This window comes from Eriocheir sinensis, chromosome 43, assembly GCF_024679095.1.
Source record: "Eriocheir sinensis breed Jianghai 21 chromosome 43, ASM2467909v1, whole genome shotgun sequence".
NCBI lineage: Eukaryota > Metazoa > Arthropoda > Malacostraca > Decapoda > Varunidae > Eriocheir > Eriocheir sinensis.
This window is the reverse complement of record NC_066551.1, coordinates 1,405,001-1,472,500: the sequence shown is the minus strand read 5'-3', so window position 1 is coordinate 1,472,500 and position 67,500 is coordinate 1,405,001. Positions and strand designations below refer to the sequence as shown.

The window sequence follows — 67,500 nt, the reverse complement described above, 5'->3', positions numbered from 1 at the left end:
CTCTGTCTCCTTCTCTCCCTCCCTCTCAGTCTCCCTTACTCCATTCTTCCCTCCCTCCCTCACGCCCTCCATCCCTCCTAATCTATAACCTTCCCTCCTTTCTCCTTTCCTCCTTCTGTTTTCTCCTCCTTCCCTCCCCATCACACTGTTTTCCTTCCTTCCTCCTCCTTCACTATCCCTCCCTCCTTGCTTTCCTTTCTCTCTGTCTCTTCTCTACCTCCCTCCATCTCTTTTTTCCCTCCTTACCTTAGTCCCTCCATCTCTCCCTCTCCTCGTGTCATCTTTCCTCCCTCCCTCTGTGATTTCTTTCCCTCCCTCGCTCCCTCCCTTCCCTCCTTGGTCCTCTCAGCTGTCGGGTTTGCTGAAGGCGGCGTCGCAGAAGTAATAAATGAATAAGCGTCGAATGAGAGCCCGGCACTCGTTTTAACTTTTCCTCTTCGCTGCGAGTTGCCTGTTATTATGTCCGCCGACTCTCTCTCTCTCTCTCTCTCAAATCTAACAGAAAAAGACCAAGAAATTAACGTGAGCTCTTTTTTTATATTATTTTCCTTGTTTGTTATTTTCCTTCTGTATATTTTCATCCTGTATCTTAAATTGTAGCTCCGTTGAAAACACGAAAGGAAAACAGGGGATTTGTAATGGCTGTTGATGTTGCTGATTGAAAAGAGGAAGGAATAAGCTGAGAAAAGTTATTAAAAACTCTACGGTCAGACTCAGCCACATTTAAATAAGAACGACAAGGATAGAAATGTTACCCCGTTCCAACCACATAAGGAAAACAGTGGACTAGTGTATTGACTGACGATGATGATGATGGAAACGAGTAAGGAATGAAAGACGAAGGCAAGTGACCGAAACTGAGTACACACACATATTTGACAAGGCTTTCGTAGGCGCTGTGAGACTATTCAAGGGGTACTTTTATGACCCTGGTGGTAGTCTGACCCTTCTCCTGTACCACGAACCCAAAGAAACACTCATGAGAACCCGAATGATCTCCTCTTTGGACTTTGGGAGAGAGAGAGCAGCAGCGACTGAGAAAACCGATCCTGAAACTCTACGGAAATATCCATCCATAGTTAACGCTTTGAAATGATTTACAAGGACGAGGAAGATTAGATTAAGAATGTAGCACCGTTGAAACCGCGTACAGCATGGAAGCCTAGTGAATAATAATACCTGATGCTGCTGCTGGTGATGATGGTGATGATGATGGTGGTGGTGATGGTGGTGGTGGTGGTTGAGGTTGAAAAATATAGCAGTAATAATGAGGGAAAAAGTGATTAGCAAGCGAGTGATCAGAAATGAGAACTTATCACCAATTTAATCATACATAGGCTCTTCAGCGTTAATTAAGAGAGAGAGAGAGAGAGAGAGAGAGAGAGACTTGAAGAAGGTTATAAAATGCGTTCGGGTAATAATTCAAGCAAAAAAAAGAAGTGATTGCAATTATCCACCTGATTTCTATGACCTGGGAGGGAGGGAGAGAGAGAGGGGGAGAGGAAGAGGAAGGGAGAGAAGAAGAGAATGGTGGAAGAGGAAAAGAAGGTAGAGAGGGAGAGGGGGAGGAAAAGATAAAAGGAATAAGGAATATGTGAGGAAAAGAGGGAAAGAAGAAGAGAGAGAGAGATGAAGGAAAAGAAGGAAGGAGAGAATTAAGGGAGTAAGATATATATAAAGAGGGAAAGAAGGAGAGATAGAGGAAAGAAAAGGAAGGAGAGAGTTAATAAGAGAAGGAGAGGAAGGAAAAAATGACCCCATCCTACCTTACCTTACCTTACCTTAATTTCCCTTCCCTTCCCTTCCCCTCCCTTCCCTCCCTCTCCCTTACCCTCCCATCCTTCTCCTTTCTCCTGCCCTACCATACGTTACTTTCCCTTCCCTTCCCCTCCCTCCCTCCCTCCCTTCCTCTCCATCCCCTACCTTACCTTACCCTACCTTAATTTCCTTTCCCTTCCCTCCCCTTCCCCTCCCTTCCCTTCCTCTCCCTTACCCTCCCATCCGCCTCCTTTCCCCTGCCCTACCCTACGTTACTTTCCCTAATCTTTCCCTCCTTCCCCTCCCTTCCCTTCCTCTCCCTTACCGTCCCCTCCTACTCCATTCTCCTTTCCCTTCCCCTCCCTTCCTCTCATTAGCCCATCACGTAACACGATTAAGAACTATAATATTATAACTTTTCCTCCTCCCTTCTTCCTCCCTCTACACCCTCAATTTCCCCTCCCTTTACCTCCCTTTTCACCCTCCCTCTCTCTCCCCTCACCCACCTAATGCTCCTCTCTTTTCTCCCTCCCTTCAGCTCCACCCCCACACACATACACCCCTCCCCTCCCTTCCTCCCCCCCCCTCCACAGCCCTTACTCCCTTCCTTTCTTACCACCCTCACCCCTCCTATGCTCCCCCCTCTTCTCCCTCCTTTTCAAACCCCATATGCACCCCAATAACCTCCCCCCTCTTTTTCTTCCTTCATTTCCACCCCCAATTTTCTCCCTCCCACCCTTCATGTTTCCTCCTCTTCCTCCCTTCACCCCCCCCACACACCCCAGTACTCTCCCTCCCCCTCCCCTTTTTTTCTCTTCTCCCTTTTTCACCATCCCTCTCTCTTCCTCCCACCCTTCATGTTCCCCCCTCCCCCCTTCACCTCACTCCCCTCCCCCTCATCACGCCCCCCATCTCTCCCCCCCAGATTCAGTATCGTGATGGCCGTCGCGTGGGTATTGGTACTTGGCGTGACGTGGACCCTCGCCTCACCCCTCGCCCCCGTGCCCACCGCCCTCGAATCCCCCTCCGCCGCCCACCACACGGCCGCCGGCGACCCCCTCGAAGCCCCCCAGGAGAAAAGGCTGCTTAAGTACCTCATCCCCAGCGGTGGCTCATGGATGCCCACGCAGATGGAAGGCTCGAAGAGAGGTTACAACAAGAACTACCTCAGGTGCGGGAGAGAGGGAGAGAGAGAGGGAGAGGGAAAGGGAGAGATAGATAGATTGTTTGGTGGATAGATGGATGGATAGGAAGATGGAGGGGTCGAAGAGAGGTTACAACTGGAGCTATTTCAAGTGAGAGAGAGGGGGAAGAAGAAGATGGAGAGGGAGGGAAGAAGGGTAAGGAAAGAAAGGGGAGGGAAAGTGAGTGAGTGAGAGAGAAATACGAAGATAAATACGAAGAAAAGGAGGGAGAGAGAGAGAGAGGGATAGGGAGAGACGAGGAGAGGGAGAGTGGAGGAGAGAAACAGAGAGAGATAGAGAGGAGAGGAAATGAAGAGAGAGAGAGAGAGAGAGAGAGAGAGAGAGAGAGAGAGAGAGAGAGAGAGAGAGAGAGAGAGAGAGAGAGAGAGAGAGAGAGAGAGAGAGAGAGAGAGAGAGAGAGAGAGAGAGAGATTAACGGGCTACATAACTACCAATTACTGCACCTGGAATGAGTTTACTTTGAGAAGACATTTTTTTTCTTCTTTTTTTTTTTTTTTTTTTTTTTTTTTTTTTGTAACTAACTTCTAATTAATTTGTTTTAAAGCGTCAGTCAAAGAGAACTTTCCACGGCTTGATGATGTAAGACGAGGGTTCATTTTCTTTCTTTTCCTTTATTTTCTTTATTTTTTCTCATTTTCTCGCTTTCTTTTTCTTTATTTTTTCTTTATTTTTTTTCTTCATATAGACAACCTAACATTTTTTTCTTTCCCTTTCCTGTCCTTTCCTTTAACTTTTACTTTCTTTCCTTTGTTTTTTCTTCTTTTCCGATCCTTTTCTTTAACTTTTCTTTCCTTTTATGTTTTTCTTCATACAGATAACGTGACATTTTTTTTCTATTCCTTTCCTTTCGCTTCCTTTCCATCCCTTTCTTTTTTCCGATATACAGAGACGTGACTTTATTTTCTCTTTTCTTTTCCTTAAACCTTAACTTTTCTTTCCCTTTCTTTTTCTTCATTACAGACAACCGGGACATTTCTTTCTTTCCCCTCTAACTTTTCATTTCCTCTTCCTTTTCCTCTCCCTTTAACTTTTCACATTTTCTTTTCCTTTTCTTAACGGAAACTTAACATGACTTTTTATTTGTCTTCTGTCACAGGTTCGGGCGAAGTGAAGAAGACAAGAGAGACGGTCGTAATTTCCTGAGGTGAGATAGATAGATAGATAGATTTACATAGATTTACATGGATACTCAGACTACACAAACCCTAAGGTCCATACTAGGTGGTCTGCCCTTAAACTCAAGTGAAAATCATATTAAATTTCATGCCACCAAGACTTTGCATTTCTACTTCAGTGAATATCAAGTTGAAGGAGGTGGCGGTCGAGTTTATTTTTAAATGAATCAATTGTACTGCACTGGACCACTGAGAGAGAGAGAGAGCTGGAGAGAGATAGAGAGAGAAGCAAAGCAGACAAATAAAAGACATGAGATCGAAAAGACATAATCCATAGTAACACACATACACTTCGTCTCCTCTATACAGGTTCGGTCGTGGCGGCGAAGACATCGACATGGACGACCTCGAAAATTTCCCCGAAACCGAAGATTCCGTCGAGAAGAGAAACCGCAACTTCCTCCGCTTCGGCCGCGATCGCAACTTCCTGAGGTTCGGCCGCTCTGACGCTGAGGATTTCGGTCTGCCCGGTGGCCCCCTCGCTTTTGCTAATGGTATGCAGGATGAGGACTTGCTCGAGGATATCCCACTGGACGAGAAGCGCGCCGGTCACAGGAACTACCTTCGCTTCGGTCGCGGCGGCATCAAGAACAGGTAACGGTCGGTGTTCTCAGACGCTTCGGACACTCACGTCAGCTATTTCCAAATCGTGTTAGAAGTGTTAGTTCACGTTCCTGGTACAGAAGAATGGTCAAACTGCAGTAACAGGAACTTCTTGAGGTATTGGTCGGCGGTGTGCTTAATTAAACACTTCGGGCGCTCAAGTCAACGATTCTTAAAGACCAAAAAGGAGAGTAGTCGGGTTTTTAGGAGTGTTTGTTCACGTCCCTGGTACAGAAGGATCAAGCTACCACCAGGTTATTAAACTACCCCTCGAATGGTCCCAAACTCGTACGTGTCATGTTAGGTGCATGTAGAGTCGGAGAGGTTAGGTTTTTGTTTTGCCGTGTTTTCAAGCGGTTTAGCGGTGGAGATAACAAAGATAGCGATGAGTGTTACTGTTTCACCTCATTGTTTTGCTTGTATCATATCAGCGCACTTGAGATAACGCTCTCCCTTCTATAGTTGTTGTTTAGTTGAGGGTCCGAGATTAAGCCTTTGCAACGGAGCCTCCATTGTACCGCGTCTCACCGCCTCCTCCTCTTTTCACAGGTTCGGACGTGCCGGCAACCGCAACTTCATTCGCTTCGGCCGCTCCGTTGACCGCCAACTGAAGGAGGAGAAGACCCGTGACACCACCCTGAACCCCACCGCCGCCCCCCACTCCCCAGCCAAGACCCAGGAGTCCCACCGTTCCAAGAGGTCCGCCAGTCCCTACAACCAGATCATGATGCCTTCCCGCGGACCCGTCGCCTGGGGCATCGACTACCAGCCCGAGGAAGAGGAGGAGCTCGACGAATCCCTGGACGCCCCTGAGGTCACCAAGCGTGCCTACAACAAAAGCTTCCTGCGCTTCGGCCGCGATCGCAACTTCCTCAGATTTGGCAAGAGGAACGACGCCCCCACCGAGTTCGAGATGGAGCCCCCCACCTACCCCCGCTTCCAAAGGGCCCCCTACGTAGTGAGATTCGGTTAAGATGGAGCAGCTCTTCGGGCCGCCCCTCTCCCTTAACCTCCCTTCCCGTCCCCTCTACCTACCTAACCCTCTCCCGGACCGCCAGACAGACACACACATACACACATACCATATAGACACATACTCGTACATTCCCCTATGACTTAGATGCCTAATTGAGCACCAGACAGCCAGCCAGCCAGCCGTCGCCGAGCTCTCACCTCCTTGTATGAACGAAGCGCCGACCCCAGTCAGTCGTGCTAACCGTTCCGCGCCGACGATCTTCGAGTGTCGCTGTTTAAGACGCACCCAGTAATAATCTCCTTATGCAAACGATGACGGCGGCGTGGCAGGGGCGTCTGTCTCTCTGAAGTGCGTCTGATTAAACGTCCCTTGACTAAGCCTCCAGTTCCCCTCCGTGACCCTCGGCGGCGACTCCCAGGCCGTTGTATTTCAAGAAGCAAAAGAGGATACCTTCGATGTCCCTGACCGAGAGGAAGGAAGCCGCAGGACAGACATGCTTATTATTTTTCATTCTCCTGACGAAGTGGAGAAGCGTGACTGACCTCGGGTGGCGAAAAGAGGAGAAAAAGTTGAAGAAGACGAGGAAATAAGAGAAAAAAGAAGAGGAGAAGGAGTGGATGAATAGAATAGGAAGGAGAAACGTGGAATAACAAGAAGAGGAAAGAAGAGAAAGAAGAAGAAAAGAGAGGACGAGTAGAAAACGGAGGACAAAAAGTGAAAGAAGAAGAAGAGGAAAATGCAAGTAGAAAAAGGGAGGAGAAAAAAAGTTAAAATAGAAGAGAAGGAAGCAGAGAGTGAGCGGACGAGGATAGCGAGCACTGAAGCATGGAGTGTTAGTCTGTGTGTCTGTGCTTGTGGTGTTGTGTTTTAGTGTAACGTTCCTTGTCGAAGAGTAGAGAAGAGAAGAGGAGAGGAGAGGATAGGAGACGAGAGCTGCATATCCCCCCCCCCCAAACCACCATATATCATTATCCTTAAGGCTCTATATGATGTGATACTTATGTGACCAGAACGAGACTTTACGTAGAGTGTATTTAGATGTACGTGTGTGTGACTGTATAGTTATTTGTTGGGCTGGGATTAGCTTTAGATATTTATTGAACTATTTATTATTATTATTACGAAGATGAGGAGGAAGAGTATTATTATTATTATTATTATTATTATTATTATTATTATCATGTATTGTTAGCTGTTAGACCTTATTCTAGTCAATTGCGGATCTCCTGTGGGCGCTCTCTGTCTCTATCTCTTTTCTCTCTCTCTCTCTCTCTCTCTCTTAACTTACATATCGAAGAACACACACACACACACACACACACACACACACACACACACACACACACACACGGTACAGTAGTCAGTCATCAACAGCTTTAGTATATACACTGAGGAGGACTTTAGTGCTTGTTAACTCGTCTGCAAATGATGATGATGACGATGAATATGATTATGATGACTACTGAGAGAGGTTGCATGTAGAAAGGGATGTCAGGTAGAAGAAGAAATCCTTCGGTCATTGTATCCGTTGTTAATTCTCGTTGTCATGCACACACGCGTAATGGGATGTTGCCGAAGCCGAGGTCTGAGGTTATTTATGGTTGAATTCGCCGTGAAATCTTATATATATATCTACGTTCACTACTACCAGAGGAGGAGGAGCTGCGGCAGGAGGTGGGACAAGTCTGGGCCAATAATATTCTGTGACCACCCTAAATAATATTATGCCGTGCATCACTTTGTTGAAATAAACGATTCATTTCTCAAGAGGTTTCCTTCACCCCTATATTGCAGGACACATGTTGTTGGTATGTTCTTATCTGAGTAGCGGGCTGTTTTCATTATTGTTTCCCTTCTTTTGCCCTTGAACTGTTTCCTCTACTGTAAAAAAAAAAAAAAAAAAATAGAGCCAGTTTCACAGTTCAACACAGACTATAGTGAAACCAAATTGTGGAGTCCGTTTTGGCGTTGGCTCCCGCGGGTTTATATCTCCCCTCTGCTCTGTTTTGAATAGCCTTTACATAGCTTCACGGGCCAACGTCTCGACCCCAGAGTCTTGAGCGTTTGTCTGTGCGTCCTCTGCATCATTCCCTCGACTGGTGATAGCTATTTCCTAAGGCCATGAAGGAGAAGTCGGGTTTTCGTGAGTGTTTTTCATGTTGCAGAAGCTTTGTCGAACTATCACAATACTCATAAAACAATCCATGGAAATACTACCAACACAACCTGTATGAAAGCCTTAGCAAACTACCAATGCCTCTACCAATCCATGGAAACACTACCAACACAACCTGTATGAAAGCCTTAGCAAACTACCAATGCCTCTACCAATCCATGGAAACACTACCAACACAACCTGTATGAAAGCCTTAGCAAACTACCTCTACCAATGCCTAACCAGATACTTACAACCTCCACCCCTGCCTTACCAAATACAACTACCAAAGCCTTATCAAATACCTACAAGCCTACACTCCCTTATGGTTAGTTCTTTGGGTATTGAATTTTTTGCCCTCGTATTTATTTATGATGTTATATTTTTTAGTCACCATGATGTCTACGCCTGGAGGGGTCTTATTTATTTTTCCAGTTTTCCTTGATGCCCTTCTGTGGATCTAAATAACAGGTAATAATTTAATGTCCACCTACAAATGGATACCTGCCTGTGGTCGTCGCCAAGCTGAAGGTTAGTGTATGAACTCGCCAGTGGTTTGTGAATCTCTTCTCTGAATGTTACCTGGAACAATTAAGTGGTTACCTGACAATAGCAAGGGTTGAACTAGAATGATTTGACGAAGTGCTCCACCACATTGAATTACAGGTAAGGACTTGCAGGTCTTAATGGTAGTCAGACTGCTGGTTTTTAATAGTAAGTTCAGCAATGTCAGTGATGGGCAAGAGTTGATTTCTGAATAATTCGCCCCTAAAAGCTTCATAGACAATGGGAAGAGTTCTTGTATTTGCAGGTTTAACAAGAGCGAATGCCGCATAGACAATGGGAAGAGGTCTTGTATTTGCAGGTTTAACAAGAGCAAATGCCGCATAGACAATGGGAAGAGGTCTTGTATTTGCAGGTTTAACAAGAGCAAATGCCGCATAGACGATGGGAAGAGGTCTTGTATTTGCAGGTTTAACAAGAGCAAATGCCGCATAGACAATGGGAAGAGGTCTTGTATTTGCAGGTTTAACAAGAGCAAATGCTGCATAGACAATGGGAAGAGGTCTTGTATTTGCAGGTTTAACAAGAGCAAATGCCGCATAGACAATGGGAAGAGGTCTTGTATTACATTTGGCCATCTTATAGCAATGAAGTTTAGTAATGGCTATATAGTGAAGCTTATGGGCGAAGGTTGCTAAGGGAAGCTGTGAAGTTCTATCTACTCTTAACTGACTTATAATAGCCGTACGCCTTGCAACCTGTTTCATATATACCCAGCTCTAGGGAACATGCTGTATAGGTATAGAGTACTTGACTTTTGTGTCTTGTATATTAATAGTTTCTAAGATTTGAATAACTAATATTGCAATTGGTGTGTCCTAGTGGCCTGGAGAGGGATGGGAGGGCCTTCCTTAAAAGATCCAGTTTAGAAGCAGTGAATGTCTGAATGAATAAGCCGTCCTTTGACTGGATGTATATTTAAGATGTGATTGTTGAGAGGACTGGATGGGTGGATGGTGCTGCTGCCGGGGCCGAGGGGAGACACGAATGGACGAGTGATGGAAGGAATGAAAGTTCTTGTAGTGGGAGTGTCTAGGGGTGTGGGTGGATGTGAATTAAAGCTTGAAGTCACCGAGATTAGGAAAATAATTATGTAGACTCAAACGGTCTCTCATCTAACTTTCCAGGACTCATTGTTTGGCTGTTAGGGGAAGGTGTGCACAGGTGAAACAGAGTGACCGGTATGGCCGAGAACCAGAAATACAAGAGGGAGAGAGACAGACAGATAAAGATACAGATAGACACAAATATTAACTCCCTCCCTGACCAGCTGAGCCACTTTAGGAGTAGAGCACAGTGTAGGGGCGGTGGACTCCCAACACAGCGCGTTTACCAGTATTTGAAAGGCGCTACGGAATATGGCCTAAAAATGGCGTCTACATCTTGGGGCACCGTCACTCTATCCGTGAAGGGAGTGTCATGGCAGTAACGATGCCAAATTGTCGTACTCAGGCTCTTATATTTGCTGATTTCCGACCCCAAAACTGTCTGCTCCACCCCGATAACTGGATTCATTTATAGTTATCGTTAAAATGGTTAATTATTGGTGCTTTTTGGCAATTGCTATGGTTCAAAAACCGGTAAATAGGAGGCTCTGAGTACGATAATCTGGCGACCGTGTGGCAGCCAGTCTGATGGCGGCCGGGCTGAGGGCAGGGTCGAGGCAGTAGACCTTTTTTATAGTTACATACCGCAGCACACCGCCCATGCCGCCTGTATAATGGACGAGCATGTCAAGAAGCTGGAGGTGATGGTGAGTATGTCGGCCGGGGATGAGTGACTAAGGCTGCAGGAGGGAGGAAGGGTTGGCATGTGGAGCCCAGCCTTCCAGTACCCGTGTGCCCTCATTGATGGTCTGCCGCGGGGAAAATGTGGCCTATCGGGTAATTGTGGTAATTGCACCTCCATCTTATAAGGGTAAATATGGAGATTCACTACGCGCCTCCAATAGTAATAACCTTTGAAAAGTCTCACATACTGCTGTGCTTCTCTAGTTTTACCGGCGCATCATACATGGAGGGGGGGTCCAGGGAGGGTGCAGCCCCCTGATTAGGCTGGGGGTCAAGGTGGAGGAAGCCCCGTCACTAGAGGTTAGGCTAAATCAAGGCCTTTATTTTTTTAGCATTTGTCCCCCGCCATTGTATCTTTTTAGTTTCCTGGTGCTGCTTCCACGTATCCTTAGTTGTGTAATCACTCTGTACTGCCTGGGGGTTGGGATGGCATGCTCCTCCCTTCTCCTTTGTTGTTTTTCTTGCAACAATAAACTATCAATCAATCAAATCAAGTTCGGTTGGAGTCACACCTCCGCACCTGCCAGACCAAGCAACCTGTTGGAGTGGAGGGGTTCACCGGTAAAGGCAGGCACCGCCCAGGGATCGAACCCGGGACCTTCCGCTTGCCGGGCGGACGTGCTAACCGTTACGCCATGGTCGCCTCTCGGTGAGAACCCACACACAAACTCAACACCTCCTCCCTCTGTGGAAGACCCTAGTGGTATCAAGGCTGGAATATGTCTGCCAGCTCTGGTCCCCACATAGACTAAAGGACATCCAAGACCTTGAACAGATTCAAAGGGTGTTCACAAGGAGGCTGGTCAGGGACTCCCTAAACTACTGGGAGAGGCTGAAACACCTCAGGCTGTGCTCTGCAGAGATGAAGAGAGCGCTACATCGCTACCAACACACAATGAGAAGGGCGTCATAGCAGGTCAGCACCACCCACGGTTGTTGATGTCATAGATTTAGGTGTCATCACCGCGGCCAGTCTGGGGACCCGCTGCTTCCACACCTCTGCTCCATCTTCAAGTATTGCAGCTGGTCGATGATGGAGTTGGACCTCCTTGAAGTCAGAATTTGTCCAGCCTCGTCTTGAAAGTTTCTGTGCTGGCAGCGGGGATCATGTTTCTTAATGGTCCATCCAAGCAAAAAAAATGAGAAAAAATCACCCCTCACACAAACCATTTCATAACCTATATCAAAGCATTTGTGATCAGATTATGTATCATCCATTTTTGGGGGGTTTATATCATGGCACAAATTTGGCCTGTCGCTGCTACACCGTAAAGCCACAAATTTGGCCCGTCGCTGCTACCGAGTTAACTTATAAGTACTTGCGCCTTCATATTATGGTTGAGGGACATATATTTCATCCCTTAACTATAATATGGAGGCGTAATATCGTATTTTGGAGGCGCGGAGTCAATCTCTACAATTACCGTTAAAGGTTTCCCTAACTCTGCTCCTCTCTTTTCAGTTTGGCAAAGCAGAGACTGAACTTGATGCTCTCTCCTACAAGGTGGACCTGGAGTACAAGTCCCTGACGGAGGACCAGCAGGCCGACTCAAAGGTATGTCCCCTGTGTGCTGCAGCCTCTTCCCTCACCTCCTGTAGCCCTGGTGTAGGTCTCTTTGTAGTGGCCAGTGTTATGCTTGCTTGGGAATGAGTAGTGGGAAATTCCCTTCATGCTCACTCTTCATCTTCAAATTATTAATACAAATGATTTGGGACGTGTGCTGAAAAAATGTAGCAAGTTATAAGTACATCAGTTACTCATCCATACAAGCTGAACCTTTAGTTCACTTTACAGCTTAGCAGATAACATTGGCTTTTGAGTTCAAATGAATAGCAATTGAAAAGAAACTTTAAACACTGCTTTATAGTTATTGTGTTGAACTCCTTGAGTTGAGAATGACTGAAAACAGTGATGGAAGCTTCAGCCCCAGTGAAGGGACTGAGAACTCTGTAACGCGGCCACAGGTGAAGGTGTCATCCCCTGAGCAGCAGCAGTCAGTGTAGTCTTGAGCCATTCAGATAATACTCTTGAAATGGAAGCCACAAAATATGGTGTTCTTTAGCTTTGAGTTGCTTCAAAGGGAATTTAAGCAGCAGCTGATGGAAGCTTAAATGTCAAAGGCCAGTCAGACTTAAGTGAGCACTGTGTTAATTTTTAAAAACTAGTCTTTAAGTGTAGGGCTGTGTGGCCTGGTGGTGTGTGTGCACCAGCACAGAAGGAAAGCAAGCCTGAAGGGCGCTGTATTTCAGGCACCCTGTCGTGTGGTGGGCAGCGTGCAGGGTCTGAGGGAGGAGCTTGCCCAGGTGGCCTCAGAGGTGGAAGAGATTAAAAAGCAGCAGAAGGAGGCAATGTCCATGGTGGAGACACAGCTCAAGACTCTGTGTAGCCAGTTTGATGAACTGAGTGAGGTGGTGGGCCAGCAGAAGCAGCAGCAGGGGGAGGCGGCCCCATGAGCCGGGGAGTCATGGGGGACGAGAAAAACTTCCGTTCGCAGTTCTACAAGAAGGTTGGGCTGCGGGAAGTGGAGGAGAAGCGGGCCCTGGAGGCCCTGCTGAAGGAACAGCCGCTAGACGTGGAGCGCTTGGCCGCCTTCTGCTGGAAGTCTGCCGTGCCAGCGGCCCACCGCCACCTGGTGTGGAAGCTGCTGCTCCAGGTGGTGCCGCGCCACGCTGAGTCCCACGACTACGTGCGGCAGCAGCAGCGGCTGGCTTACGAGGAGCTGTGGCGGGCCGTTTCTGCCCTCGGCCTCACTGGCTACAATGATATCGCTGCTGGTGCTGGCGATGGCCTCCACGACTATCAGTTCCCCAGCTACCACCACCACCACCATCCACGCCGAGCTGGACCGGGGCCAGACACGCTGCGGCCGGAGGACCAGCTGTTCATGTGGCTGGTGAGCCGCGGGCAGCTGCTGCACCCACCCAGGGAGCTCCTGCGGCGGCCAGAGAGTCAGCAGTTCCTGGCCATCGTGGGCAAGACAGCCGGCCTCATGGACTGCCCCGTGGATGTGTTCTGGGTCAGCTCGGCACTGTGGACGCTGCTCAGGGACAACCAGGCGGCTGTAGCAGCGGCTGTCATGGAGGCAGTCAGCACCCTGCGTCAGGAGAACCGTGCCCTGCACCGCCACCTGCTGCGCATCGACCTCTTCTCCAGCGGCCTGCTCACAGAGCTCTGCCTCAGCCTGTTCTGTGACATCTTCCCGGAGAGTGCCATGGAGAAGATCCTGGATAAGGTGGTGGCTGGAGCCTTCAGTGTGCTGGGCTGCCTCACTGCCGCCCTCCTCCTGCACCTCCAGCAGCCCCTCATCACCACCACCACCACCACTGGTGTCAAGAGTGTGCTGAGCAACATGCGTAAGGAGGAGGCGGAGATGGTGGTGGCGGCAGCACTGGAGCAGTGGCTCAAAGTGGGAGCAGACCGCAAGTAGTGTGTTGGACCCTGTGAGGCCCTGAGACTCACTGGCTCTCGGGTGCTGTGCTGTGCTGTGCTGTGCTCATACTTCCATCACTCGCTGGCCCAAGTTGTAGTGCAAGACTGAACAGCTCAGTGCAAAAGAATCGAGTTTTTATAATTTCACATACAGTTGTCTCTCAGCATCTGCAGGAGATTGTTTCCAGAGTCCCCCTGGATACTTACTGTAAGCCATGGATGTCAAAATCCCTGATACGGTATATAATGGCACAGTATAACCTCATCATCCTGTATTCTCTGGGTTTCATAAGCATTAATTATGTTGCCACCAGCTGTTTACTTGTGTCATGCTGATATTGACCTTACTACATTCTCATACTTATTTACATGTTGAGTTTTACCAGCACGTTGTATGTCTGGTGTCTAGTATTGAGGGTACTGTTCACTGTCTTGGTAATACTGAGGGTACTGTTCACTGCCTTGGTAATACTGAGCGTACTGTACACTGCCTTGGTAATACTGAGCGTACTGTACACTGTCTTGGTAATATTGAGGGTACTGTTCACTGCCTTGGTAATATTGAGGGTACTGTACACTGCCTTGGTAATACTGAGGGTACTGTTCACTGCCTTGGTAATATTGAGCGTACTGTACACTGCCTTGGTAATACTGAGGGTACTGTTCACTGCCTTGGTAATACTGAGGGTACTGTACACTGCCTTGGTAATACTGAGGGTACTGTACACTGCCTTGGTAATACTGAGGGTACTGTTCACTGCCTTGGTAATACTGAGGGTACTGTACACTGCCTTGGTAATATTTACAGGAGAGCAGCTGTCATGGTTACACGTACTGCCTTTTTTAAACTTTATGGATTTTTTTTCAAATATATCTGGTCTGCCGTTAGTTGACTGTGAGTACGGAGAGCTGACTGTATTCTTGGAGAGTGGTCAATAAACTGGTCATTGAATTTTTGACGGGAAGGTATTTGTTGCGAGTAGGTTAAGGTGACTGTCTCGGCTTGTCACATGTACCTGCCCGTACCTGGGAACAAACAATAAAGAGATTCATCGGCATATTATCCTCTGTAGTCTTGCTAACATCATGCATGCACTTATTAACTTCTGTCTTCATAGTCGGGGCTTAACTTTTTTATTCCTGTAGTAAGACTCGGCTATGTCTTACTATAGGGGCTAATGGGGGAGCCTGCTCGGGGAGTCTTCTGGGCTTTGGTATGCAGAATATTTAGGACACAATTTCAAGTCTTCCTAGTCAGATCTTAACTTTTTTATTCCTGTAGTAAGATTCGGCTATGTCTTACTACAGGGGCTAATGGGGGAGCCTGCTTGGGGAGTCTGCTGGGCTTTGGTACACAGAATATGTAGGACACAATTTCAAGTCTTCCTAGTCAGGGCTTAACGTTTTTATTCCTGTAGTAAGACTCGGCAATGTCTTACTACAGGGGCTAATGGGGGAGTCTGCTGGCCAGTATACAGAATATTTAGGACACAATTTCAGATATTAAAAAGCTGACATATGAGGGAGAGTGATGTGTTGGGAGTGACGCAGCAGCACTGTCGGGTAATCCTTCTCGCCCTTTGGAAATACAATCGTCCCTCAAATAGTCCGGTTTTGGTTTTATGTGGATTTTCTAAGATTTTTTTGGATTTCTAAATTTCCCAACAAGCAGGAAATTTAAAAATCCTGAAGATCTATGACAATCCGTTTAAAACCGAGACCAAACTACTGGAAAACGTACTATTTGAGGGACGGCTGTAGTTGATGTGAGGGACTGAAGGATCTGAGCATACCAACCCACACCCATTTACAAGAGTTTGAGTTCCTCTGTACACATGAATGAGGTGAGTCAGAGTTTAGGTGTGGGACAGGGTGTGTGATGTTAGTCCGGGGGTTTAAATGCTTATATGGATGGCTGTAATAGAAGTTGTAGTAGTAGTAGTTGCTTTGGGTATTAGGTTTTGCAATGCCTCCTCGTCTATGTTTGAACTGATGCATGAGGGAGTTCCGATACCCTACGCCCCTGTCTACCCAGCAGTGAATGGGTACCAGGTATTAATTGGGGGTTGTGTCCCGTCTCCTAGGATCTGTTCCCTTCTCCTATAATTCCTTCCCCATCTGTGTCTCTCCGGCATATGACCACAGATGTTGCGCCGACTAAACGAAACTTTCCAACTTACATAAGGGAGGGATCAATTTAGTGTAAGAGAGAAATGATACTTAGTTTTTGGGGTGTTTCAGTGGGATTGTGTTGTGTTGATCCCCACCTATGTTCTCCCTTCTTCTTTGTTTATGAAAAAGTAGAAATATGAAGGAAAACGGAAGAGAAAGAAAGGATAGGCAATGATGAAGAGGTGAATAACTGAAGAAATGATGGAGGGAGAAAATATTATAAAGGAAAACAAGAAGAAAAACAAGGAGAGATTGGAGCATTGTTATTATTGTTGTTGTTGTTTATAGTTCATCTTCTCCCATTGTTAGGGTCGAACTTACAATAATATTATGAAGGTGTTTGGGTCGAACTTACAATAATATTATGAAGGGAAAGAAAAGAAAAACAAGAAAAGATTGGAGCATTGTTATTATTGTTGTTTAATGTCTATCTTCTCCATTGTTAGGGTTGAACTGATCCTCCACCTTGCTCGGTCCAGTGCTCATCCTTCTATTTCTAACACTTCCAAGTCTTGTTGCACTGTTCTCCCCTCCAGTATTTACATATGGCAGTTAGCTTATCCCGAGTGGTGGAATGCATCACTTGTACCTAACCGAAGCCTTGTTCCTCAGATGTGGCTGCTTGGCTCCTGATGATGGCTTGGCAGGGCGAGGATAGTAAACCCCGCCCTCACATGAAGCGCCCCCTCACACCAGAGGCCTCGATGTCAACTCCACACACACATGGAAAGTTGAAGAGAGAGATGGGACCTAATAGCATTATACAGGATACAAGAGGGATTGGAGAAATTGGACAGGGAAGGTTTAGTGGTACGTGACAGGAGTGTGACAGGAAGGAATAGTAAGAAATTGGCTGCAGGTTGCCCGTTTCAGACTCGGATGAACCGACCATAGAAACGGCTTCTTGACAAGTTCTGCTTTCATTCTCTATGGCTGACCTGTGTTGTGTAATGCTTTGTTCCTTCCTTATAAGACAGCAGAGTGATAGTGGATGCAGACTTACGAGTTCAAACTGACTAAAGATAGTTAAGAGTTTGTGAGTGTGACAAACCCTCGCTTTTATGGTTTCGATACGGTGAATTTCGTCTTTTAACCCGATAGCAGCGACGGGCCAAATTTGTGCCATGATATAAACCCCCCAAAATAGATGATACATAATCTGATCACAAATGCTTTGATATATATTATGAAATGGTTTGTGTGAGGGGTGATTTTCTCTCATTTTTCTCGCTTGGGGGGACCATTAAGAAACATGATCCCTGCAGCTTCCGGGTTAAAGAACTATTTGGGCCAGAGCGTTACATGCAGGGAATTGCAAGATAATTTCAGGGTTTGGTTTGGCAGTGGGCCAGCTGAACGTGTAAGCATATCAATCTGCATCACAAAGCCAGTCTGCCGGTGTGCATCTATAGTGAAACCAGAATAGCTAGTCAGTTTTGGTGTTGGCTGCCACGGGCCCTCTCCCCCCCTCTGCTCTGTTCAACCGTAAAGACCTCCGCTCTCGTCCCTCTGTGCCTCACCTTTCAAATAATACAACTAACAAATTTTATTCTATATGGAGATTGTCAGAAACAGTAAACTTGCAGCTTGTGTAGCGAACAAAGTTTATTATATGTGAAGTTTGGCTATGACAGATTTTTGGATAGAATGTCACACCTTTCCCCCACTTGGCTCGTTACAACAGGGATTTACTGTATTGAGCAACTGTAAAAATATGTAATGACTTGTGTTCTCTTAGATGATTGTCTGATTTTAAGTTACTGAGAATAAGGTATTTGAGCAACTTCTCATAGTTAGTTGTAGGCGTCTTGACTGTTGTCTGGCACCCACAAGTCTGCATGGAAAGCTGCTCTCCTCCCTTCATTTTCTGTCATTTAAAATCTGATGCAGTTTTACTCAGATGAACTATCTCATCATTTATTTTCAGTTACTTGATACTCTACATTTTCTCTAAATTTTCTGTCAGTTGGAACTTTTAACCCGGTAGCTGCAGGGAGCATGTTTCTTAAAGGCCCCTCTAAGCAAATTAATGAGAAAAAAATCATCACTCACCCAAACCATTTCATAATATATATCGATAGATGCATTTGTGATTAGTTTGTGCATCATCTATTTTTGGGGGTTTATATCATGGCAAAAATCTGGCCCGTCGCTGCTACTGGGTTCAAGTCTCTCCATCCACTATCATTCAGTTATGTGAGGAAGACACAAATATTACATGGCACAGGTCAGCCGTAGGGAAGGGGAGGAAAACAATAAGAGGAACACCAACTCAAGCAGCCGGAATCTAAAGGCCCGTCCACACGATAGAGCTGTTCCCTCGAGCACAAGTGAGCGGTCTGCCTGTTGACGGGCTTACCGCTTGTGCCTGCTGAAAAAGACTGCTTGCCTGTGCTCGAAGGCACTGCTCAATCATGTGGACGGGCCTTAAGAGGACAGATTAGATTAGAAGGCAGTCCTCATTGTGGCATATACAACCATCACAGCACTGTATGTTACATCCAGCTCTAGGAATATTATGCTAAAGTAGGTTATTTTAGGAAGATAAGGTTATATATACATTTTATTCTGCTTACACATACAGAGATCAAACAGCACAGCTCCCTGAAACAGTAGATGTGCCTCTCACTTTGATTCCACCTCCAGGACTCCACTCGGCCTGATGCAGAGAGTAGCGGCTCCTTGCAAAGAATCCAGAGGTCAGATTCATCAAGCCACTAAAGAGACCTGTCATTGGAAAGTCTTCTGCTGGTGATTCCATCCACTATGAACGCTTTTGATCTTTAGGCGGCTCCGATATTAGTGACTGAAGTGATGACCCTGTTGGCATGTCATTCATTGCCACTGGAGCCACCTTGTGTGGAGTGTTCGTTGTGAACAGATTTACCAGATGACTTCCAACGACAGGTCTTGTAAGTGGCTTGATGAATCCGACCCCAGAAGTCCTTCCTCTTCGCCAATTGGGGAGTGTCCCAGCTTGCTGCCGCTGCTGCCATCAGTCACCAGTCTTGCTCCCCCGGAAAAATAAGTTGCATTAGAAGTTTCAATTACTCTTTCAGGCCTTGCCCACCCTAATATCTCCTATCTCTGGGCTCCTGCCAAGCATGTCATCTTCCCATCCAAAGTAATTCTTAATTGTAGAATCCATCATCATTCTAGCTCCAATATTTAAGGGTGCCCCCTCGGCCTCCTCCACTCAAAATTTTCTCTTAGTGTGCCACATACCAGAGTTGGTGTTTACAAGTTATGCAGGTAATAGACCCTCTTGATTCAGTCTCACAGTTGCTAATCACTGATTTGATGCAATTAAATTTTGTCAATACTCCATGATTCTGTGAAGGCACCCTTTACCAAATTTCTCTTAGTCACTATTTAGTGTAGATGTCTCAGCCATACAATAAGGAAGGGAGCACAAGTAACCAAAGATCTGAACCTTCTGCACAGGTACTGACAATGCCATTTACTCTTGTCGAGAGAGTCCATAACATTGTGGGCCAAGCCAGTCTGCCAGAAGACTTCTTGCCATCACTAGAACCTCCAGTGACTCTGAGGATTCGGCAGACTGGATCAGCTCATGGTGTTATAGATTTGGTCAACACTAGTTTATGGCATGGTCTACATGTGTGAAAAGACATTTAGATCATTTAGTTGCTAGTGCTTCCTGTCTTACATATGGCCTTAATACTTCAGTTTAATGTCTAGAAACTTTTAAAAGCTCTTAATTAAGTACTAACATACCTATAGACAAATTTGCTTAACATATTTCAGATTTGTACAAACACATGTTACTGAATGTAGAAGCAAAATTACTACTCAATAAAGACACATGAAGCAAGACCTCGTTTCTCTTACCAGTGGACCAAGAGGAGACGTTGAGGGTCCATCACAGGGCATGTTCACCTATTTGTGCGTGCCATTCCAATTATAGAAATAGCAATTATAGCAAGAAAAATGAGAAAAAATCACTCACATAAACATTTCATAATATATATCAACACATTTGTGATCAGTTTATGCATCATCTATTTTTGGGGGTTTATATCATGGCAAAATTTGGCCCGTCGCTGCTACCGGGTTAACAACGTATGGTTATTACTACAGGTTTTGTGAATGTAGATTTATTGTTATCTGCCTGAACGAAGTTGTGAATGCTTTGTGAATCTTGGCCCAGACTCCCTTCTGCATTAAACATATGAATGAGCCTTTTCCCACGAGTACAAGTATAGCTGGACTGGTGCTACAAGCTGGTGAACGTCCCACCAACCCTCAGGAAAGGAAGAATCGGCCACTTGTCCTTCTTGGGTAAGTGAGCCAGCTGGGATCACCACCACCTTCAGAAGTGTTTAGAAGGACCTGAAAGATGGAATAATTGCTTAGATTCATCATAAACACAACATGCAAATCTATTCATCCTATTCTAGTTACTATTCCTCATTTTCTCCAGTTACTTCAGAAGCTCTAGTAATAATGGTAACAGTCACTTGTCCCCCAAAAGTTCATATAATTTAAGAAAGTATCGCGGTTTCCTACATACACTTTCCAACAGCTTTCTAGAGTCTACATACACAATATATTAACAATTAGTCAAACATAGTCTTGGGATATCTCCTTCCACATTTAGCACCAGCAGACTGAGCAGCAAAAGACTTTTCACCAAGATTCACACCAGACTGGTACCAACTTTCCAATGTCTAAAAATTTAACTGTTACCGGCGAAGCGTACTCCAGAGTGTGACGCGGAAAACTCTACGGACACAGCCAGCCACGCTTACATTACTCTAACCCTCAATGGACTTTTAAGCTATTCTTGTGGGTCCTCTTTCTCTCGACTGCCTCTTTTAACTCTTTCTATCATGCATTCTTTTCTTTCCTCTCCCACTTCTTCATTTTCCCCATCGTTTTTTTTTTTTTGCCTTGCCTCATATTAAAGTCAACCTTGCATATTTTTTTTTAATTTAAGTCTTTTCTCAACTGCTTATTTACTCTGAGCTAACAAACACCTCACACGCTTTGGTACTGTTCTATTCCTACTCCTGCTCTTCCATATATTCTTCCACCTTCCCTCTATACCTCTGCCTGTAGCTAGTCACACAATCTCACTTGGCATTCCCTTCCTCCCATTTTATCCTTACCACGACTGCAAAGTTGCCTGACAAACTCTCCTCACAACCTTCGTCTCCAGTACATTTTAAGGGAATCAATCTATAGCCTCTTTAGTTCTGTTACTTAAATACAATACTAATGTAACTCCTCGGCCAAGGGAAGAACTAACCAACCCAAGATCAGTAGACACATGACACAGCCCCCTTTTTGTACAGCAGAGGAGACAGCTTAAGGGCAAAAAACAGGAGACCATGAAGAAAAAAAAACGCTATTCGCTGCTCCTATAAAAAGCTCAGAGGAGTGGGCGAAAGATAGGTAAATTTCGGGAGGAGAGGTGTCCCGATACCCTCCTTGCTACACCTGAATCGAAGCTAAAGTGAGTCACAAGTAATGGCTGTTTGAGAGACTGTGCATAGTAATCAATAATAGCCAATGCTTCAGATAAAACAGAGTCGCCGTTTGGAAAGATGAATACTTCTACTCTAGAGGGCAAACCACAGATGACCTTCGCCCTTTGATTGGTGGTTATATGGGGCAATGCTGAACGTCGGCGGTGATGTTGTCTGAATAAAACCAAGAACCGATTTGCACCAATTACTTGTTACCCCTGAAAGAGAGAGAGAGATTTACATAAAAAATCAGACTAGGTAATTCTACATTAATCAGATGGAGAGAGAGAGAGAGGGGGGGGGGTAGGGAGGGAGGATAACGAGAGAATGAGCGAGATGGAAAGGGTAGGAGAACGAGAGAGAGGGAGGAGAACGAGAGAAATTTAAGAGCGAGGGAGAGGGGGGGTGGGGAGAAATTTAAGAGCGAGAGGGAGGGGGGGGGAGGAAAACGAGGGTGAGAACAAGAGACGAGCATCCCCAAAAATGAAGCCAGTTTGAATATCCAGTTACAGCAATCACCTCGTTCTAAGATTATCATTACTATAATTCTTAGTGCTAAAACTATTAATTATTCATACACATTTGCTAGTATTGTTGCTTGACAGTTACGTGAATCGAGCATACGAAACCAGTAGTTGAGTAATAATGAAATATAGTGAGATAACAGAGGTGAAGCAACTACGCAATTGCTATATATTTGTACCTATATTTGTTCATCTATTTCTCTATCTATATATCTATCTATGTGTCTATATGTCTGTCTAAAGCCGTCTGTCTAAAGCCGTCTGTCTATACCCGTCTGTCTAAAGCCGTCTGTCTATACCCGTCTGTCTATACCCGTCTGTCTAAAGCCGTCTGTCTGTACCCGTCTGTCTATCGATCTGTATTGGTTTATATCTGTCTATGTCTGTTTATCTGTATGTCTGTCAATGTCTATGTCTGTATCCGTCTATATCTGTCTGTATATCTATGTAAACATCTACTTGAATATTTGGTTGCTCCATCTGACAAAGGGGCCGCAAGCTGTTACTTCATTCTACATCTGGCACTAATACGTATCAGGATGTGGCCACGGATTATTGCAACTATTGGTAACTGTCACTCCCTCCATACACTCGTTCAGCTGTCTGTTTCCTAACCCCGAGGCAGTCAGAGGCCAAACAGCGCATAGCGGTTATCTCGAATGGTTACTTTAATTGGTGGTTCACTCTTTACACCATGATCACGTAGCCCTCTCTCTCTCTTCTCTCTTTCTCTTCTCTTTTCTTTCTTTCTCGCTTTTCTCTCTCTCCCTTTCTCTATCGCTCTCCCTTTCTCTATCTCTCTCCCTTTATCTATCTCTCTCCCTTTATCTATCTATCTCCCTTTATCTATCTCTCTCCCTTTATCTATCTCTCTCTATCTCTCTCTTTCTCTATCTCTCTCTTTCTCTATCTCTCTCTCTCCCTTTCCCTATCTCTCTCCCTTTCCTTATCTCTCCCTTTCTCTATCTCTCTTCCTTTCTCTATCTCTCTTCCTTTATCTCTCTCTTCCTTTATCTCTCTCTCTTCCTTTATCTCTCTTCCTTTATCTCTCTCTCTTCCTTTATTTCTCTCCCTTTCTCTATCTCTTCTCTTTTCTCTCTCCCTCTCTGGTAAAGAACAAGTAATCGACACGCTTCCAATCACTTATCTCCGCAGTTACCATTCTTATTTTCACACTTACGTCAATACTGTACCTGGATGGATGGACCCGCCACAAGACAGACGGCCAAGGTGACGGAGATGAGCACCGAGACCACGCGCAGCTCAGGAATGCCCTCCAAAGACCTTCACCTGGACGGACAGCAACCAACCTCCCTCGCTGACTGCTGGAGCTGCTCTGAGTTGGAACATGGAACCGCGGAAGGCCGAGGTTCACTCACTCAAGCGGTTCAAACATTGGTATGTGGTTCGAATCCCACTGAATGACTTCTTAATTCGGTTTTGTTTACTAGTAGACAAATTTTGGATGTGTTAACTTGGAAATCGTGTTCCCTACTCTTGCCTAATCAATAAAAATTTAAATTATAATGATAGTGATTGCAGAACCGCGGAAAACTTGCGAGCGGTTTAACCATAAGTAGTTGCTTCGAACTCTACTGAGCATGTAACGTCATTATTCAGTTTTATATAATTAGTAGACGAAATTTGAATGCATTACCTAGGAAATCGTGTGTGTCTGGTCTTGCCTAATCAGTAATAATCTTCATATTGATGCCGTGAACGTAGAACCGCGAAAGACTGAAGCGGTTTGACCATAAGTATATAATTGCTTTGAATCCTACTGAGCAACTTCTTAATTTAGTTTTATATCATTACTAAACGAAATTTGAATGTGTTAACTAAGAGATCGTGTTGTCTGGTCCTGCCCAATCAGTAATAATCTCCATAATGATGCCGTGAACTTAGAACTTGTGGAAAAACTTAAGCTCACTCACTCTAGCAGCTCGAATCCTACTGAGCAACTTCTTAATTCAGTTTTATATCATTACTAAACGAAATTTGAATGTGTTAACTAAGAGATCGTGTTGTCTGACCCCACCCAATCAGTAATAATCTAAATAATAATGCCGTGAACTTAGAACTTGTGGAAAAACTTAAGTTACTCACTCAAGCGGTTTGATTCCAAGTACCGGTGGCTGATTCGATTCCCACTCCACGACTCCTATTAATTCAGTTTCAAATCAATACTAAACAAACTTTCTTCTTCTAATTTGAGTGTGTTAACTACGAAATCATGTTGGTTACTTCTGTTCAGTCAATGCTAATATAAATAACAGTTTGATTGCTATGGCTTGCTCTGCGTATAGGCTCCGGTTCAGTTAGTGTTTCAAAGTGTACATTTCAACACATGTGAAGCCTTTGAACACTAAACTGGCAAAAAGAGAATTAATAGATGAACAAATAAGCTTCTCATATATCAAATTTTTCCCTCGCCATGCCATGTGAAAAATAGTAATATCATAATTTATTAACTACTAATTTCTAAAGATTCATTGAGGTCAAGTTCCATAAAATTGCATATAAAAAATACCAACTACTACTTCAAACACGCTTTTAGAGGAAAAAACAATTATTACACTTTCTTAATTATTATCCAACAGAGAGAGAGAGAGAGAGAGAGAGAGAGAGAGAGAGAGAGAGAGAGAGAGAGAGAGAGAGAGAGAGAGAGACTCACAAGAAAAGGACCAGCAGGAATAATTTCAGCTTTATTTATTAACTGACTGTTGACATCAAAATAATCTCCTAACATATGTGATAGACTTTCTACACTTACATCATAAATAATCACTATTAAAAGCTAGTCAAAAATGCCAACTTTCATTCCATCAAGAGTGTTGTTTGTGGGTCACTGAAAGTCTTGACTATATGCAAAAATAATCCATCTCAGCTGCTGGTCAACTGTACAACGTAAAGGCCTAGGAGTGAGTCTACTTCCTGTTCACGTTAATTAAAGCTTCTGAGGCAAGATTATACGGTTACCTTTATTTTTCAAACAGATGCAGAAACTTGTTTTGCCTAGCAGTGCTTGCACTATATGATGGATGAAAGAAGGCAAAATTTCCATCCCAACTCGATCATATTTTGATAGCGAATTTCTCAAGTGCAGGCTGCAGAAACTGATCCAAGCTGAAGATTAGCGCAGCGTTGCTGTGTTCAAGCAGCCGCGACGCCCGCTGGGGCGCCGCGGCTGTGCCGTGCTTCACAAACACAATCTCGCTGCCGCAGCAGCCACCATCACCACAAGAAATGCTTACAACCTCCACGTGCGGTAAATGGTGAGAAAGACCCCACTGGCTCAGGCGCGTGACCCCGCGAGCCCAACATGACCTTCCTGGGGGCAAGAGCCTCCCTGCGCCACACTGTTGCCCACTGTACTGAGATCTTGAGAGGACAAAACACAGAATTTACATATAAACTTGGTACACTTACAGAGGGCATATCATCTTTCAAGAAAATGAGTCATCTAAACACCATTTGAAACACACAGAATGATGCACTTTCTGTTTTCACAGACACTTCCATGAGACAGGCTGTGACCCTACTACCTACAGTACACACTCAACACCAAACGGTTCTATGTACAAAAATGATGCCTCCAAGTTTGAAGTCTCTTGGAAATCAATAAATACAACAAATGTTAAGAATGTGTTCCAGTTCATCAAGTCTAGCTACAAACAAATGTCTGAATATGGACTAAATTTTTCCCAAGGTTTTGGAAATTGAAGATACATACAGGACACTGATTGCCAGCATCAAATAATAATGACTTGTCAATGACCAAGTGTAAGTCTAAACAATCTAGTTCTTAATTAATGTAGTATAAGACACACCAATTTATCAATGACAAAGATGCCTCATTCTGTGAAAGCCTGATTAGATTACAGAATTTCCCGAAAGGTCATTGATATACGCTGAAGGGATCACCATGGGAAACTTATTTGGCATTTGGACAATATAGTTCACGAGGGTTATCATCACTCTCGACGCTGTGGCCTCTTTCATACAGGAATCTGTCATGCTGCCTTTCATGTTGGACTTTAGTTTGTTGTCATAATACCCAGTGCCCAGCCATGCCCCGCCCTGTGACCCAGCCATGCCCCGCCCTGTGACCCAGCCATGCCCTGCCCCTGCCACCCAGTCCTTTAATGCCCTGAAGGATGCCACAACCTAATGCCTGTTTGTCTTCAGGTTGCCCTAGGTAGGATTATGCTCTGGGGGTCCATAATTCTGCACTGACATAAGGTAATCAGGTTGTCTTGAATTCCAACTATCAGTGAATTAATTACTTTTAGAATTTCAATTTTTTAAGAGCCACCACAGCTGAAAAAGGCCCCAAGTGGCTGCATGTTTCACTTGTACCCAAAACCTGCCCTGACAAACCTCATGATGGATGTGGTTAAATATCTACAACAAGCTACCAAAAAGCGAACAGGAGATGCCATGATAGAGTTTAGTCCAGTTTAGTTTCTGAGGTGTTGTCTTGAAAAAGTTGAGCGATACCGAGGAGGGACTAGAGTGGACAGGCTGGCTGACAGATGGACTGCTCGGCTCCAGGGCACGGCTGCTGCCTCATACAAGGTGCAGGAAGCTCTACAATGTACAGCTCAGGGCAAGACACAGTTTGAAGACCCCCGTGGCTACAGTGACTAGATTATCATAAGTAACCCTTCTCTGTGGTAATTACTCTTAGTTGTTACACAAAACACATTCTATTACAAACAGCCGGAACACCACAAGGTCGTTTTTAGTTCTGTAACCGAGGCATTTAAGTCTTGATGAATTGCCATGATGTAAAAATACAAAACTGCGTGTACATATATTACAAAATAAACAAAGGAGATGCCGAAACTAGTAATTACAAAATAACGTTCTCCACAGTAAGGCAGAGCAGAGATTCAAGTAATGCTGAAGGAGAGACAGACTCACACTCTTGTACTCGGTCGCGCCCACGGAGAGTCAAGCGGAAAGTGTTGGTTTGCTTGAGTGTGGACATCAAGGTAGAATGGCTTAATACAGTGAGGGAGAGTAAAATTTTAGACCTACAAAGACAGGGAATATGAACCTCCATTTACATCATTAAACGTAACTGTCACTCGTAATTGTTCCTGGATGCTTGAGTGCTCCTTCATTTCAACAAGGTGGAGGTGTCGCTCGCCTGAACGCACCTCCCGTCATCGTCAGTATTTACAGGTATTTGTCATCAACGTTCGTGATCTTTGGTGTAGAATGTACCACTGGTTATATCTTTGACCTTAAGTATATAGGCAACTACATATAGTGGAATCTTTTGCAGACTTAAACTAAAATCTGAAAGCTACCTCTTACGAAATGAAGTCTTTACAGCGGCGAGGAAAAATCAAAAATGAAAAAAAGCCAGCATGTGATTCTACTTTGGTTTGATTACAATTGCATTACAAATGTACTTGCTCAAGCTTTGATTTAAGGATGACTACTTCCAGGGAACTCAATGGTAAAACTCTTAAGTAGAAAAACGTACACAAGCCTATGATACATGGCAGTTGAATGCTGCATCCAAACATGTTGACTTCACAGAACTTCCACTGGCTTGCTGCGCCGCGAGTTGCCCTCTGGCGGCGGTTCTTTCTGGCACGAGACACACGCAGGTCATCGGTGCACGGAATTATGCTTTGGTGGACCCTTCCCGGGGAATTCATAAAAGTAAACTTACAATTGAAAAGGAACATCACACCATAATGTATCGTGTTGTAGTACCTCGGATTTGTAAGATAATTGAAGATCTATTAGGTTGGTCATCAAGTACGCTTGCATGTTGGGACTTACATCTAGGTGTACATTAATTTTAGACATCTTATACGTCGGCACTTGAATCACCTCCTGTTAACGCTATGTGTCTCAAAGTAATATTGATCCTTAAAGAACCAGCTTGGAAACATCTACTTATTTCACACATTATTTCCAAATTACAACATTGACTTTGACAGTATATTACAGGGCTGTATGCATAAACGTAGGTGTAGGTGTGCGTGTGCGTATATGTGTGTGTGTGAGTGTGTGTGTGTGTGAAGGAGAAGTCAGGGAATCAGGGTTAATCCTATGTTTGGCGCCGATGGTCAAAATACTGTTTGCCCTTCGCCCTCAAGACAAGGCGGGCGTCTCCCTCCCTGCCTCGAGGGTGATGGAAAAGAGTATGGCAGACTATCTACATTTGTCCTGTCCACATCAAAGTTAAAGATTTTACTTGACATTCTAGGGAAAGACAAATCTAGCTGAGTATCTGAAGCTTTGGAAACAATACCCTAGGCAAAAAAAGAATAAAGGAGTGACACTGGAGCTTTTTTACATATATAATAGTACTGCAAGATGGCTTTAGTATTCTGGTTTTGCAAAGGAAAATTCTGCAGGTGCTAATCATAAAAATTCCAGACAAATTTCATAAAGATCCAGAGAGAGATAGACAGACAGATAGAAAGTGAGAGAGCGAGACAGAGAGAGACATAGAGAGAGAGAGAGAAAATGCCAAAGACTGTCAGTAGCCACAGCAGCCGCCACAGCCACCACTAGCCATCCTAGATTACAGGAAGAGGAGGTAAGGTTTATCAACTAACTCGCCACTCTCCCCTTTCATCTTAATGGTGAAGAGCGCGGGCAAAGGCAACTGTGAAGAACGTGGCGACGAGGGAGGCCTGTCCAGTGGCGGCCGGGACTGCCGAGCCGGAGACCGTGACGTCGCGGTTCATCATCATGACCCTGTCGATGACGTGCACCACGCCGTTGACGCACTCCATGTCGGGGCGGCTCACGTGGGCGCGCACTCCGTTCCACTCGGTGTAGTACTCTGCGGGGAACACCAAAGGATCGGCTTAGAGGGGGGGACAGGTGCTGGAGCCATATGGGGAGGGGAAAGCGAGGACAAAACAGACAAAAAGACAAAACAGGGAAATAAAATGAATATTGGAGACTTGTAGGGGAGAAGGCGAGGAAACTGTTACTATTATCATTTTTAAAAGTCGAAACAGCTAAACAGAGTGGAGTGTCGGAGCAACGTAGGAGGGGAAGGGGACGAAATTGATATTATTATTATTTTTAAGAGAGACAAAACAGGGAAATAAAATGAATGTTGGAGACTTGTAGGGGAGAAGGCGAGGAAATTGTTAGTATTATCATTTTTAAAAGTCGAAACAGCTAAACAGAAAGGAGTGTCGGAGCCATGTAGGAGGGGAAGGGGACGAAATTGATATTATTATTATTTTTAAGAGAGACAAAACAGGGAAATAAAATGAATGTTGGAGACTTGTAGGGGAGAAGGCGAGGAAACTGTTAATATTATCATTTTTAAAAGTCGAAACAGGTAAACAGAGGAGTGTTGGAGACTTGTAGGGGGAGAAGACAAGGAAATTATTATCACTATTATTATTAAAAGAGACAAAACAGGTAGATAGGGAGGACTGCTGGAGCCATATGAAGAGGGGAAGGCAAGGAAACGATGGGTATTATTTTTTTATTTAGTATCTGATTTAGTATATGATTTAGTATATTATTATTATTTATTTAGTATATAATAATTTACTTGTCTGTTACGTTAGTGGGCGTTAAAATATGTGGAGGTTCTCTTATTTATATTCATTTAGTATATGATAATTTAGTTGTCTGTTATGTTAGTGGGCGTTAAAATTTGACGATGGTTCTCTTATTAACGCCAGTGTGAGTATTATCATTCTCCATCAGTACAGGACCAAGGGGAGTGACGGCTGCAGAGAGGTGTGACAAGGGTGCTAACGGAGTGAAGGTTTGAGGACCACTGGCATGAAGGAGGGAGGCGGGGACTGAGGGAAGGACGAGAGTGACAGGAGGAGGGCCGGAGGAACGTAAAGGTTGATCGTTTTTATTTATCTTTTTTATCGTAAACTCGCCCTTTTTGTCACCCTCTTGGACGTGTACTGAATGTGGCTAACGCGGGTGGTAAATGTACATGTAGTAGGTTTGGCGTCATGTGCGTGTGTACATGTGTGCGTTTATGGACCAGAGGCACAAGGGAGGGAGGCAGGGACTGAGGGAAGGATGAGAGTGGCAGGAGAAGGGCCGGAGAAAAGTAAAGGTTAAGGACCAATGGAATGAGGAAGGGAGGCAGGGACTGAGAGTGGCAGGAGGAGGGCCGGAGAAGGATTTAATACACAGGAATCTGAAGGTTAAGGAGCAATGGAATGAGGAAGGAGGCAGGAATTTGATGATGGAAGCTGAAAGGGCCGGAGAAAAGTAAAGGTTAAGGAGCAATGGAATGAGGAAGGGAGGCAGGGACTGAGAGTGGCAGGAGGAGGGCCGGAGAAGGATTTAATACACAGGAATCTGATGAGGTAAGCTGCACTCTGGAAGCACTCACATGAAAAAGAACAAATTTGATGATGGAAGCTGAAATCCCTGCAAAAATGTATTATAGAGAACCTTGATTATACCACATGAATGGGAAAGAAAGTTGGAAAGTTCTATGATGTACAAATCTGTGTGTCATATGTGAGAGAGACAGAAGGGAAGGAATTATAGGAGGAGGAACAACACAAGGAATCACTATGCCTGTCCCTGCAAAAAATGTATTATAGAGAAACTTGATTATACCTCATGAATGGGAAAGAAAGTTGGAAAGTTTTGTTTAGTCGGCGCAACATCTGTGGTCATATGCCGGAGAGAGACAGAAGGGGAAGGAATTATAGGAGGAGGAAAGTTGGAAAGTTTCGTTTAGTCGGTGCAACATCTGTGGTCATATGCCGGAGAGAGACAGAAGGGGAAGCAATTATAGGAGAAGGGAACAGATCTCAGGAGACGGGACACAACCCCCGATTAATACCTGGTACCCATTCACTGCCGGGTGGACAGGGGCGTAGGGTATCGGAAAAGACATGAATGGGATGAAAAAAAAAGATGAGAATAAGGTGAACACATCAAACACAAATATGAGAAGAGGGAGAATAAAGGGATAGGAATGGAAACATGATTATCAGATGCAATAAAAAATATTTGTTATATAAATGTTCATGTATAAACCTCAAGAATACCTATTACTGTATTTGTTCATATATATGCTGGCTATAAATCACAGCTTTCCCAAAATGTTACCATATCAGGACACCTCTCCACCCAAAATTGACCTCTCTTTGCTTTTGTCTGTTGTGGGAGCGGTGAGTTGCAGGCTTTTTTTTTTCCCTACACTTTTTGTTGCCCTTGAGCCGCCTCCTTTGTTGTAAAAAATAAATAAATAAATAAATAAAATAATAGAAACTTATCTTCAAACTGTCTATAGATCTGAGGACCCGCCACCCCTCCAAAGCCTCATTCTTCCTTTTTAAAGATTCCCTTTTTTAGCTCCCCTTGTAATCCCAGAATTTAATTAAGAATGGGAAAATGTAAATTAGGGAGGAATAAGTAGTTTTAAGTATTATTAGTAAATAAATATAAGTGCCCCCAGGAGACGTTACCACATGAAACATTCCTGACTCGTCCTTGAGAGGCACTTATATTTACTTATAATACTTAAAACTACTTATTCCTCCCTAATTTACATTTTCCCGTTCTTAATCAAATTCTGGCATTGCACCCTCCCTCCCTCCCTCCTGTCTGGATATTACCCTTGCATGAATATTAAAGATTCGCTCACAGAAGGTTAATCCTAAAACATATGGGTTGGTATTATAAGACAGTTTTGTTTCTCACATCAGCTATCTCTAAAGGTCAAAGAAGGGGTCAGTCAGATTCTTATGAGTGTTTCTTCAGGTTCATGGTACAGAAGAAGGGGCACACTACCACCAGGGTCAAAAACTTCTCCTGGAAATGCCCACGACACCTACGAAAGACTTGTCAAATAGGTGTTCTTGGACGAGGATAAGTTTTATTATACGACCCATGGAGTCTTTCATTAGTATGGCCCTCAGTAAATAAAAGACTGCATGCACAAAATGATATGTTGTTCTATTAGTGTTAGTGCTGCCAATGATCTGACTCATCATTAGCGTTCTATAACTGTTTGCGCTGCTTCGTTTTTCAACTCCACTTCAACGACCGTCCACAACAGCCAATTCATGTGGTGTTCGGCTGGATTGCTTCATCCGAAATTATGTGATGGTGTTTGCAGTGACGATAAATGGGAGCAGTGAGTAGCGGGATTCTTTTTTCTGCACTCTTTTTTGTTGCCCTAGAGCTGTCTCCTTTGTTGTAAAAAAAAAAAAAATAAATAAATAAATAAAAAATAAAAATAAAAAAAAAAACTCAAAATTTCCACACAAAGTGATTACAAAAACTTGACGGTGGACAAAAATCTAAAAATCAGGAGAAAAAATGTGTATTAAAACTTATCAAATGCTGTGGATGCCTCTGTTTTTGAGCAAGCTTTAAATTCAATCTTAATTAAATATCTAGGCAAAGAAACAAAACTAAATATAAAAGCACATGACAGCCGGCCCCACACCAAGCATCTGCAGCAAAATTATTGGTGATGATGTTCTCCCGGCCTGAGCCACGGAGCGCCGCCTGTGAGCGTATGGCCGGACCTTCACCAGCTGTCGGATGAGTAGCCACTGTAAGCCTTAAGCCATGCCATGCACTCCGGTCTGGGATAAGTAATCTTTATAGGAGAAACACATATATTTTTCAAGCTTTATATTTCAGACAACTGCATGATTTATTCTTTGCAGGGATAAGCAGGAATCCCTAAGCCAGCATTTTATCTTGTGATGGTATTCAGCAAACTTTCCTCTTGTATCTAAATATCTACATTGGAAAGGACTATGTTTGCTATCCTGATGTAAAGAAGTCATATAATTCAATGGGTTTTTATCTTATTCCAGTCAAGCCTCCCAAGTTTTTTTTTTTTTTTTTATGTGTATGCCTATAGTGCCAGTAGGCTTTTCTTGAGGGGCCTAGATGGTAGTTGGCCCCAGCCCGTCATGGCGCAGGCAAATGTTTATAGTGGCGCCATCTTCTCTTGTTTGTCTATTACTACTCCAGTCCAGTACAGTATGGCATAGTATATTCAATCCATATGAAAAAATAAGCACAGCAAGCCCTCCAGTTTGTCAGCTTATTGTTACATAGATTCAGTGTTGGAAAAAAATGTCCTTAAAGTTTAGCACACCAGCCCTCACTCTGGGCGAGGAGAAGTCAAGCTGTAGTCTTGTGATAATAAAAGTACTAACAATAAAAACTACACAGAATAATATCCATGGAAAGTATCTGCATTTTCTAATTAATTGCTCTTTTAAATATTGAAAGTTATATTATAGTGAAATATTTTGTGAGGGAAGTGTTTGAGGGCAGGACTGTGGGAGATGGTACCAGAGGAAGGGACCAAGAGTGTCTGGCTGAGTGTTGGAGAGAAGGGCGACACACGAGGGAGTGAGTGTGCTGAGGGGGGGCGCTGCAACAGGGAATAATGGACATAAGCTGCTGCCCTGACCACCGCCTTGTAAGGGGAAAGTTACCACCAAGGGACAGGGCATCGGAGACTTGGATAAATAGACGTACACAACAAACAACAATTAGTGTGCTTAAAATCGTGTGCTTGTGTAAAAAAAAGAAAAAAAGAAGAAAAAAACCCTCCATTTGAGCGTAGGGAATGAACTTTTCTGATTGCTTTCTATTAGTTGTGATGATGTGTGTGTGTCCGGGTGTTCAAGTACCATTGATGACATACTTTCGCACCAAACACATTTTTCTGTTTCTTCAAGTGTACACGAACAAAAATTTGGCGTCCAGGACAAGCTGGTAATGAGAGTGCTGGCAGATAAGGCGGCAACATTCCTAAACTTGCACCTTGATCTCTTTGTTCTAGTCTGTCACATTTAACAAAGACACGACACCATAGCACGACCAATGTCAAGTTCTGGAATAACGGAAAATGTAGCGGAAAATGAGGAACCGGTGATGTTTTGAGGATGACTGTGGTTTGTGCTGGCTGAAGGTATGACACAAGAACAACGTCAAAAGTGAGGGAACACATGACCACTTGCCTGTTACCTCGACACACAGAAGGAAGAGAGGAGTCAAGAATGTCTCACCTGGCGATTGTGGTGATTGTCCTAGAGAGTTTGCAAGAAAGAAGACCCAGAGTGAGTGTTACACTTACTTGGGTACAGTCCACGCATGGCAGTTATCAGTACCAATGGCAGTGGATAAAAGGGGATCATTAGGTAAATATCCTGCTAACATTATTGTCAATTCGGGATCATTAAGTAAATACCCTGCCAACATTAGTCAATTCGGGATCATTAAGTAAATACCCTGCCAACATTAGTCAATTCGGGGTCATTAAGTAAATATCCTGCTAACATTAGTCAATTCGGGATCATTAAGTAAATATCCTGCTAACATTATTGTCAATTCGGGATCATTAAGTAAATACCCTGCCAACATTATTGTCAATTCGGGATCATTAAGTAAATACCCTGCCAACATTAGTCAATTCGGGATCATTAAGTAAATATCCTGCTAACATTATTGTCAATTCGGGATCATTAAGTAAATACCCTGCCAACATTAGTCAATTCGGGGTCATTAAGTAAATATCCTGCCAACATTAGTCAATTCGGGATCATTAAGTAAATATCCTGCCAACATTAGTCAATTCGGGATCATTAAGTAAATATCCTGCTAACATTAGTCAATTCGGGGTCATTAAGTAAATATCCTGCTAACATTATTGTCAATTCGGGATCATTAAGTAAATACCCTGCCAACATTAGTCAATTCGGGATCATTAAGTAAATATCCTGCCAACATTAGTCAATTCGGGATCATTAAGTAAATACCCTGCCAATATTAGTCAATTCGGGGTCATTAAGTAAATATCCTGCCAATATTAGTCAATTCGGGATCATTAGCTAAATACCCTGCCAACATTAGTCAATTCGGGATCATTAGGTAAATACCCTGCCAACATTAGTCAATTCTGTATCACTTGTCAGAGCCCTAATTGTACATCCATACTGCCCATGCTGAGGAGAGACTGACTCATCTCGTAGCTCTGAGGGAGAGGCTGTGCTGGTGCGGCCACTCAACAACAACTCAAAGGTGATGGACTGTCATAACAAAGGTGTCAATGAAAACATTCCTCACATAATAAAATTTCTGTCTACTGGTGCAGTTTTGTGATTTTTCCATGAATTACCAAAATCTGATCAAGCAAAGTTTTATATATTTACTGAGTATAAACTACAGTGTTTATTTAAACGTCAAAAGTACGTATTACAAGTCAAAGAGAAATACTGAATTACAAAAAACTGTGCTGCCGAAGCAACACAGAGCGAGGGAGGATCAGGAATATGAACACAGGGAGTTTCAATCTACTTTACCGAACGCTGCAACAAATTTACGCACTACCAGATACCGTACACAGGACACTGCATGGGGACAACAAGGTCATACTGGTGATCTACACGGCTTAATCAATCACTGTAACCGTGTCCTGATTCCACCCACTACAACAACCACACACAGATGGAAAGAGAGGTGCACTTCTGACCCTCCTAAAGGTTGTTTCCGTGTACTGTCAGTATTTGAGTGAAAACAGTAGAGGCAAAGTCTTCCGTTCTGGAGGCCAAGCTCAGTAAGGCAAACAGATCTTGAACTGTCACCTTGAAACAGTTTTGGGCAACATGAAGTTCAAAAGAGTGTTACATAAGAAGACAAATATGGATCTATGGCACACAAAACCATCATCATCTTGGTTTGGGAGGTCTACTCTGGCCATCGGGTTATTGAAGCCAGCAACTAACCGATGGGAGCTCCATCAAAAGGTATGTCGGTGAATTTTTAGTATTGTGTGTATAAAAATTGTCTGGCAGTGTTCCCGGCCAGCCGTGTGCGAGGAAAGGCTCAGGGCGGGTCAAGAAGCTCTGAGCTCTGTGGTTTGCAGTTCATGAGCCCTCAAAAATATGTGGCATTTAAAAGCAAAGTATTGTATGTGTGAAAAAACAAGGAGTAGACAATAAAAAAAGTTGTAACATATGGCAGGGAAGCCCCAGGTGTGTGGGTGACTAAGGAAAGGAGCGATGTGTTTGTTTGTTCCTATCTGTGTGGAGTCTCAGCACACAGACAGGTGGCGCCTTGCTGTGTGGCGGGGAGAGGCAGGGAGGCGCTGCGATGAGAAGCTTCTGGCGTGTCGTGAATTGTGAAAAAAAATCATATAGTGTTTTATCCTCATGCGTCCTGCACTGTAGAAGTCAGGAGTGGCTGTTCTACCATCAATGCGAAGTGGAAAAGAAAAAAACGTTCCACTTCCACAGCCAATCTGTCACTCCACACATGTACACCTTAATGTTTACAGTGGGCCTTTAATGTCTGCAGGTGCCATGCTGCCTGTGAAGTAATCATTGCCAGTGGCTGTGGTGTGCTGGCCCGGCATGGCGGTGAACAGTGAACATTGCACAGCGTCAAGCAAAAGTGTATTTACCTATTGGAAGATCATGGACCACACCTGCTGTGCTATTGCCATCCTTCATTTCTATCTGTGTGTCATTTTCATCTGTGGAGTCTGTTGAAGAGCTTAATTTAGATTATGTTTCGTCGGGCAGATCACAGAGACTAAACAATACTGATGTGTGGAAGGAAGCAGGAGACAAGACCGCCTACTGATTTCCAGCTCGGGAGAGGGAGGAGAGAGTTCATAAAAAAGGGAATCTTGGAAGAGCAAATCAAGAAAGGAGAGAAGATGGCATAAGTGTGATAACAACCCCTGTAAAAAAGATGGAGGAGAGGACAAAATGCTCGTCGGTTAAGGAATAAAGTTCAGAGGGAAAAATAGGAAAACTCAAAGGGGGAAATGAGACACACAGGAACTTGAGGAAAATAATAACTCTCGGGGGACAAACTGGGAGGGAAAAAATTAATATGAATGCCACGAACAGAGAAATAAATGCAACATAGAGATCACGGCTGACTCAGAGAGAAGCACGGATGAAAATTAGACCTCAAGCAATCACTTAATACAAAACTATACCAAACTGTACATCGGCTGAGGATAAAAAGAATTAGAAAATAGAACTAATCCACAAGAGGTATAAGTAAAGGATAAAGGAGAGATAATATAAAAGAAAAGAAGTATATGAATGAGTGAATGAATAAAAATATGACATAAGTAAATAAGTAAAAATGACCCAAGGACTAACTTTACTACAACTGCTATAAGTGCGATGGCTTGAAAATGTAAAGTGAAGGCGGACCCCCCCAAAAAAAAGTGTTAGAAGAATGAGGGAAAGATAACGAAGATAAGTAGGAGAAATAAATAAAGTATGATAATGAAAGTAAGTAGGAGAAATAAGTATAATGTAAGTAATCTAAGTAAATGAAGAGCACGACCAACATGACTAACTTAGGTAAAAAAAAAGGAGAAAATGATAATTACAAAAACAAGTAAGGAAATCAATCTACCGACATGACTTTGGTGACAGGCGAAAAGAAATGAGGAAAAAAATAATAAAATAAAATAATAATAAAAACAATTGATATAGATAACAGGAAAAAGAAATGAGGAAAAAAAAAATAATAATAAAATAAAAAGAATAAAAAAATTGATATAGTTAACAGGAAAAGAAATTAGAGAAAAAATAAGAAGAAAATAAAATAAAAAAACCCACAATTAATATAGATAACAGGAAAAGAAAATGAGGAAAACAATAATAATAATAAAATAAATATATACAAACCACACAGCTAATACAGATAACAGGCAAAGAAATGAGAAAAAGAAAAGAAAAAAAAAAAGAAAATCACACAATAAAGGTACGAGGCACAAGGAATGAAGGAAAAAAAAAAGGAAAAGATATCAAAACCAAGTAAAGAAATCACTCAGCCAACATGACCAAGGTGGTAAGCAAAGGATACTGGGAAAAAATACTGAAGCAGCTCAACGAAAACCCACAACCACCACGACCAGTGTTACCATAATTATCGTACTCAGAACATCGCATTCATCAGTTCCAGGGCCAAAAACTCTTGTACTTAGACAAATAACGTTAACCCGGTAGCAGCGAAGGGCCAAATTTGTGGCTTTACCGTATAGTAGCGAAGGGCCAAATTTGTAGCTTTACCGTATAGTAGCGAAGGGCCAAATTTGTGGCTTTACTGTGTAGCAGCGATGGGCCAAATTTGTGGCTTTACCGTATAGTAGTGATGGGCCAAATTTGTGGCTTTACCGTGTAGCAGCGATGGGCCAAATTTGTGGCTTTACCGTATAGTAAGAGATGGGCCAAATTTGTGGCTTTACTGTGTAGCAGCGATGGGCCAAATTTGTGGCTTTACCGTATAGTAGAGATGGGCCAAATTTGTGGCTTTACCGTGTAGTAGTGACGGGCAAAATTTGTGCCATGATATCAACCCCCCAAAAATAGATGATACATAATCTGATCACAAATGCTTTGATATATATTATGAAGTGGTTTGCGTGAGGGGTGATTTTTTCTCATTTTTCTCGCTTGGAGGGACCATTCAGAAACATGATCCCTGCTGCTACCGGGAAAAAAAAAAATAAATAAATAAATAAATAAAAAAAATACTTATCGGTGTTTGTTTGAGATAGCTGTGAGTCGGAAACCAGAAAATACGATGTACTGAGTGGCTGAGTACGATAATCTGGTAACGCCGGCCACGACCAAGGTACGCAGCCAGCGGTGCCAGACTGTCCTACTCAGCCTCTTATGTTTGCCGATTTCAGAGCCAAAACCTGTCTCCTCCACCCCAATAACTGACTTCATATATAGTTATCGTTAAAATGGTTGATTATCGGTGTTTCTTGGCAACAGTTATGGTAAATACGATGCTCTGAGGACGATAATCTGGCAACGGTGTACGCAGCGCCCCACACACTCGGTACAACTGACCTCCGAAGCTGCTGGTGACGCGGGCCTGGAAGTACACCTTGCCGCGGGTCATGTCGAGGCGGTGCTGCTGAACGTTCTTGCCGGTGATGGTGACGTTGGTGGTGAGGCTCAGCAGGTCGTCCAGGCTGAAGGCTTGGTTGGCGATCATGTGGCGGTCCAGGATGTAGCGCACCTGACGGACACACACATTAGGGGTAGATGGGGGGGGGGGGGGGCGCAATTTATTTTTTATTTTTTATTTTTTTTACAACAAAGGAGACGGCTCAAGGGCAACAAAAAGCACACACACACACACACACACATATATAGAGAGAGATTTGGAACAGATTAAGTGAAGAAATAGTATCGGCGAAGAGTGTGCAAAGATTCAAGGAAAAGTTGGATAATTATAGATACGGAGACGGGACCACACGAGCGTAAGCCCAGGCCCTGTAAAATTACAACTAGGTAAATACACAGACCCACACCCGCACTCACATGGTAGGAAAAGGAGCCCATGAAAAGCTTCTTGTAGGCGGAGGGGATAGTGCGATGGATCTCCTCCCAGGCGGCATTGCTTGGAACGAAGAAGGTGAAGAGCTCGTTGCGGTTCTTGAGTCGCTCGTTCCACCCTTCCTGTTCACTGAGCTGGAACGTTAAACTGGAAAGAGAAATATACAGATGACATGTGAGAGAGAGAGCGAGGGAGAGGATTTTCATGGACCTATATAATCTAGACTTACTACTGGGTATATCTTGGCATAGTATTGGTTATCACTGCAGCGAATGAGATATATATTACAGCTCCAGATGCATTTTTCCTGAGAGCTGTTCATGATTGTGACTTTCCCCCTAGAACGATATTAAATTAACCCGTCCACTGTGATTGGCACGGATTTGGCTTTCACTGGTAGCCTGGTAACATATAGTCCCAGGTCTTTCTCTGCCTCTGTGGTGGATAGTGGAGTGTTTCCCATGTGGTATTGGTGTGCTGGATATTCCCTCCCAAGGTACATGACTTTACATTTTTCTTCACTGAATTGTAGCAGCCATTTTCTGTTCCGTTCCTGTAGCTTGGTGATGTCTTCTTGTAGGAAATCCGCAGTCAAGGGGTTAAAGGTATGATTCGCAGGGAACGACCACAATCCTTTCTGTATTCCCTACTTCCTATGACCCAAATAGTTTCATGGTAACTCTCCACTGAATACTAATCACTCTCTTGGGATCTTCTATCTTTTTCTTTTATTGGACACTGTGTTTCAGGCATTAAAAACTATTGTGCTATACTATACTTGCCTTGTTTAATAGAAAAAAATAAAATGGGGGAGCAAGAGTCATTTTATGGGACAGTATGTTGTGGTATACTTTAATATTTTCCTTTGCACTAAATATATATCCCAGACAGAAAAAAAAAAGGGTCAACAAGAGCAGCTCACCTGAGAGTCGGGTCGGTTGCCAGCTTCTCGTAAACAGTCTGGGATGGAATGCCGAGTATCCGGTCGATGATGTGGATGACTCCATTCTTGGCGGCAATGTTCGGGGTGGTGATGGAAGCGTTGACCCCGGCGCCCTCCAGAGTCACGATGGGAACTGCTGTGCCACGATCGTTCACGTTGAAATAAAGCTTGCGGCCGGGGTTAAGGGTGTTGACCTGAAATGTGCGTGTGAGGGAGAAAAAGGTAAACAGAGGTCTCGGAAGTGAGGGAAAAGGAAAAATTGGAGGGAAGGTATATCTAAAAATTGGAGGTAAGGTAAGGTGAGAAAACTTTAGACACTGAAGGTAAGACAAAAGATGTGGTTTGGGACCCATATAGAAGCCAAGCCTGTGAGGTGAGGGAGTGTGACAGTGACCTACTGTACTATACTATAATTCCCTCTATAGAAGCCAAGCCTATGAAGTGAGGGAGTGACCTAACCTAACCTAACCTAACTTAACCTAACCCATTGTATTTTAGTCTAATTCCCTCCATAGAAGCCAAACCTATGAGGTGAGGGAGTAACTTAACCTAACCTAACCTAACTTAACCTAACCCATTGTATTTTAGTCTAATTCCCTCCATAGAAGCCAAACCTATGAGGTGAGGGAGTAACCTAACCTAACTTAACCTAATCCATTGTACTTCACTCTCCCTCTACAGAAGCCAAGCCTATGAGGTGAGGGAGTAACCTAACCTAACTTAACCTAATCCATTGTACTTCACTCTCCCTCTACAGAAGTCAAGCCTATGAGGTGGGGGAGTAACCTAACCTAACTTAACCCAACCCAACCCATTGTACTTTGATTCCCTCCATAAAAGCCAAGTCTGTGAGGTGAGGGAGCATTACATAAGAGACCCCAATGAGGCAAGGGTGACTGAATTACCTCCTTGGTGTGGTCCACAATCTCGTCCGTGGTGAGGCGGCGCTCCACAATGTGCATCCTCAGCAGCTTGGAAATCTTTTCATTATTTTTCTGGACCTGAAACACGGAGATCAGGTGCTGTTAGGAGGGAGTTCATCAAGGTTTTGCAGTGTGAACTCAAGAGGAAGAAGGAAGAAGAGGAGAAATTTAACCCTTTCACTACGGCTGGGCCAAAACAGCGCCCCGTGCCGTGTCCGAGATCGCCGCGCGCGCCAAATTTCAAATGTCGCTCTTGAATAGAACAAGTTTTCAGCCATAAACTCAACATAATCATCATGTATTATATATGAAAACATGCAGAATTAAATGGTGCACATGAAGAAACAAGTTAATTGATGATTTTGAGATGTAAGCATAAACATACAGAGATGAAATAACTCGTATATTGGCTAAGGCGAGTCGGATATGGTACGGCGCACGTAAGGACCCAGTATACGCATCCTCGTGTTGTAGGGGTTAAGCCATATATAGAGAAGTGAATTAAGGAAATGAACTTCATGGATTGAGACATGCCAGGCAGATTTTTTAAGACATTACTTCCTCCATCAACATTTTAACCACCACACTGTTGATAAATGTTAAATAAAAGTGCATAAAACAAACAAATGGTGACCCCGACATTCACAGGGGACACAGCACAGACTACCTCAAATGGGGTGGGGGGGGGGACCTGTACCCTATGAAAACATGAGGCAGACATACCAGCTTGAAACGCTCCTTGTTGACCATCTTGAAAGCCTCGTTGGATGGAGCGAAGACAGTCAGAGAGGACCCCACGGCCAGGGTGTTTGAGAGGTCAACATTGCGTTCACGGATCAGGTCGTAGAACTTGCTGAGCTGCCCTCTGTCTTGCTGCAGGAGACAAGAAGAGTATTAACCCCATTATCACCATCAACGGCAGTCCTCATTAACCCGGTAGCTGCGGGGATCATGTTTCTTAAAGGACCCTCTAAGTGAGAATAATGAGAAAAAATCATCACTCATGCAAACCATTTCATTATATATATCAACGCATTTATGATCAGTTTATGCATCATCTATTTTGGGGGGTTTATATCATGGCACAAATTTGGCCCGTCACTGCTACACGGTAAAGCCACAAATTTGGCCCATCACTGCTACACGGTAAAGCCACAAATTTGGCCCGTCACTGCTACACGGTAAAGCCACAAATTTGGCCCATCACTGCTACACGGTAAAGCCACAAATTTGGCCCATCACTGGTACACGGTAAAGCCACAAATTTGGCCCGTCACTGCTACACGGTAAAGCCACAAATTTGGCCCATCACTGCTACACGGTAAAGCCACAAATTTGGCCCATCACTGCTACACGGTAAAGCCACAAATTTGGCCCATCACTGCTACACGGTAAAGCCACAAATTTGGCCCGTCGCAGCTACCGGGTTAATCTACAGCGATACAGAGGCCTTTCCTAACGTTCTCTAACCCTCTCTGTCTGAGGTTAGTGTACTCCATCTTGCTCTAATTTCATCTCTGCCTGGTCTTCTACAACTCTTGGGCAACCACTCTGTTAAATACTTTGGTTGTCAGTCTGTTTACTTTCATATCACCCGATGCAAAATCATATAATGCAAGTAATTGAATGTAAATGAGAGTTGAATGGGTAGAGGAATACTTGTGTCAATCATTCAACTCTATGTGATGGTATTAGGCAGAAGCAAGAGACATCGGATCAAAATATCTGAGTCACAAACTGATTTAATTTACCAACACTCAAATTCCTAATGTTCGGCACCAACCAGATGGAAAGAGTATGAGAATTCAAGGAAAATGCCAGTAAGTTATTAGATGGAATATTACTCATCATCATTTTCATTTAACATCCATTTTCACTCTTCCCCAGCGGTTGGACATTTTATGCCTCTCCTCCAATCTACTCTGTTTTCTGCCCAATGCTCATCCAATCCCATCAATGCCAAGTCTTCCTGTATACACCTTCTCCAAGTTTTCTGAGGTCTACCAACTGGTCTCCTTCCTTCTACCTCCTCTCTGTCTTCTGCCCAATGCTCATCCAATCCCATCAAAGCCAAGTCTTCCTGTATATACCTTCTCCATGTTTTCCTAGGTCTATGTAATCATCTGGTCTCCTTCCTTCTACCTCCAATCTCTCCAAAACTCCCAGATGGATTATTACTGTAGCAGCTAAAACACAGGACACAGAATCAAACCATTAGCAAACTGATTTATCTTTTTGTCCATTCTACTCTATTTAGGAGCAGTAAGTAGCGGGCTTTTTTTTTCATATTGTTTTTTTTTTTTTTTTTACGCCCTTGCACTGTCTCCTCTGCCGTAAAAAATAAATAAATAAAATAAAAATAAAAAAATGCCATAACTTTCTCTCCCCGCCTGGGCCGCGTGGGCGTACCTGCAGGTAGGAGATGATGTTGGTCGCCACGATCATGAGCGGACGATCAATCAAATGCACGACACCATTCTTGACGGGGATGTTTGCCTTCACGATCCTGGCCAGCACGGTTCCCTTCACGTGGGAGGTGTCAGCGGCAAGGGTGTTACTCTTCACATAGTCTGTAAATGTGAAAAAAAGAAGTGTTTTAGTGAAGCCCTCGTGGTATGGAGTCACAAAGTCATCTTGGCCCAGCAGGCAGAGATTCAAGTCAGGCCTCCTAATATCTAAGAGTCAGACTATGTCCACTCTTGGCCTTCTGAGCTTATTTGATAGGTGAGGCAGTTCATGATTCTCCAAAAGGCTCAGGATATTCCAGGAGCCCACATGCAGAGCCCTCCAAAGGTTGATCCCGGGCCTGGTTCAGAGGGTCGTATTTTAAAACATTTCGTCGCCCAAGAACACAAATTTGGCAAGGCTTTCATAGGAGTTGTGGGCATTTCCAGGAGTAGTTTTATGACCCTGGTGGTAGTCTGACCCTTCTTCTGTACAATGAACCTAGGGAAACACTCATTAGAACCCAAGTGACCCCCTCCTTGACCCTTAGAAATAGCTGATGTGAGATTTGAGAGTGTCTTATAGTATTGACTTGTATTTCTATCTGGTAAAACAAGCTAAGAATATTTTAATCTTCCTATTTTCAAAAACTTTCCACACAGCAAACTAGAAACACCATCTCACTGAAGTGGACTGTGATCAAGAGAATATGAAAAAATAATCAAGGAAGAGAAGACAAGCCTAATCCAGCAGGAGGGAGGAGGAGCCAGGCAGAGAGGTCAGAGGTCAGAGGTCAGCAGTCCTACTCACAGGTGGCCTCCTCGGTGGGGTCGTCGGAGAAGGTCACATTCTCCAGGGAGATGTACACCTTCAGGTTGTCGGTGAAGGCCAGACTCTTGTACTCGTTCTTGGCATCCTGGACCGTGCGGGTGAAAAGCACCTTGTTGGGCACCACATGGCCGTCAATGACCTGCTTGTCTACCAGCTCCTGTTCACCCCGCAGCATCTGTGGGGAGACATGAGGCCACTGTGTGAGGCGGCCAGTGGGAGGGAGAGAGGGGGGTGGCGTGGGGTGTGAGTGGCGGCTACTTGAAGGTGATGTTAGGCGGGGAGAAGAACAATCAGACCTTCACCAAAACTGTCTTAAGGGGACTCGAGAAAACTTTAAAAGGGATGTACGATTGATATTACTAGGCAAGGAGAAGCGTTACATCCATACCTTCGCCAAGACATGTTTAACCCAGTTGCAGCGACGGGCCAAATTTGTGGCTTTACCGTGTAGCAGCGACGGGCCAAATTTGTGGCTTTACCGTGTAGCAGTGACGGGCCAAATTTGTGGCTTTACCGTGTAGCAGTGACAGGCCAAATTTGTGGCTTTACCGTGTAGCAGCGACGGGCCAAATTTGTGGCTTTACCGTGAAGCAGCGATGGGCCAAATTTGTGGCTTTACCGTGTAGCAGCGACGGGCTAAATTTGTGGCTTTACCGTGTAGCAGTGGCGGGCCAAATTTGTGGCTTTACCGTGTAGCAGCGATGGGCCAAATTTGTGGCTTTACCGTGTAGCAGCGACGGGCCAAATTTGTGCCATGATTTTAACCCCCAAAAATAGATGATACATAATCTGATCACAAATGCTTTGATATATATTATGAAACGGTTTGTGTGAGGGGTGATTTTTTCTCATTTTTCTCGCTTGGAGGGACCATTAAGAAACATGATCCCCGCTGCTACCGGGTTAAGGAGCGTCAGGATAACTTTGAGTGGAGCGTAGATACATATGGCTGCCTGGAGGGTTAGATTAGGAAGACACGCAAGACCACAGCGCTGTGATGCAAATGTTTGTGGCCATAATTTCAACTGGACACTCGAGATACGTTTCTGAACTGGATCTTGGAAGGGAAGTTTCGATTACCAGTTTCCTCTTCATATGTAACTTTTTTTATATTTTTTTTTACGTCTACACCTATGTATAACGCTGGTAGGCTTCCTTGAGGGGCCTGGATGGTGTTCGGCCCCAGACCGTCATGGCACAGGCAAGTGTTTATAGTGGTGCCATCTTATGAGTGAAAATGACTTTGCAGGAAGAGCCAATTAAGTGAACCTCTCTGGTCGTACAAATCTATTTAAATGGCAAATTTCACGGTTATGGGTCTGATAGGCCTTGGATATGAGAATAGTTTTTAATTTTTTTATTTTAATTTTTTTTTTGCAGCAGGAAAGTGTAGAAGAAAAAGCCTGTTAACCAGTGTTCCGGCAGCAGGTTCTTGTGGCTTAGGTTTACTTCATGATGCTTATTGATATGGCTTGTTCCAGGCAGCGTCAAAGCCTCCATGAAGGCAGGCAACTCTTATCATTCCCTACCAATTACTTCAGGTTGAAAATTGTTTAGTTCTCCACCCACAATTACTCCACAAGAAACAATGACATAATTTCGAGAGGGAGTTTGGCAAGGCATGGATGTCACACTTCCGGGTTAAAGAAAACCCACAGCAATTCCCGGTTAATATGGTTTGGGTGTCATGGGTTGGTGGTGCGGTTAGTGTTCCGTCATAAAACCTTGATACTCAACCACTACAGGAATGCACTTCTTACAAAAGCCTTAAGAATGATGTTCCCAAATGATACCTCACTTACAGCAACACACTAAAGTCCAACCATTTCAAATAGTCCGTTGGGGCCTTCGACTCCACGCTTCCTTTCCTCCCCTCTGCTCTACCACACGGTCCGAACACCTATTTTTTTCCTCTCATATGTTACCTATGCCTAACATATGAGAGGAAGGGACAGGTGTTGGGACTGTGTGGCAGAGCAGAGGGGCGGAAAGGACCCACGGAATCGAACGCCCAAATGGACTATTTCAAATGGTTGGACTATAGTTTTGATTGACCAAATACAGCAAACAGTACAGCATTTCCCAGCTCAGGGCTTCTCTACGCCCCACTACACAGACAAACTGTATGAATAATAAATCAAAGGCTATCGTTATATTTTGGAAGATGTAATATGACAAGGGAGATGGAGAGTAATCCGATCTTGTTGTTTTATTGCTATGATTGAAGGTAACTTGCCACTTAAAATGCTCATTGCTGTAACATAAGTAATTTCAGAACCTGGCAAGCACAGGAATATTTGTACTTGATCATGACTGTCTCGTGCGGCTGAAAGGCATTTTACGAGGATGAAGTTTGATATGATCGTAAAACTTCCGTTCATGGTGAAGAATTAAAACACACGCAACCTTTGTGACTGTAATTGAACGCATCTATCGCCCCGTGAGTTTGGTTTGTCACGTCACAGGCTTGTCCTCCAGCACGGCACTTTCTTGTATACTGAGCACAGCTTGACCCGTGTGTCTTGGGTGACTTTCATTTCATAAGGTGAACATATATACAATTTACTGCAGATAAGGAACAGAAATATATATATAAACCCTTATCTCCAATGTGATCCTCTTCAAATAATTGGGCAAGTTATAATTGGGACGTTCAAGACTATATATTGAGTATCATGAGCCGTGGCAGGAAGGCATGACTGCTTGATGAAAAAGGATCGAAAAATACAAAATTTAAACCATCTTCCTCAGCAGGTGCGGAAGCCATTGTTAGAGTTCAGTGTTAGGATCCAAGTGTTAGCGCCTCAGTAAGTAAATTTTGTGTTAGCTTCAGAAGGGAAATGCTTACTGTCGTGTTTACTTTCCAAACTGTTGCAAAGTGTTTATCAGTCAGTCATTAGGGGCATATGTGGGAGGGGGAGGGGGGGGGGCATTGCCTTAACTATAAATATATGAAAATATAGAAATCCCGTTTTTTTTACGTTTTACTACATTAAGTTAATAATTGCATATATAATACCATTGGACCTAAACTGAAACATTATTAAAAAACAGTTTTGCTTAGTTTCATTAAAACTCTTGCAGCCTGTCTTCAATGTAATGGCAAAAATGTCAATGTTTAGTATACTTGGCGGGCCAAAGACACCCTTAGAGAAGGCATTTGTAAACCATACTGATTAGTGTCCATCACACAAGCTAAGGTTATCATCACCACCCTTACCATTATAGGCTGAAACACAAATACAATTCAATTGAGACAAAACTACAAAAAAATATGCAGAGAACAACACCAAGCATTCCAAAAAAACGTTAGTAAGTCTCTATCATACTTTGTTTTAGCGAGTGCTTTGCTGCAGGGGATTCCCCACCCTATCTGGGATGATGCCTAAACACTCTTGACTGGCGAGCGGCTCAGTGGCTGACACAAAGGCTGAGTGTGAGGTGCGGCAACACTGCCATGCTTTATCCCACATAGACTGAGGAATCAGACCTTCCCCTCAATCGCTGGTGCACATCTAAACACTCATCAAAATGGCTAGTGGACACAACCTGGGTCTACTCATTGTTAGTGACAGCTTCATCTACGCACACTAGCATGAAGACTAAGAAAGCTGCATTTCCTTATCTTAACAAAACAAAATTCTACCCAGTGAAAACTCAAGTCCAGTTATCTGACCACCGAACTACCTCAGGCAAGTATTGCTTCGCTCTCTCACTAGTATGGTCACTAAAGCATGATGGAGAATGCTACGGTGCTGTGAGACTAAATGTGATGTAAGTAAGGGGGTTGGTGGGGCAGAGGAGGTGAACAGTTGTGAATTAGAAAATCCTCGTTGGCAATCATCATCTCCCGCTTGCATTCTGTTCATCCTTCATATCACTATAAGGCAGGACTCCACTCACTCAAGCCAGATATGAACACTGCATTGTTCTGTTTTTTTGTGAAGGAGGGCCTGGGGGGTGGGGGAGAGGAGAACAGCCATATTTTGAACTATAAGGTTGTATTATAAGACATTCCGCTGCCCAAGAACACCTATTTGACAAGGCTTTCGCAGGAGCTGTGGGCATTTCCAGGAGTAGTTTTATGACCCTGGTGGTAGTGAGACCCTTCTTCTGTACCCTGAACCTCAAGAACACATATTTGACAAGGCTTTTGCAGGAGCTGTGGGCATTTCCAGTAGTAGTTTTATGACCCTGGTGGTAGTTTGACCCTTCCTCTGTACCGTGAACCTAAAGAAACACTCATTAGAACCCGAGTGACGCCCTCTTTGACCTTTAGAAATAGCTGATGTGAGAAGCGAAACTGTCTTATAATGCCGACCATATCCCGGGACTGTCCACATTTTGGATGCATGTTCACTGGGTATCAATCAAATATCACAACACAATTTTTCAGGGTACACCAAGTTTTCTAGAGAAGCAGCCACATCATGTAGAGATATCCCTTTTCCGAGGAACAAAAACAACCATGACACGGCAACACTACGAGCGGAGTGAATCCTGAAAAATGCCAAGGCCACATCACACTAAGCTCAGGTCAGTAACTAAAAGATAACTTACATATGAAGGGAATTTTGCCATGACACAGATTAACCATTCAGCACAAAACACTTGCAAACATAACTCAGCATGACTTTTGCTCTATAGACTCAACAGTGCAGAGAGGCTGTGCAGTGCCAGTGATGAAGTGAAGTGACTCTTTTGCAAGGCGGAGGATGCAGCACACCAACAGAATGACTCATCACCGACTGGGAACAAAGCGCCTAATATTTCCACAGACCTAGTACATATATGTAGACAGGTAACTCGATTGACGCGAGTTTGGTTTACGCATTTTTGAAATAACGCGGGGTCGAAAATCCAAATAAATGTTTAATTTACACGTTTTTTCACTTATACATGATATTTTATGGAGTGGTCACCAGATGTCTCACGCAACTGGACTCACATGGCGCTCTCTCTCTCTCTCTCTCTCTCTCTCTCCACTGAATGAAGTGAATATTTATTTTTCAATAGAAACCTACCTTTTGTTTGATTTACATTGTTTTTGATTTACGCGACCTCTTCAAGGACACAATACTCGCGTAAATCGAGAGTTACCTGTTCATATATATACAGTAAAACCCTTATAACTCGACACTGCATAACTCAAAATTTGATGTAACTCGGCAAGGCTGGAGCCCCTATCATGCTGAGTTGTAAGGGTTTTACTATACCACCAATATACTGGCTCCCTTCCTTCCAAAGCTTTGCCAGGGTAACCATTTTGCCAGACCGGTTGAGGTCACACAATGATTATAGTAATTCACTGACATGCCGGCAGGGAATGAGACCACCACACACATCCCAACTTGATGATGACAATTTCTCCCGGCACATAACTGACTGCTATGCTTTGAGACCACATACACTTGGCTCTAGTCACCTAAACAGATAATGGGACTCAGAAATGTAAGGTTAACCCATCCACTGCGATTGGTACAAGTTGGGCTTTCACTGGCAACCTGGAAACATATACTCCCAGGTCTTTTTCTGCCTCTGTGGTGGATAGTGGAGTGTTTCCCATGTGGTATTGGTATCCTGGATATCCCCTCCCCATGTGCATGACTTTACATTCTTCTTCACTGAATTGTAGCAGCCACTTTTTGATCCATTCCTGCAGTTCGGTGAGGTCTTCTTGTAGGAAATCCACATTCAAGGGGTTAATTACACAACCTCCCTGAGCTCCTCACATGGCCATCTTCTTTGATGCTGCCAGAACCAAAAATACATCTACCAGCACATCACAGTGAGGAAAACAAAACCCAAGAGCAATGATTCATGAGCGCCAACAGTGAAATACTGCCGCTGTTGTCTGCCCAAGCCAAGTATTCCTCGGGCACCTGGACTACGCTTCCCAGGGCTCTCTGGAGTGGCCGAATTTTTCTCTCTCTCTCTTGGAGGTTGTCTGTCAGTCACACACGCTCCCACGCTGCATGTTCTGTGATGTTTGCCTCAACTATACTCTAATACAAGGGACAGTTAGGATTGGCACAGTGAGACTCAACAGTTATTGTGGAACTCGCATGCATTGGTCTAAATTCTGTAAAATAAGACAAGATAAAGAAATCATGACAAACAGAATTAAAAAAATGACTGAAATGCTTATACCACATCTTACATGTCAGCAAGTTATTGAAATGGTCCTGAAAGAAATTATTTCACTGTGTAAAGAAAAGCCTCATGAACACAATAGTACTAGTGTAGTAGAAACAGTAGTAGTAGTAGTAGTAGTAGTAGTTATAGTACATAATAGAGGTAGTAGTAGTTATAGTGGTACAAGTAGTAGTAGTAGTAGTAGTAGTAGTAGTAGTAGTAGTAGTAGTAGTATCACAACTCACCCTACGAGGAATTGTATTTAGTAACAAAACAACATTACAGTTTCATGTGCGAACTTCCCATCAGCTTTTTAGAGTTTATGTAACAAATTCAATGTTTTATACAAAATGTCTAGATTTAATTCAATAACAGTCTTGGGAAATCTCTTTAGCACCAACAGGCTGATCAGTGAGAGGTTTTTCAGCAAGATTTCCACCAGACTGTTACCAGTTATACCCCCTGCCTGCAAGACAACAAGCAACAAGCAGTGTGTTATGTGCGAATCGTTACCGAGGCGATGACGCGGTAAAGTCTATGGGCACCGCCAGCCACGTTTACATTACCCCCTCCCGTGATGGGCCGTGCACACCCCCGGGGTCAGCAGCACACGCCACAGCTCTCACTCATACACTTAGCTTCACTTCTGAGTCTCTCCCTCAATGATCAAAAAGATGATGCCTCCACCATGTGACATGATTAAAGTACATGTTTATATCTGGTTCTTTCCTTTGATGCACCGTCCAAAGGTTCATTCTGCATCACTGTGTTAGCCATGCGTTGGCAGGACGAGTAATGAGCACAATAATCGTCATAATGAGCACTTTCTTCTTTCCCTCATGGCCACTCACTCCTCCCTGCTTCCTCAGTGTACATCTGACTACACCTTGATCATATCATGTGTTAGTTTTGTATTAGCAGCAGAATGAGTGGAAATTTAAGATACTGTCGTGCTTGAGACTTCTCTCTTCAAGGTGAAATGGTTTATTCTTGTATTGATTCAATAACTTGCATGTGGTAATGTGATGTGTAGAAAGTGATATAAACATTTAAGAACTGTTCTTCCAATTATACTTGTCATCATTTATTTATTTTTGTCTTACCCAATTTGGGCAGATGTAAAAAAGTTTAACAATCACTGCTGAGTCTGTGGGGCCAACCACAACCATCTGTATTGTGTAACGGGTGACCTAAAACAATGATGTGGAAACATGCAGCATTAGGACGCGTGTGATTGACAGACCCCTCAAGGAGAGCGAGAGAAATCAAGCTAATCAGGAGAGGCCTTGCTGCTCTGGTGCAAGCGGAACACTTTGTCTGAACAGACTGTTGTACTAGATGAAGCACCGCTACAGTTGACAGTCCTCGGCAAAAATATTACTATAACAAGGAGTTCCAAACATGACACTGACACTGCTAAGGTGATGTGCTTGCTTCTGTTTTACCATAACAGTTGGGAATGTTGACCAAAGGTTTTGTAGGAAGGATTAACTCTTCAGTGACATCCTTGGCTATCACACATGTTGCCTACAAGAATGGTACATTTATAGTTTTGTGTCATTATTTATTAAAGTTGAACTTTTGCCAAAGGCTGCTGATGATTAATCCAGATTATGTGCTGTACTTTCACTGTGGCTGTTCCTTTCTCATCCTTGACCTTGGCACACACCTGGAGTACAAACATCTCTGCTACACGTGACAGCAGCAGGGAACTTGAACAAACCAATTGATAATCATGAGTTTAAATGGGATTCTCATGCTATGAAAGGGAAGTAAATGTGAAGGCAACATCAATTCATATGGAATTATCATAAAGCATTTCATAACTGCTAAACCTTTTCTCCATCTAAGGAACCTTCTTTACATCACTGCTTCTTTATATGATTAGCTAAACCAAGGAAGGAGAAAACACAGCCTTTACGTCCTGGACACAGTTGTTTGACAATCGGGGAAATATTCCCAAACCTCCAAATTCTAGAATGTGCAATGACTCACTAGTGACGCAGCCAGCCTTGATGAATAAACCCTGGCCAGGAATACAGTTATCACCTCAGAAACAAAATTAAATTCTATAAGGTCAATGCATTGCCCAATAATATTCAAATAATGTTTGACACATATTCTGCTTTCCTTTGTTGTGGTCAGCCAGACTCAACCTTTAAACACATGGCCGGCAACTTCCCACTGTGCCTCATGTGAAATTCAGCGGATGTTTTGCTGGACTCATCATGCATGTTGGACAAGCACCAGGACGACAAGGCCTCATGACTACCTTCAAGCAGCTGTTGGCACCCATCCAGCCTGATAAATTGCCATTGCCATTGCCATTTTCATGTAATTGTTAAGGAAATGTTTCCAGGTAGCCTTTTAAGTATTTTGGGTCCTTCTGGAAGTTTTTCCATTTGGATAATTTTTCTTCCTTTGCTCTTCTTGAAAAAAATCATGATCTGCCGCTGGTAGTGTTCAGCTCCTCCCCCGCCCCTCCCAGTGCGGGCCATCCCCCAACAGGCCTTCCACAGCACTGCTTCTCTCCCTTCCCATGCAGCGTGAGGAACCCAAGATATTTAAACCACTTCTTGGACCCTCAAAATACCTTGCAACTGATGACTGCCTTCCTAAACTTACAAAGAGGAAAACATTGTAGCATACAAATGTTTTACTTTGTAGAGGTAAGCAGCAGGACCTACTAAACAGACCTTTCTGATTGAAGATGACAAATATGAACACATTAAATAATAATTGAAATGGGTGTTAAGTTAGTCACACTTGTAAACACTCCCTCAGTCACATATCCATTCTGTATCTCACTCCAGGTTAGTTCATGCACAGCCGTGGCCGGGCGTGTTCCCTGCACCGCTGCCGGCCAGCACTCACCAGGGCCACTCAGCCCTTGTTCGCACCAACCCACTGCCCCGTCGTGGCCACGGGTATAAGTTAGGCTTGAGGACTGATAATTGTGAACTTAATTCATTTCCTTCTGAACTGGTGATGTCTGTCCAGTCGATGGGAAAGAATGCACACACGTTGTAGTAGAGAGACTGACGGTTGATGGGACTCATGTTAGTGTCTGCCGTGACTCACAGAATTTTTTGTCACCCTGCAAGGTGGTCAGATGAAGTTTTGATGAAAATAATTTTCTAAAACAACAAGAAAAGCATATGCATGCTGGGCACTATTATCTCTCAATGATCACCTTCGGGTTACTTATACTCCTGTCGATACTTGCTTCTCTAAAAAAACTGTGAAAAGCCATCGTAATCAGGCAATGCATTGTACCCTTGCACCACTCAAATACTAATTAGTAAAAGCCACACACTCAAATACTAATTAATAAAAGCCATAAAGTATACAAGCCACAGTTTCAGCCACACAACAACCAAGTGTGAGATGACATGATGTGGTGTGAAGCCCTGGAGCCGAGACTCTGCGGCCCCGTGTGAACAGTGACAACTTCCTTCTGTACAGTGAGTGAGTGTGTCAGGCACCACATCATGTTGACTACTGTTTAGATGGTCATGCTAAACTTTGGAATTCATTTATTTCTCACTTGGAAACTGAGATACACTCCATGTTCTCTACAGAAAGACTGTGTCAGCCACATCTTACTGACTAATAAAAGCCTGACAAGCATGCGTTATACAGCAGATGTGAGGAGGTGCAAGAAGAAACAAAATATTTTGTCTTCAAGGGTAGGCACATCCTTCCTTCTCATACTCACCAAAAGTTTCAAGTTGGAAGCAGTGGGTAGAGAGGAAAAAAAAACAAAGAAAAATAAGATAAATAAGATGCTCAATACCCAATGAAATGTAAATAAATGTATATTTTCTTTTGTATTTTTGCTAAGGAGCGCATTTTCGCATAGCCAATGGAACGTCTGTCCTTTTGATATGATGTCTGCTTTCTAGAAGGGGAGCCGAGGTGTTCGGACTGATTGGCACGCCGCGGCACAAAGGTGGGTATGAGGCGTGGCGGGCAGCAAAGATGCTCTCGTGCTTGGCAGTGATCGGCCCAAATATGTTTGAAATTTCATGAAGGATCTATGAACACAAAAAAATCTATTCTACAGGTAACAAAAAGAAAAAGGCTAAATCTTAGACTGCTTCTGGTAAACATCATATCAAAGGACATGAGCTATACAAAATTACGCTATCTATGCTGCAATGCTTACAGTTCATTGTAGTGCAATATTAAAAAAAACTCATAAATTTAAAAAAGTAACTGAGTGACAAAAACAAAAGAATAAAATAGAATAAATAAGAGGACAAACTGAATATAGAAGACAGGAAACTTAAAAAAATAACATAACACAGGAAATACACAGAAAGACAGGGAGAAAAAAGAGAAAACAAGAAGAAGAAAAACGTCTGATCGCATAGTGAATTAATATATAGATACACAGTTGATTTATAAACGTAAAAGCTTTGGTAGTAGTAATGTAGAAAATAAAACATGAACAAGGAAAAAAGAGTCCTCCAAGAGCCCACTCCACTCCTTCCAAGAGGGTGACATGCTAACTTTGAAATGTGATGTTGGTTGACAGATGTGGAAACCAAGAGAGAGGAGAGTCACCTGCTGCGACACACTCATGACTTGCCTGAGAGGTTTGCAGGGCTTTGTCAGATATATCAACCAAGGAGGGGAGGTAAACAAGGAGGAGGAGGAACGAAGCTAAATTTCTGTGATGTGCCTTAGTTTGAAAATGTCCGAGAACGGGAACGCAAGACAAAGACATAAGAGGAAACAAAAGAACTGGGAGAGAGGGGGGGAAATGACTGATATAATACACATCATCACCACAAACAAATCCAAAAAATGAGTGTACGACATTAACACAACAAACTGTATATATATAAAGTAACAAAGTCAAAACACCGAACCAAACTATCTCGGGAGTATTACTGTACACATTCTGCTAACAATGACGTACAAGGAACTCAAGCATTCTAAACCAATGAGTCTTTCTGTGTCATGCGGATAAATATATATGGTTGACGTGACTACTAAAAGGTTCTACAGTTTAAAAGGGTCTTACAATGAGAATAATAAATAGTATCTTATATAATACCAAATAGAGGACATAATCTGTAAAGAGTACCACACAGACTAGGTCAATCGTTTACTGTAACACCCGGCTCACAGGGGGCAGGATCCTGGTATCAGAATTAGGGTTAGATAGCATTATTTAAGTCTCTCAAGGAAATTTATGAGTTGGTGACAATTTCTCTCAAAGGATCCCAATATGGCTATGATTAAGTATATATCTACAATGCATATGAATTAGAACACCCCACACCTAAAGTCTAATTGCTTAAAACAGATGAGGAATAGGTTAGTTATGTTTTGAGAGTAGTGAACTAAGGCCGTTACCAACAGTTGCCTCATTGCCGCAGACTCCGTGCAAAGAAATCTACACCTCGCTAGTCATCCTCTCCCAACATCTCAACAGCAAGTGCAAGTTATGGTATTTTCTGTTCTGAGGGGGATGTCTGTGGCTCTACTCGGCTGACTAGAAAATGTGGTAAGTAGTTCTTTAAAATATACTGTCTTGCATTTCTCTGGGATACAAAGAGTTACATGTACTAAAGCTGCTATCATACTCACCTCTATTTTTTTTGTCTAACTCTTTCAGGTGTTAAAGTGAAGTGGTATTGTTGATATAGGACTTCAATTATTGGAATATTCATGTGTGGGACTAAAAATGTTTTATTCTCTTGATAAAAAAACAATGTATCTTCTCTTTTAACTACTGTGACTGTGTGTTCATGAGTGTCCCGCACACATGATGCCACACACTCTGGAGCCCTGCAAGAGACACCTCAGCGAGTGTCTGTGTGTGAGAGGTTGAAGAGGAGAGCACGGACAGGTTATTAAAGGGAAGACCACTTCAGTTTGCAGTGACGGTGTGTTGTTCGGCATTATCTTCCAGCCGGTCTTCAGCTCAAGTGTTTGCCTTGTTGTGGCCGCTGCCGCCACAATGTTAGTGTTTGTTTTGTGCTTGAGGCTGAAGTTTGGTGTGGACTTTTGTGGCTAGCTCAGTGATGTGTTTGTTTACTGATAGTGTGTACTTGAGGCAGTTCATTTTAATACTAAAATTTTTTGAAAAAATAATATTCTAATTCATGTATTTACCTAGTTGTAGTAGACATGACCTGACCTACACTCATGTGGTCCTGTCTCCATAAATCAAGTTTCTGTGTTCAGACGTGACAAGGCGGACACGAGCAGGACCTGAGACAGTTGAGTGTCCGGTGCTGGCGTAAAAAATGGTACATTTCTATTTTTTATGGTAACTCAGATTTTACTCAACAATATATTTACATGCATGGAATGAGGCAATGATAACTTTGTCAGCAAAGACTCAAACTCCTGACTTTATCTTGTTAACCGCCATGTGCCAGCACAGGACACTTCTGGTGTGCCGAGGATTTTTGTTTCCTCTTGAGCATCATAAAAGATCCTGTAACTATTTGTACGTGTCTCCGTCTTGCTGTGCACTGCTTGGTGTGTGTGTGTGTGTGTGTGTGTGTGTCAGTGGCTGCCGCCCCCCCCACGGCTCCTCCCTCAGCCGCCCAGCAGGCAGGCAAGCCGTGCCAGCGCCCCCTCAGCAGCTCTCTGAGTCTTGTTCCCAAGTTAAGCAACAGAAAAGTCATCCCATCATGTGCAGACTGTAGCAAGCATAACAAATTGCAGTAGAATATGACTGAATGGAGTGAATATTGGTCATACTAAATATTCTTAAGGTGAAATCTTGTTGCCACAAGTGGCTTGTTCTCACCCTCATCAACAGTGGCTGAGACCATGCATGAACATGTGCAAGTGTTCCACACCTCAACAAGGCAAAAGTGTCACAGACAGTCAGGTTCAGGCATCACCACCGGGACGTTCTCAGTGATCACATCACACGTGACAGAGGAAGAGCAAGGCATGGGCTGCACACCTCTGTGTGCGCTGCCGTCACAACACAATTATTACTCTCCAAAAGTTACAGCTTTAATCTCTTTGTGACTTGTTTGCATTTCACTGAAAACTATCAATATTTTCCTTGTCAAGGTGTGAAACCATTCGTGCAGAACTCATAAATGAGGAATCCAAAAATATAAGTAGGAAAGTAAATGTATCATTTACAGCTGAAAGCAAGTATCCATAACTGAAGACAAGTAAAACAAAATACTGTGAGTAGCAGAAAAAGCAATAAATTTTTCATGGACAGCAATGCTGTCACTTGTTCTTTGATGCTTTGAGAAGTATTAATGAAAAGTTCAGCAAAATGTGGAATTGTTCTACTTTGTTGTTGTTGTTTCATGTGTCAGAATGAGGATCTCCAAATGATGAGTCTTCCATCAACTCAGAATGTTCATCCTCTGAGAAGTGATGAGTCCAAGTGTGTGTGTGTGTGGCTCCTTTCATTAGTACAACCTCTCCGTGCTGCCGGGGCCTGAGGCACACACCCTTGGGGCACCCCGGCCTGGGGCAACACTGCCCCAGCAGCAGGTGTGTGCCCCGCCTGGCAGCCAGACAGCCGCTGCCCTCCACCCCAGGCAGCAGACAGGAAGATTAACGGAAGACTTGTCCGGCCAAGATGACCTGACCAGCACGAGTCTCAGTGCTCTAAGGGCATGATGCACTATGCATTTGGCATATGCAGACCATACATGCACAGAGAATGGGAAACACACACATGATACATGACTCTTCACGTCAGTGCAGCCAATCCTTCATCATGAGTAAAACAGTCTGGCCAAATGAACCCCATGGCAACATTCCTTCAGTGTCCAATGTTAGTACCAAATTCCTTGACTTAATATCACAAGAGGACTGCCCACACACCCTCACAAGAGTGCAAGACTTGCAGTGAGGCAGCTGTCGGGAGGCGATGACTAGTGGAGGCGTGTGCTACTAGTGATGCTGGTGGTGGCCTGCCATGGCTAGGGTAAGGAAGCAAGACTCGGTGAAGTTGTTGAGGAAAACCTAACTATCTGTGGAAGCTACATGAAAACCTTTTGTGTCAAGTCAGGAATTCATTGTGCAGTGGACCAGCTCAATCACTTTCACTCTGAAAAGTCAATTGCAACTTAATAATTTGGTACATTCATGACAAACTCCTAGGGGACAATGTGGTGACTCTACGCTGACTCTTCCCGAGCCTCTCATGACTCTTCTACACAGCAGTGGTGCCTGACATTCCAAGGCCACCCACGCCTACACTGCAGCGGCACACCCTCGTTGCAGGGCAAGGAGTGCCGGCCTGCAGGCAGCCCCGGGGGGTGGGGGAGGCGGCACATCACCACGCAAGCATGAGCACTACCCTCGTGAAGACAAAATTCCAGGACTCTCCGAGGTGTCTTAGTCTCAGCTAAGCAAAATTTAGTAAAGAAAAAGCATCCAATTTTTTTTTACTTTAACATACACATAAAATGAACTGCAGTTGAAGGTTTGATTATGCTACTGTTTTTTGCTGTGCCTTATGATGAATGACTAATCAAAATGTTGAGGAAAAATATATTTGTATGTAAAAGCTCTCTCTAGCAGTCTGTCATGTTCATCTGACAACATGCAATGTGCTCCTTCACACAAACACCTATTTATAGTAGTCCGTAGCCAAGCTGAACACCAAGGATTAACCTTCTACTGAAGCTTTAGGATGAGGCGAGGGACAAAGTACTTACATTGAGGGCCGAGTCCGTGGGGATGAAGAAGGTGTTCTTGCCGCTGATGTTGAACACCTTGAGCAGGTCCAGGGTGCTCACGCGCTGCTCGAACAACCTGCAACACACACACACACTCACCGTCAGCCACACCACACACATTGTTGTCCTCAGAGCATCATAATCATACCAGTTGTTGACACCGAACCATTGGCAAAGCACATCAGGAATAGAACCATAAGCCTTCCATGTATTTTTTTTTCTTAACAGCAAAGGAGACGGCTCAAGGGCAACAAAAGGAGTGCAGGGAAAAAAAAATAAGCCAGTGTTCCAAACTAATTTTTACAGGGGCATGCAGTGATTAGCGGGCTTTTTTTCCTCAAGTATCTTATGTTTCTTTTTCACCCTTGAGCTGCTTTCTTTACTGTAAAATAGATAAAAAAATAAATAAATAAAAAGGTGGGGCTTAGCACTGTACAGACTGAGAGACGGAGCATTGAGTTGATTTTTTCTCTATGATTTTTGTTAGACTTTTTAAGGAGAGTCTACATCACTCTACGACAAGCCCTGGGAGACATGACAGATGGAGTGAACTCATATGAAGGCCCTTACTTGATGGAGAGGTCATTCTCAAAGCCGTAGTAGTGGGGCTTGAGGAGCAGCTTCTGGGCGTCGGGCGTGAGGTATGCAGTGTTGATGGTGGAGAGGTTGACGCCCCTCGGCACGGTGGGGGTGATCACGCGGTCCACGATATGAAGCATCTGCGGCGGGGGAGAGGTGGAAATAGTAGTAGTAGTAGTAGTAGTAGTAGTAGTAAAGAATGGTGGAGAAAAGAGAAAGAAAATGATAAAAATAGAAACACACAAGAGGAAAGGGGGGAGAGGAGGAAGGGGAAAGGAGGATGAAGGGAAGAAGAAGGAAAGGAAGGAAACAAAATCAATGTATGCAATTAAAACTTCATGTACTAGAGTGAGAACATATTTTTTTCACTTCATGTACAAATTCTCCTTCACATACTAGAGTGGAACATATTTTTTGGTCTAGTATGCAATTAAAACTTCATGTACTAGAGTGAGAACATACTTTTTTGGCCTAGTGTACAATTAAATCTTCACATAATGGAGTGGAATTAACATACTTTTTTGGCTTAGTATGCAAATAAAACTACACATACTATAGTGGAACATATTTTTTTGGTCTAGTATGCAATTAAAACTTCATGTACTAGAGTGAGAACATACTTTTTTGGCCTGGTGTGCAATTTAAACGTCACATACTAGAGTGGAACATACTTTTTTTGCCTAGTGTGCAGTTACTACTTCACATACTAGAGTTGAATGTACTTTTTTGGCTAGTAGAAGGAAGAAAAGAGGAAAGAAAGGGAAGAAAGCAAAGAAATGTTAGAGGAGAGAAGAAGAACAGAAGAAGGAAGAGACTCAAGTATTTAAAAGTTTTCAAACGGACATATTTTTTTGGCTTCATGTGCAAAAAAACCTTCACATACCAGAGTGGAACATACTTTTTCGACCCAGTGTACACGCCTCTACTGACCTGCCGAAGCCCCTTGCTGGAGATGGCCTCGTGGTTGGCGTCGATAATCTTGGCGTCGTTGATGTAGGTGATGAGGTGCTCCCAGCCGGTGGTGGAGGGCCGCTCCGAGGGCAGCTTGGTCACGTAGACTCTGGGGTTGCCTATGAGGTCAGTGTTGAGCTCCTCCGGCATGTCTTGAACCAGGTACGGAAGGTTGGCTGTGGGGGGAGAGAGGAAAGAGGCTCGTCAGATCAGGTTAGGTTAGGTTAGTTTAGTTAGTTTAGGTTAGCTTTTTTTTACATAGACATAGTTTCTGGGGTTGCCTATGAGGTCACTGTTGAGCTCGGCCGGCATATCTTGAACTAGGTACGGAAGGTTGGCTGCGGGGGGAGAGAGGAAAGAGGATCGTCAGGTTAGGTTAGATTCAGTCATTATAATATTTTAACTTGCATACAGACCAGGAGAGGTAAGGGCATAGACTATTTTTATCTAGGAAAGGGGAGGGAGGTCTGGGTCAACAGATTAGGTGAGGTTAGGTATAGTATTTTATTTGAACATAAGAGTAGATAGTATTTCCTCCTAATTGATTCACTCTCTCCTCCATTCCAAACTTTCTTCAGCCTTCCCTCCTCCTCCTCCTCATCATCATCATTCCTTCTTTCTCTTTGCCTTCTCTCTTATTCTTTCTCATTCCTTTACTTTCAAAACATCTTTATCGTTCCATATTTCCATTTGCCTCCTCCTTCTCATCCTCTATCTCTTCCTAATTGCTTCTCTCTCCTTCATTTTCCACTTCCTTCTGCCTCTTTCTTCTCCTTCCTTTCTTCTTATCCTCCTCTCCCTCTTCCTTTCAGCTCTTCCTCGCTTCTCTCTCTCTCTTCTAATTTCTCCTTCTTAATTCCCTCTTCTCCCTTCCACATTTCCTTCTGTCTTTTCTCCTTTTCATCATAATCACTCCTTCTTCCTCCTTGCCTTCTCTCTCGCATTTCTCTCCTTCTACCTTAATTCTTTTCTTCTCTCTTCTTCGTTTCATGATTTTTTCCTCCTCCTCCTCTTCATCGTTTCTCCTAATTCTCCTCCTCCTCCTCCTCCTTGGTCCCTACTTCTTCCTTCTCTTCTCTTCTTTTATCTGTTGTATTCCCTGTTCTATATTTCCCATTTCCTTCTTCTCATCTCTCCTCCTCTTCGCCTTCTCTTTTAGCATTTCTCTTCCATTCGTTTCTCTTCCTCTTCCTCTTTCTTTCATTTCTTCGTTCCATGCTTTCTTCTGCTTTTCCTCCTCTTCCTCCTTATAATTCCTTCTTCCATTTTACATTCAGCACCTCCTTCTCGTATCCCTCCTTTTTAATTTCTCTTTCTCATTGATTCTCTCCTTCCTTCCACACTTCCATCTGTCTTCTCCTCCTCCGGGACTCACAGATGTGGTAGTTGATGAGGCGCGAGTCCTTCACCCCGTCGTAGGCGTTGAGGGCGTCGTTGTTGGGTAGGAACGCCATGTAGCTGCCACTTCGGAGGATGGCCGGCAGCGTGTCGTCCGCGTCGATGATCATCTTCACCTGTAACGAGAGAGAAAGAGCTGTTAGGCGATATAGGAGGAGGGGCAAAGCTTAGGAGTAAGACTTAGGAGGAAGGCTTAGGAGTGAGGGTTAGGAGTAGGGTTTAGGAGTAAGACTTAGGAGGAAGGCTTAGGAGTGAGGATTAGGAGTAGGGTTTAGGAGTAAGACTTAGGAGGAAGGTTTAGCAGTGAAGGTTAAGAGTAAGGTTTAGGAGTAAGGGCAAAGCTTAGGAATAAGACTAAGGAGGAAGGCTTAGGAGTGAGGGTTAGGAGTAGGGTTTAGGAGTAAGACTTAGGAGGAAGGCTTAGCAGTGAAGGTTATGAGTAAGGGTTATGAGTAAGGGTTAAGAGTACGGGTCAAAAGTTAGGAGGGATGCGCACCCAAACCCGTGAATTAGATAAAGGGTCGTTCTCTATTTTTTTTCCCTCGAGGCTAAATTTACAAGGGACAACTTAGCATGATTATAATTATATGGTAAGATAAAAAAGAAAAAAAAACTGAGCGTGTGGAGTATGGGAATAAATGATACCACTTTTCACACACACACACACACACACACACACACACACACACACACACATTCATCATGGTTGAGGCTATCCATTCAGTAGTCATCATCCTTCCTTACACACCCTTATACGGGCTTCTCTCTCTCTCTCTCTCTCTCTCTCTCTCTCTCTCTCTCTCTCTCTCTCTCTCTCTCTCTCTCTCTCTCTCTCTCTCTCTCTCTCGCACCCTTTCCTTCACTTCTCTTTCATCCACCACTGCTCTTTCTCCTTCTTCACTTTCACTAACCCTCTCTCTCTCTCTCTCTCTCTCCCACGGCCCAAGGGTTAAAACTCCATTAAAGACGCGATATTCTGTGGCAATGAAGAGTAATTTAACAAGGTTCTATGGCTGGTCACGAGAGAGAGAGAGAGAGAGAGAGAGAGACCTATAATAATTGTAAGTCTAGTAATTTCACGTGATAAAGTGGCTCAATTACGTCTCTCTCTCTCTCTCTCTCTCTCTCTCTCTCTCTCTCTCTCTCTCTCTCTCTCTCTCTCAGTGGTGGACTTAAATGATTCATGAAATTTTATTAATCATAACTTTGACGATAGAAAAAGAGGAGGAGGAGGAGGAGGAGGAGGAGAAGGAGGAGGGGAAGAGGAGGAGGAGAAAATGGAGATAATAGAGAATAATGATGATGATGATGAGAGAGAGAGAGAGAGAGAGAGAGAGAGAGAGAGAGAGAGAGAGAGAGAGAGAGAGAGAGAGAGAGAGAGAGAGAGTATAGATAGAAAGATAATAAATAAAGAGAAAAAAAACAAATAGAAAAAGAGAAAGAGAGAGAGAAAGATGGCATGCAAATATCCAATCTCTCACACACACACACACACACACACACACACACACACACACACACGCACCTCCTGGCCACTCACTGAAGGCCAGGAAGGAAAAATAATATGATGGAAAAAAGTGATGGAAAATATATCCCTGAAGCCATATTCGTCCCGGTCCACAAAGCCTTTAGAATGCAGGGCCATGAGGAGGAGGAGGAGGAGGAGGAGGAGGAGGATAAGGAGGAGGAGGAGGAGGAGGAGGAGGAGGAAGGGGAAGAGGAGGAGGAGGAGGAGGTGCTGGTGGCAGTCGTGGGGGTAGAAAGAGTAGTAGTAGTAGTAGTAGTAGTAGTAGTAGTAGTAGTAGTAGTAGTAGTAGTAGGAGGAGGAGGAAAAATGCAGAATATCATCCCAAGTTACGAGAAGGCAAAATGTGTGTGTGTGTGTGTGTGTGTGTGTGTGTGTGTGAATGGGATAAAGCTTTATTCTTACACTTCAACCCATCCGTAAAACACACACACACACACACACACACACACACACACACGGACACACGGACACACATAACTATAGTAATAATAATAATAATAATAATAATAATAATAATAATAATAATAATAATAATAATAATAGTAAGAGAACCAATGAATAAGAGGGAAATAATTAGTACGTTCAAGAAAATTAATAAAAAAAACAAAGGATAAAAATAAATCCTTAAAAATTGGATAAAAAGAGAAAGAAAAAAAGACGAGAAAGAAAAAGAAAGAAAAAAAAAAACGAAAGAGAAAAACATAAATAAAAATTGGCGAATGAGATAAAGACAAAGAAACAAATTAATAGAGAAAAAGAAAGAGAGAAAAGAGAATGAGAAAAAGAGAAAGAGAAAAAGAGAGAGAGGAATTTAAACACAAACATCAAATCAACCAAGTAATTAATTCCGGAGAGAGAGAGAGAGAGAGAGAGAGAGAGAGAGAGAGAGAGAGAGAGAGAGAGAGAGAGAGAGAGAGAGAGAGAGACGTTACCAAGGGCAGGAAGCAACTATTGGCACTCAGCAAGCGGTAGGTGATATCTCCTCCTCCTCCTCCTCCTCCTCCTCCTCCTCCTCCTCCTCCTTCACCTTCCCCTCCTCTTCTCTTTCTTTTCCTCTTCTCTTTCTTCTCTCCCTTCTCAATCACTGTCCTCCTCCTCCTCCTCTCCTCCTCCTTCACTGTGCTTGTCCTCCTCCTCCTCCTCCTCCTCTTCCTCCTCCTCCTCTTGCTATCACCACCACCACCACCACATCCTCCCTCCCCTCCTCCTTCTCCTCCTCCTCCTCGGTACACGCAAAGGTCACACAGAGAAGGTCAAAATAAGGTCACTACACTACCAAGGTCATAAGGTCAAAGGTTATGAGGTATACGTAGGTCAGTAAAGGAGGTCAGGGCGTCTTTTTGGAGGTCATATACAAGGGGTGAAAAAAACGTGTAATGTTTTTGTTCTTTTTTTGTTAGTTTTTGTTTTTTTAGTGTATGAAAGTATGGAAGTAAAAAAAATATATATATGGTGTAAAAAATATGAAAAAAATACAAATTATACAAAAAAGTTAGTTGTTTGTTGTGATTTATTTATTTTTCGTACAATTTTCTTTTTTTTTTTTGGTTATTTTTTTGTCTTTTTGGATGTGTTGTTTTCCTCTGATTGATTTTTTTCCAAATTTTAGTCTTTAATTTCTTTTTATCTTCAGTTTCGCTTTCAAATTCCGAGTTCAGCAATTGGTTATTTATGTTCCTTGTTCTTCATTTACGTCATACTCAACTTATCATTAATTTCTTTCTCTCATTATCATTTCCCTCACATCTCTCTCTCTCTCTCTCTCTCTCTGTGTGTGTGTGTGTGTGTGTGTGTAATCCCTTCCCAGAACCTTTTACAGTCTTCCACGAAATTTCTCCACGCCAATAATTCGTTCCCCGTAAGAATTCTGTTTCCACGTCTTTCGCAAGCATTTCCTGGAACCGCCAAACCTTGCATCATCTTCATCATGACACGGCTCCTAAATATATGCAGAAAAATCAATCACAAGAATCAAGCATTTTTTTTCTCTCGTCATATTTTTTCTTTCTCTATTTCTCTTTTTCGTTATTATTTCTTCCTCTTTCTCAACATGGTCTTCTTTCTCTATTTCTCTTTTTGCTATTTTTTTCTCCTTTTCTTTGTTTTAATATTTTTTCTTTCTCTTTTTCGTTATGTTTTCTTCCTCTTTCTCAACATGGCAACCAGTCTCCTCCTCCTCCTCCTCGGTAAACGCAAAGGTCACACAGAGAAGGTCAAAATAAGGTCACTGTACACTACCAAGGTCAAAGGTTATGAGGTATACTTAGGTCAGTAAAGGAGGTGTTTGTTTTACAGTTTCTGGGTTGCAATGTTATGCTGGTTGTCCATCTTGTAATTTCAGATCCCCGAAAATAAACTCATAACTCTTCCTTTCACTCCAAACTCCACATTTAAGGGCGTTTAATCCCTTTTAGTGGCCACATATCTCCCCTTTCACCTTCCCTTCCCATTACTCATCCTCCTATCCCTTCCCTGCCCTCCTTTCCCTTCCTATTCACTTCCCTTAACCTCAAAATCCCCTTCCTTCCTCTCTCTCTCTCTCTCTCTCTCTCTCTCTTCCATGATAACATACAAACACATTCACAAAGGCAGACAAACAGACGTATAGATTGGCGCACACACACACACACACACACACACACACACACCTGGTAAGTCACTTCAACAATTAAAAACGAAAATATAAACGAAAAAAACACGCAATGGCTCTTTTTTTGCAGCTCAGTGTCGCGCTAAATTCCTCTCTCTCTCTCTCTGAACTTTCCCTAACTTCTTTTTTCCTCGTTTTTTTTCCATATAGTGTTTCTCATTTTCCTCCTTTGTCTCCTTTACTTCTCATTTTCTCGTTTTTTCTCGTTTTTCTATTTCATTCTCGTTTTTTCCTTCTATATCTCACGCTCTTTTATCCCTTTAACGGCGCGGGCAGGTCGTTTAACCTTCCCCACCGCCTCAAAAACCTCGTTACCCTCGTTAGTCGCTCCCTCTGGCCCCTAAAGTGACAATTATCGCGGCGACTCGGCCTTCCCTGGACGTGAGAACCACAGGATTAGGCGGCTCACGGGCGGCGGCTGAGGCTGGCGATGATCCGGGACTCACGCAGGACTGACATGCCTGCTTCTGCTCCTTCCTTTACCTGCTCGGTCTTCTGTTTTCCTGCCAGCCTTCCTACCTGACCCTGGCCGGAGCAATACACAAAGAGGTGGCCGAAAGAGAGGTCAGTTTCGGGAGGAGAGGTGTCCCTTCCACTCGTTCCTGACTCAAGCAAGACTGAAAAATATACTGCTTCTTCTTCTCCTTATACTCGACTGCTTTTCTCTCCATCCCTGACTGAAATAGAACCGACGTGACCGCCCGTTTTTTCCATCAGTTTCCCTCTTCCATTCTTTCTTATTTGGCGCTGAGTGAAGGGAAACTGACATAACTTCACCGACTCTTCTTTATCCTCATCTGCTTTCTCTTCGCCCTTCCTGACAAGAGCAAAACTCCTGTTCCCCCTTTCTCCTCCTTTGCTTTACACTGACTGAGGGAAATCTGATACCTCTCCTATTCTTCCTCTATTCGTTCTTACTTAACTCTGATTCAAGCTAAATTGGTATGCCTGCTTCTCTTCCTCCTCGGCTAGTACCCTCTGATGTCCTTCCTTACTCATTCTTCTTCCTTATTCTCTTTCTCAGCCTCCCTCATTTTCCTTTTCTTCCTTCTTTCTCTTCTCCTTTTTTTTATTCCGTTTTCATGTTTCTCCTATTTACTTTGAGGTACGAATATCAGGGTTATTTTTTTCCTCCCTTTTCTTTCCTTCCGTCTTTTAGTCTTTCGTTAAGTCGTTGTATTTTATTGTTGTTATTGTTGTTCTTGCTTTTGGTGTTGTTGTTTTCCGCTCGTTTCCCCGCGCCATTGTATAA

General features: G+C 43.4%; 3 protein-coding genes and 1 long non-coding RNA gene across 8 annotated transcripts in view; 3 read left to right on the top strand and 1 right to left on the bottom strand.

The window, feature by feature from the left end:
* LOC127010300 (FMRF-amide neuropeptides-like) overlaps positions 1–7,481 on the top strand; it is an 85,946-nt gene extending 78,465 nt beyond the window's left edge. Inside the window, exons 2-5 of the mRNA XM_050884161.1 lie at positions 2,684–2,929; positions 4,060–4,107; positions 4,448–4,732; positions 5,291–7,481. Coding sequence (XP_050740118.1) covers positions 2,684–2,929; positions 4,060–4,107; positions 4,448–4,732; positions 5,291–5,714 — 1,003 coding nt within the window. The 3' untranslated portion in view covers positions 5,715–7,481. The remainder of the gene's footprint in view (positions 1–2,683; positions 2,930–4,059; positions 4,108–4,447; positions 4,733–5,290) is intronic.
* A 2,555-nt stretch (positions 7,482–10,036) lies between these two features.
* Positions 10,037–14,719, top strand: LOC127010298 (TBC1 domain family member 7-like). The gene is made up of 3 exons (XM_050884160.1): positions 10,037–10,189; positions 11,689–11,781; positions 12,477–14,719. Exon 3 carries the CDS (start codon positions 12,677–12,679, stop codon positions 13,652–13,654), a length of 978 nt encoding a protein of 325 aa, XP_050740117.1. The 5' UTR covers positions 10,037–10,189; positions 11,689–11,781; positions 12,477–12,676; the 3' UTR covers positions 13,655–14,719.
* Positions 14,720–24,534: 9,815 nt separating this feature from the next.
* On the bottom strand, positions 24,535–62,214 carry LOC127010296 (fasciclin-1-like). 5 transcript variants are annotated; one of them, XM_050884155.1, is made up of 14 exons: positions 62,048–62,214; positions 60,652–60,848; positions 59,713–59,861; positions 59,122–59,218; positions 44,300–44,495; positions 43,454–43,614; positions 41,768–41,917; positions 41,027–41,122; positions 40,101–40,315; positions 39,163–39,325; positions 38,686–38,857; positions 36,261–36,341; positions 33,868–33,888; positions 24,535–28,661 (listed from the first exon to the last, which is right to left on the bottom strand). In XM_050884155.1, exons 1-14 carry the CDS (start codon positions 62,178–62,180, stop codon positions 28,453–28,455), a joined length of 2,040 nt encoding a protein of 679 aa, XP_050740112.1. In that variant the 5' UTR covers positions 62,181–62,214; the 3' UTR covers positions 24,535–28,452. The 5 variants fall into 5 exon arrangements, with proteins under 5 accessions (XP_050740112.1, XP_050740113.1, XP_050740114.1 ...); XM_050884156.1 differs by having other exon boundaries at positions 44,300–44,477; XM_050884157.1 differs by lacking the exon at positions 33,868–33,888.
* LOC127010299 (uncharacterized) lies at positions 40,199–59,111 on the top strand. Its single transcript, XR_007763038.1, has 3 exons — positions 40,199–40,343; positions 48,717–48,856; positions 48,968–59,111. It is a non-coding gene; the product is annotated as an uncharacterized LOC127010299 (long non-coding RNA).
* Positions 62,215–67,500: the final 5,286 nt, after the last annotated feature.

What these genes read in the sequence shown, in the direction of transcription:
- LOC127010296 (XM_050884155.1), bottom strand. Translation starts at nt 62,180, where the DNA reads ATGATCATCGACGCGGACGACACGCTGCCGGCCATCCTCCGAAGTGGC. An exon ending in TTGTGGACCACACCAAGGAG is followed by an intron (nt 40,316 to 41,026) that starts GTAATTCAGTCA and finishes CGCACATTTCAG; the next exon opens with GTCAACACCCTTAACCCCGG. An exon ending in ACAATCACCACAATCGCCAG is followed by an intron (nt 28,662 to 33,867) that starts GTGAGACATTCT and finishes TGTTCCCCGCAG; the next exon opens with AGTACTACACCGAGTGGAAC.
- LOC127010298 (XM_050884160.1), top strand. Translation starts at nt 12,677, where the DNA reads ATGAGCCGGGGAGTCATGGGGGACGAGAAAAACTTCCGTTCGCAGTTC.